The sequence below is a fragment of the Mercenaria mercenaria genome, chromosome 6 (assembly GCF_021730395.1).
Source record: "Mercenaria mercenaria strain notata chromosome 6, MADL_Memer_1, whole genome shotgun sequence".
Classification (NCBI taxonomy): Eukaryota; Metazoa; Mollusca; class Bivalvia; order Venerida; family Veneridae; genus Mercenaria; species Mercenaria mercenaria.
The window spans coordinates 61331906-61386943 of NC_069366.1; the positions used below are offsets into that span (position 1 = coordinate 61331906).

Consider the following 55038-nt stretch of genomic DNA (forward strand, 5'->3'; position numbering starts at 1 on the left):
GTCTGCAAAATCCTTCTTAGTGTATAGTGTCTGCAGTACTTGTCTGCAAAGTATACCGTCCCGTTTTGTTGGGTGTAAGGGTTCCAAACACAGCTACCATATTCTAGCTTTGGCCTGACTAGGGCTTTAGGGTAAACTGGTCCGTCCAAGGGAAAACCTTTACAAATTTATTTTTTACTATTCCTATGTGATCTTGTGTAGTTTCCATTCATCTAGGAATAGGCATAGGAGTGTTTTGTGATAGAAACGGCTTCCCATAACAGCATCGTCTTCCGTTTGAAAATTGGGCATTCGGAAACATTTACACATATCCGAGGATTTCATGTGCTCACTGAAATTACTAATTTTAGGAAATGTGCAGTGTACAAGACGATGATATGCCTTTAAAACGGCCAGAAAAGGACGAAAGGTATCATTCTTGATAAATTTTGGTTATTCGTGTGATTACTCTTTTTCTATACTTAAAAAATCCATGTTTACAAATGAAGTGGTGAACGGATAATCCTAATTTTCGGATAATGTCAACTGGTGACAGACGTGTATGAACTTATTCCTTTGATTTGGTCAGTCATTAGAGATAAGCAAAGTACCATTTCAATACAGACTGTGAAAATCTGTGGGTCAAAATTGAATTGAAAGGATCCAAGCCCTTCTAATTTTTGCCTATGTAGCGGTTCTCGTATAATTTGGGTGGCCTCGGTAGCTCAATTGGTAGAGCGTTGGCACGGTAAGCCAAAGGTCCGAGGTTCCAATCCCAGTTGAGGCTGCACATTTTTCCTGAGACTATTACATTTAGGGGCTTGTCCAGGATGCTCACCCTTGGAGCCCATGCAGGGCGAAGCAGTTTGTCTGGGGTGTGCAGCTGAATTCGGTTAACAGTCTGCGATATACATTGGCCAGGAGTGCCAATATCTCGCAATAAGAGGGAAGGTGTGTAGTGGTTCTCGTATCGGGTGGCCTTGATAGCTCAATTTGTAGAACGTTGGCACGGTAAGCCAAAGTCCAAGGTTCAAATCCCGGTTGAGGCTGCACATTTTTCCTGAGACTGTTACACCTATTATAAACCCGAAGAATATGACCCTCATAGCCTAGAGGAATTCAGTAAATCTCTCTCTATGGCATCAAAGACCAAAGCAACCATTTGGGTGGGTGGGGAGCTAAATATGCCAAAAATGGATTGGTCAAACATTGTCCCAACCTCAGACTGTAGATATCAGTCCTTCTACAGGGAATTCATTAATATCATATTCGATAGTAATCTGACCCAAGTAATCCAGAAGCCAACTTGCGAAAATCACATCATAGATCTATTCATCTATTCAGACGAGAAACCCATCAGTTGTCAAATGAACCAGAATTCCAGGTATCAGCAATCATGATGCTGTCCTGGTACAGTCAAATGCATCTGCCCAAAGAAAGCCCCCAAAAGCTTGACAGATCCACCGCTATAGAAAGGCTGACTGGGATGGTCTTAGATCACATGTATCATAACTCCACAACTCCCTTACAATGTCAAACTCCTGTGAAAATTTAACAGTAGAATCTCTTTGGAAGACCATTGCCAGCTCAGTTGAAGAAGGAATGAAGAAATTTATCCTGTCTAAAATGTCATCAACCAAAGATAAATTCCCTTTGATCAAGCCTCAAGGTTAACCTAAAATGACTCTACAGAAGATTGGATAAAGCCTTTAGGAAATATAAGACAAACAAAATTCCCAAGGAAACTTACTTAGTCTCAAACATCAATGTAGGAAAGTAACCAAATTAGCATATGAAGAGTACCTTGAAGATATCCTTAATGTGAACGTCAAAACTGATCAAATGCAAGCACAACATAACAGACCAAATACCAAGAAATTATACAGCCTTCTCAAGCACTCAAAACAAGATTCCACTGGCATTGACACACTCAAACATGACAAAAAACACACACACAGGACCCTGACAAAGCCACAATACTCAATAAGCAATTTCAGTCAGTTTTTACTATTAAATCTCTTCTCTGTGTGAAGTCTTTGGCTGATATGTAGGTCCAGGATATCGCAGGTACAGTTAAAGAGATCACAGGAAAAGAAACGTACAGCCCACACAAACCTATGCCTGATATTGAAATTTCAACACAAGGTATCGAAAAACTTCTTAGCAACCTTAATCCCCATAAAGCTGCAGGGCCCAACAAAATAAGACTGGTTGTACTTAAGAATATTAGCCAAGTGATCTCCCCTATCCTTACAAAACTCTTCCAAAAATCCCTGCAGTCCAGTTCTCTGCCAGATATATGGAAAATGGCGAATGTCCCTCCCATCTTTAAGAAAGGCTCAAGGTCAGACCCAGCCAACTATCGACCAATCTCTCTTACCAGTATCTTGTGTAAAACCCTGGAACACATTGTATCCTCTAGCATAACAAAACACTTCATAAAGACTGATATGTTCTATAAATTGTAGCATGGTTTCTGCGAAAAGAGGTCTTGTCAAACTCGATTACAAATGTTAGTAGAAGATATCCTTCATTTTTTGAACCTGAAAAGTCAAGTTGACCTCATACTCTTTCACTTTTCAAAGGCGCTTGATATGGTCAACCATGAAAAACTTCTCAACAAGCTGCATTTCTGTGGTGTAAGGGGTCAAATTCTTAAATGGATTAAAGCTTTTCTTGATAACAGTTCACAGTCAGTGGTAGTTAACAGGTCCACATCAAGCACCATACCAGTCTCTTCAGGTGTACCCCAAGGGTTCGGTCCTTGGGCCTCTCTTATTTCTTATCTATGTCAGTATCTACCTCTCTAAAGTTCGACGCTTTGCCGATGACACAGCTATCTACCTTTCTCTGACTGTCTCTTCCCGTTCAAGCCTACTACAAGAAGACTTACAGCAACTGGAATTCTGGGAAACAAAATGGGACATGAAATTCAATCCATCTAAATGCCAAGTATTACAGATCACTAAGCGTAAAACACCTATACCAACACAGTACCTTTTACACAAAACCATCTTACAAACAGTACCATCTGCAAAATACCTTGGCATAACTATATCACACAACCTTACATGGGATGACCACATTGACAACATCACCAAAAAAGCAAATCAAACATTGAGTTATCTAAGATGTAACATCAAAGTGCACTCAGTTGGGGTTAAAATCACAAGCATACAAAACACTTGTATGGCCCCAGGGTTTTCCCGGACGCAGGTTTTCTGTGTCCCTGACGCGCTTTTACTGTTTTGAACTCGCATTTTTCAGTGCCTCTGCGTCCAATGGACCTGCAAAATCGGTCACAAAACTCCTTTGCACTTAAGCCTCCTTTGCGCAGATACCCATGTATAATGCGCAGTTTTTTTTACCCCCAGGACCACCCCCGAATCGTGGGTGCGCATTTATACTTAGGTATAGACAATTTTCCAACTTCAAACAAGTTTTGTTACCGATGTTCGCCATTTTGGTAAAGGGCAACTACTCTCCGCGCTAACTGTCACCGCTAAAATCTAAGATTGCCGTTACGTTCCGTAAAAGATTGAATGGTTTATTTTTGTTTCAAACAAAATTAATTTCATATAAATTAGAAGTATTTTGATGAAAGAAATATAAATAAATCACAAAAATTATACTAATTAAGGATCAAGTTTTATCTTTAACTGAGATCAAACTGTGAACAACATAATTAGCATGAGGTGACACACTAATTGCCGGCAATTAAATTACTGGCTATTTGATCTTAACTAAAAAGAGTATCACACCTTTTGTTATCGATCTGAATTGAGAAGCTCATGTCATTTTGAAAGATGCCATCCTGAAATATTGAATCATCTGCTATCTAAATTAAAAAGATACAAGTTCATTCGGTTTCAGGGTAAATTTTTATAGTAATAATGTCCCTTTTCAAGATCAGTAATTTGTGGACCCCCAAAAATTATTAGGGACCCTTAAATTAGCAGCCATGGGAGTCCATGGACTCCCAAATAAAAAACCCGAGGGAAAACCCTGGGCCCCAAGCTGGAGTACAGTTCCACTGTGTTGTCCCTCGGCTCTGATACTCTGATTGATCAGCATGAGTTTGTGCAGAGCAGGACTGCATGCTGGACCAAGCGTGATTACGGCCGTACATCCTGTGTAGACAACATGCTGACTTCCCGAAATTGGCGACGCCTTGCACTCCATTGCATTGACCAGCGCCTGGTTATGTTTTATAACATCTTGCATAACCAGGTCGCCATCCTACTACCGGACTATCTAACACCCAATACTAGATCTTCCAGAACCAGAACCACTCCTTCCCAGGCATTCTTTCAAGTATCACCCTCATCCAACTCATAAATTTTTATTCTTCCCTCATACAGTATATCATTGGAATGCCTTGCCTTCAGATGTTAAATGGATTAAAGCTTTCCACTTCATGTCTTTAGTATTGCTGAAGGTAATTTGTTGAAACGATCAAAGGGCAACCATCAAGACACATAACTGTATCAGGCATATTTACTGAATAACCCCCATTTTTGCAGTTATAAAATATTTATCCGAGGTTTGCTTGCAGGTTCATATATCATATACTACTGTCTTCAGGGCTAGTGGAAATTTTCATACCATCACGGTCCATAACTAGTCTTGAACATGTTAAACTGTCATGGCAAGTTGTGGCAGATTTGTCAAGTGTAGAGATGTTTTACATCTATGTAACTGCATGACTGTTTTTTTCTTCAGCTTTGGAAGACTGTGTATGAAATGTAAGGAAGAGCCAGCAGTACTTATCACCCGTGTTAACGATGCTTTCTGCAGGTAAGTACAGCTTTTATTGATATACTGCCAATTTTCATGGTTGTATCATTTTATGAACATTGATCCCATTGAATAGGTGAAATTTCAATTTATTTTATTTTCAGAAGTTGAAGTCCAAAAATTTATATTTGTTGAAAATAACAACTTTTTGTAACCATGAAATTTATTCCCCAGAAAACTAAATGATTTTATGGTATCTAGAAAAAAATGGATAAATGATAAATGTTCATGCATTTTCTTTTCAGGTTCCAAGACTGTTCTTTTTACCTACTCTTATATCTTCTCATTTACAGAAAGTTTAAACCGGACTGAATATGAAAGCTTATATCATTATAGCAATACAGTAAAGTCTGTATTAAGCAATCAGTTAAGCAAGCGACGCAGTCTGGCTGCTTTATGCAGGTGGTTGCTTAAAACAGCTGGCCACTAAAGCATCAGGTCAATCCATTATAATTTCATATTATCCTAACAAAATGGCTGCTATGGCCTCAACCATGAAATTTCCTGCCCATAGATTAAATCATTTCATGGTATGTGATTGGATGACTCCTATTATTATATATTTGGTTCGATAGGTTTAAGTTCAAGGTCACACTTTTTCTGGAAATTTGAAAATTCTTGGGATGATAAGCTTTAATCAGCCAGTGCTATTGGTTAAAAGGCAGGAAGTCTAGATCACACTGACCATACCTTGAAAATGGTTTCTGGTCAATGGCTAGAACAGACGTCCCTTGAGCTTGCATTTAGGAAGATTGCCTTTTAACACGGGTGGTAAACGCGCAATCCAATTCCCACTGGGAATACGCTAAAAATGGGTTGCGCGACTTCCAGTGCTGGTGTTGCGCATCAATATATACAAAATCGAGGTAGGTGGGTTTTTGTTTTTGTAAATAATTACAAATTTACGAGTGTATCGAAAAAAAGCAAAATGCTGTTCGACACAAAAATGAATAAGGATCATATGTGTGAAATACCAACTTATTAATTTAAGAATCAGCTCTGTTATCATGAAAACTCTGATGGCTCAAGCTGTCAAAAAAGCATGGAATCATGAAAAATGCAAATTTTTTAACTCTTGTGCCTTCTTTCTGGAAATGTGACGCTTCGAATGATCAAACACGTGTAAAACAGTCATGAATATTACATACACTTGAATGAAATGTTGCTTTTGGGGGAAAGATTGGCAAAAAATAATCAGGAATGGGGTTGCGCACTGGGAATGGAGTTGCTCGTATACATCACATTATGATGATGTATATGAGCAACTCCATTCCCGGTGCGCAACCCCATTCCCGATGATTATTTTGTCAATTATGTCCCCGTAAGCAGGATTTGAAACAAATAATTTTGATATTCGTTACTTTATAACAGTTGAGTTATCATAAAAAGCATCAGATGTCCTCAGATTAGGCATATGAGGTCAGAAACTGCCATTTTTTGTTGATTTCATACTTTTTTCACGTTTCGTGTCGCCAGAGTTTTTGTGATAATAGAGCCGAATCATAAATTACAAACCAGATATTTTACACATATGATGTATTATCATATCTGTGTCGAATAGCATTTTGCTTTCTTCACATACCTCAATTTCGTCTTTTTTTACGCGCAACACCAGCATCGGACGTTGCGCAACCCATTTTAAGCGTATTCCCGGCGGGAATTGGATTGCGCGTTTACCACCCGTGTTTAAGCTTGAGTATTCAATTCAGTTCACCAAGGCATCGCAGGCCTTTATTTAACATAAGAAATTTGTTTGAAGTTTTGAATGCAAGCAGAAATTTGTTTAAAGTTTTGAATGCAAGTAGGTATTAACTTCATAGAAGGCTTAATGCTCATGAAACATATATGCATAACCAAGTTTGTAACTCACTATTAACCTTAATTTTGTGCTGGTGTGAAACCTAAGAAAACATTTAACCCTTAGCCAGCCAAATTTCTGAAATGGAGTGGTCCATCATTCAGTTTGGGCAATACCATTTATTATTCAAAGGGGCGTTGCTGAAAATTTACTTAATGAATAGCGAACAATGCAGACCGTGATCAGACTGCACAGATGTGCAGGCTGATCTTGGTCTACACTGGTCGCAAAGGCTGATTCACTTGCAGCCAGCAGGCTTAAGGTTTTATCTGAGAATTTTTTTCATGAAATTCGGACTCAAACTATATGTGAAAAGTCAGTGCAGAAAATACATTTTTGGCCTTATCACTTTTATTTCTGTGTTTAAAAACTCAAACATATTTTCAGAAAAAATGAAGTTCTCTCAAAAATCATTTAAATTTTGTAAGATAAACTGAATGTATAACTTTAATAACATTGAAAATAGAAAACTATACTAAAGTAATAATTTAAAAGGTGTAAAACACCTGATATGATTTTTCAGTAATGAACAGTAGTGTCAGTTTTAATGGGTTTTGCAAATGTTCAGTATATATGTAGTCTGTTTTCACTTCATGTGTCACTTCTCAGTGCCAGATATACGCCTGATGTCAAAAAGGTTTTCAGATTTTTCACACCAACTTAGGCGGGTACTGGTAGCTAAAAAACTATGAAATGCGGAAGACTTTCACCATGTCAGATTTTTGCATTGTCACGATAAGTAGCTTTGTTGTACCAGAGTAGGCCATTGACTGTGGGCTGTACAAGCCCCCTTCACTTCCAATGATTTCATCTTGGAATTCACCTTGCTTGTTCATAACATGAATGCTGTTGGTCTTAAAACCGCAGATATATATATCCCCCTCAATTTGAGAAGTTATTCCCCCTGGTGGGTTTGCCAATGGCATGGCATACTCGGTGTTTGTTCCGTCCTTTTTCAAGTCAACAGTGATGATAGACTGGTTACCACTGTCTGAAACATAAACCATCTTCCCATCATGCCTCACTACAATATAGAGCGGGTCACTGAACAGGCTCTGTTCTTGGTCTTGACTGGTTGCTGCAATTTCTCGAAGTTGAGCTCCTTGCATATCGAGAATTTTGATATTTGGTGGGTCGTCTTTTGGACACGTGACATAGAGTTTGTCCTGATGGTAAGCAACCCCGTAATACTGGCTGTTTTTCACTGATGGTACACTTGCTCCGATCTTTTTAGCGGGATGAATTGTTGAACTGATGGTGAAGTATTGAAGCTTCTTCTCACGGGGAAGGGAGACAATTATTTGATCATCTGATATTGCACAGATATCCCATGGTTCACTGGAAAGTTTTGTCTGTGTTACCAGATGGAAGTTAGAATCAGCCACTTTCAAGTTCTCATTATACATGTCTGCAAGAACTATACGTCCATCGGGTAGTATACATGATCCTGTAATGTCGCAGACTTGATACTTGTCACCCTGCGATTTAACATAGAACTGAGTCAGAAGTGTGGCAGTCCTTGGCGGCTTTTTCTGAATTTCTATTGAACCTAACACTTCCGTTGACTTTGTGAACTCTTTTATTTTAGGATCAGGTTTGAAGGAGAACTTTAGTGGTGCGCTGTTCTTGCGTTTAACATCAGCCAGGAATAATTCATAGTGTGAAACTTGCTTCGAAAGTTTCTTCATTTGAAGAAATATCTTACTTTCAATACCATTTTGCTTTGCCATATCCAGATTGCTTGTTGCAGTTTGTAGAGCTCTGATCGCTTCATTACATGCCTCAATTCTGGATGTTAGAAAACCTTTCTCATCTTCATAAAGATTTTCCATATTTCTTGTGGCATCTGTTTCTAAAGCATGAAGTAGATCCAGTATGTCTTGGCGTATTTTTGTAATTTTCTTGTCGTGATCGCTTTTGTGCACTTCAAGGGATTTGATACATTTTTCTGTGCCCTCCTTCACTTCGGCAAACTGGTTTGTAAGACTGGTCATACGTTTGATCATGGTAAGACAGTTTTTGTTGGTTTGCTTCGCTTCTATTTCTGGAATGTATACAAGTTTGTCACACTGTCGATGGTCCAGTGTGGCGCAAATAGAGCAGCATGGTTCGTCGTGATTCTTGCAAAAGTACCGAAGCAGTTCACCAAGGTGTAAGTCACAGATTTCAACAGTTTCATCTTCCTGGATGTAATGTTTCACCTTTGGCATATTTCGCCGATCTTTCACTGTGTGATATTTTGTTATCTTGAGGTTTTTATGATGTTTGATGCAAGTCTCACAGAAATATTCACTGCATTCTACACAATATCCTGCAGCTTCATGGTAAAAATTGTCTCGGCTACATGGTCCACAGTAGATTTCTGTGCTCATAGACTTTGCCTGTTTGTGCGGTTTAGACAATGTCGGTGTCGGCGATTTAGAATGTTTGGGTTTTACTGACTGCATTGCTGAAAGCCCTGGTGTGTAAAAGTTCCGAGCAGTTTTTGGAGAGAGAGCCGATGTGTATTCCCGCATTCGATCCAGTTTGGATGGATTATAGGACAAGTCTGGTATTGCACTGTGACTTGTCCTGGGCCGGAAGCTGTTTCGGCTCGCCATTCTGTCAAGCACCCTTTGAACGTCGTAATATTTCACTGAATGTACACTCATTTACATAGTTTGTAGCAGCAAACTTCTCCAAAGAAAGAAATTCATCACGTTATTTAGCAGTTATCTTTTTTTAGTCTTTTTTTTCTGATTTTCGTATTTAATGTTATATATTCAGAACTTTTATTCTTCATATTTATTAACAAATTTTAGTATCCAGTTTTTCTACTAAGAAGGTTTTAGCACTTATTTATACTCTTTTATTAGAATTTTTTTTTGCTGCTGTGCTTAAAGGTTTTCATGTTTTGTTTCAGTCAGTTCCAATATAAAGTGCTTAGTTACCAGGAGTATTTCAACTGGTTTTAACTGGTTACTGTAAAACACATGATATTCGTCAGAAGAGAATTTCAAAATACTATATGGAAAAGAAATTTCCTAATTTTATCTTCGCAACACATTGCAAGGTTTTATTGTAAACAACTGAAGTTTTAACATTCTAATTTGAAATTTTTTTTTTTCATGTAAACAGTTGTTTAAAAATTCAGACTTGGTAGAATTTTTGGTTAGACAGCAATTTTTAAAGAGTAAAATTGTTCAGATATAATCAATTGAATGACCCATGGGTGATTACATTGTTTTAGAATATTTGCTTTTCAATAGTTTAAATTGTGCTGACCAGATAAGATTTCAGTTTTTTGTGTGTATAAGATTACACAGTTCTGATATTGTAAAGAAAAAATGCAACTTGAAACGTACAAGTAAACAAATATTTTTGTATTGAAAGTTTAAAAGTTTAACTTTAAAATATGTTCAACCATTGAAATCAAATCTTGTATAAAAAGTTCAGAAATTCTATCTACAGTATAACCTTTCTCAATGACACCTATACGACACAAATATCTCCCTACAAAGGCAGATAGGACAGTCTTTTCAGAGTAGATTTAAGCCGCGCCATGAGAAAACCAACATAGTGCATTTGCGACCAGCATGGATCCAGACCAGCCAGTGCATCTGCGCAGACTGGTCAGGATTGATACTGTTCACTTTCAAACCTTATTACAATTAGAGAAACTGTTAGCGAACAGTAGTGTGACTCATTTCTCTCCTCATAATTGCAACCTTTGTACAAATGCAATGTTTGCTATACAAAGGGATTTGCTGTACAAAGGGACCACTTTATTTGGATAGGTTAATAATTATTTGAATAGACTTGCATTCTACCACTGTCTGAATTTTGACAGACAAACAGTGTGTTTTGGACAGACTTGCTTTGTATTTGGACAGACTAGCCCTGTATTTTGACTGGATTACCCTGTATTTGGACAGATGAACACTGTATTTGAACAGACTAACACTGTATTTGGACAGACTACCACTGTATTGGGACATATTTGAACTATTTGGACAGAATAGCACAATATAATGACAGTATTTGTACAGACTAAATAAATAGGAACCCCTTGTCCTATCAGTCTGTTTTATAAATAGTTAGATTAATACAAGCAAAATAGAATAGTCTGAAATTTATTGGAATCCAATATAGACATGATACAGAAAATACTTTTTAAAAAGATTTACAATGTAGCTGTATGTATGAAATCCTTATATGGAAGACTGTTACAGTCAAACCCCTTGTGTAAAATATGAAAAATGAAAAAGTATAAAGAGTGATTTTTATGCATATTTTATTTAAAAAGAGTTAATTGTGAAATAGTGTGAGCCTTGTAAAAAGGGCTGTTTTCTTGCTAGATGTATGATAGAAAACAACAGTATGAACTGCACTATTCATTTATATAGATTATGAAAATTTCTGTTTTAAAAATGCTGATATTTTTATGCCCCCAGCATCTACTGATGCGTGAGGCATATAGTGTCCATCCGTTCGTTCGTCCGTCCGTACGAGGTTAACCAAATGGGACCGTTTCATCTAGCATCAATACCCCTTACAAGAATGACTTGATACTAATGCAGATGTAACCTGTGACCATTTCTCATCTTCAGACATCACCTGACCTCAGTTTGACCTTGACCTCATTTTGGACTTAGGTTGCTTTATATGGGTCATCTCTTGGTTAACCAAATGGGACCGTTTCGTCTAGCATCAATACCGCTTACAAGAATGAATTGATACTAATACAGATGTAACCTGCGACTTTTCCTCATCTTCAAACATCGCCTAACCTCAGTTTGACCTTGACCTCGTTTTGGACTTAGGTTGCTTTGTAACGAAAAGTATGCCACTGGAGGCATCAAACATTTATTGAACGCAGCTCCTTGTTATGTAATTATGTTTTCATACATCTGACATACTGCTACAATGTCATGTAAGATATGTTTACAAGACAGTACAAATATTTCAGAGGTTGTTTCCAAGTATATGTTACACACAAGTTCCGAGCTGCTATTGGTAAGACGAAGCTGGTGCGAGATGGTGAACATGTTCTAGTTGCGTTCTCAGGTGGACCTTCATCAAGTGCTTTACTTAGCCTTATTCAAGAGGTAATTTGCTGACAGTTACATTGTGATTTGTATTGTAATGTTAAAACTTTTCAAATAGATTATCAAGATTTAAATTGTTTACATAAGGTCTGAAATTCATGTTAACACAATTCTGCAGGTTGTTCTTGAGCTTTTTTATGCCCCAACACATTAAAATTGGGGTGGTGAAGCCATGTAGTGTTGCTGCTGTACGTACATACTGAAATTTTGTGTCCAACTCCTCCCATACTATTAGTCTGATTTGCTTCAAACTTTTACACATGAAGAAGCGCAGATGATCATAAAGGATGGGATGTTTTCTGTGATTACTTTAATCACAGTTATGGCCCTTTGATAGTTTTGTTGAGAAAAATCTTGTGTGTTCAACTCGTCATTGACAAACACTTTTTGAAGGAATGAATTTAAAGTTGCTCAGATGCACAACCTTATCTGAATACAAATTTGCTTCAAACTTTTAGTCGAACATTTAACCTTTGAAGCAGCTCATTTTGTATGATTAAAAATAAATGCCTGACTTGTAAAGGTTATCTGTGTATTACTGTATTGAATGTCTCACACTGGAGAATATAATTTTAAATGGTGTTTATTTCTTGCAGGGCCTTAGCCAGAGAGCACACAAGAAACTTAGATTTAAGCCAGGACTAATTTTCATTGATGGTAAAAACAAGATTTTTTTTTAGAAATTAGCTTTCTTTTTGGATTGTTTTCGATGGTATGTGATTTAAGAATCCACCTCCATTCAGTTTCTTCAGTTCATGTGAGCTGTTAGTATAAGTGGATTGTACTTCATCCATCATTCTCAATGTACATAAACATTTCCTCCTCTCAATTACACACCCTTGGTTTATAGCATCCTGACATGGTCCTCTCTTGAGTTCATTAATTAAAACATAATTCCACTTGACCCAATTTAGGGGCCACTGGAGTTTAAAACAGATATTTAGTTTAATCAAATTCTTCTTATGAGCCACAGGATAGATTTTCACCAAATTGGCCTTCATTATCTTTTTAAGGTTCTTTTTTTAGAAAAATGTTTGAACAAATGTTTCGCCTGAGCCACTAGATGGATTTTTACCAAACTTAGTCTGTTACATCCTTGTAAGGTCATCCCTCAAGTTTGATTGCTGGTTAATTCTGAACATTTTATGGATGAAAGAGCTGAAAATGAAAAAAAAAAATTAAATAACTTCACCTCATTAAGAACTTAGTCTGTTGCAGCCAGGTAAGGCCTTTCAGTGAACAGTACTGTAGACAGGGTACTTTTTGTATAGGATTTATTTAAGGATTTCATGGTAAGCAACCCTATCCCTGGTGATGAATTCATGATGAAACATTAGTGTTTATGTTTTAGCACATGATGCAGATGTATACTGATAAATATATTTTGAATTTGTAAGTGGCATTAATCACAAATATAAGTTAAAATAAAACTATTGCTAATCTTACCCAATCTGCACTATTCAATCGCAGATCAGGTGTGTGACACAGGGCCATCAGGTGTGTGACACAAGGCCATCAGGCGTGTGACACAGGGCCATCAGGTTTACTGTGTGGTCTTTACTTTATTTTTATACACCCGTCTCTGAAAGAGCAAGGCATATTATTTGAATACTTGTGGCGGGTGGGCGGGGTGTTGAAAAGCATGTCCACTCGTTAAGTCAAACAGTTTTCATCTGATCTTCACCGAACTTGCTGACAATGTTTGTGGGTATAATATCACCATTAAGTTTGATAACCACCTGTATCATCCCAGGCACTCTTGGATTATGGCCCTTGAATTACTCGAAAAACTGCAAATTTAGCCTTGTCCACCCTCTAAGTCAAACAGTTTTCATCAGATCTTCACCAAACTTGCTGACAATGTTTGTGGGCATAATATCTCGTCCAAGTTAGATAACCACCTTAATCGCCTTAGGGATTCTTGGATTATGGCCCTTAAATTACTTTAAAAACTGCCAATTCAGCATTGTCCAATTTTTATGGGCATAATATCTCGGCAAAGTTTAATAACTACCCAAAGCTCCCCAGGCACTTGTCAAATTATAGCCCTTGAATTACTCGAAAAACTGCGAATTTAGCCTTGTCCACCCTCTAAGTCAAACAGTTTTCATCTGATCATCACCAAACTTGGTTACAATGTTTTTGGGCATAATATCTCGGCCAAAGTCGATTACCACCCAAATCGTCCCATGCACTCTTGGATTATGGCCCTTGAATTTACACAATTGAATATTTAGATGGGGTTATTTTGTGACAGTCTGGCACTCTTGTTTGAAAATTAATACATATGTGCACAGTGAGTCTGCTACCTATAGTTGACAGTCACACAAAATAGTACACACACCTGTCAGAAGTCCAAGAACACTTGATGTAACTCAAATACTTGTCCAAATTACAACATATTGCTGTTTAAACCTCTACTTAAACTATACCTGAGTAGCAGTTATCACTTTAAAAGACATACTGGTTCGAGTCGTAAATTCGTCCAGGTCATAAATATTCGGCCACCCACTTTAAAGCTTTTTTTCAAGCCAGATGCTTGAGAAGGCATCTGTGTCATCACAAGCACTTACGTTAGCAACAAAGTCGGCTAAAAACAACAAGTTGAGGTGATTAGAAAAAAAATTGTCCTTCCCTGAAGTTGTGTACTCTAAATAGCAAATATTTTGTCTCGCGGGTCGCGTGACGTCATCGCACACGCTCGTTTATACTGAGGCCCGGCAAGGGTAAATTCAAATATAACTTTATAACATGAAAATAACATGCGTTAACTAGCATAAAACGCGTTAAAACCAAGTAAATGAATATATTGTCCCTCAACGTCATTGAACTTCCATGTCTGCGTTGTTTTTTCACGTTGACGTCATTTCCTTTTGAATTATCCATTTTGGGACCTTAATACGTTTATGCTTTGCCACGGAACGCGTATATATAAAAAGATGTTATCACAGCACGTGAGTGCGAGAATCTCTTCACTCTCCTGTTAAAACACCCCTCAAAGGTAACAAGAACAGCAGTTTTATGCTAGAATGTGTGATAAACAGTGACGTTAAAATTAAACTACATCATGCTGGTGTGAGAAGGATGACAGGCGCTTTTTTGAGTCGGCTAAAGGCTGAAAGCCTTTTGACGAGTCCTTGCTGTTCAGCGATTCTCTAAATGGACCGAATAACACGTGAAGGGATGTAGTTCCATTAGATTTCTCAAATTTCAAACAGTTCACTGCATGAATGAAGTTAAGTTGTGTCAATTCCCTTTGCTATGACCAATATACGATGTAATCTGTCATATTTATGACTTGTAATTGTGCAATACTCGAATGTAACTCATTAAGCATAAATGTGCATTTTAAGAATTGCGCAGGCTTACAAAGCTTGCGTAACATCCAGCGAAAGACAAAAAATAGTTCCACAGGGCTCCAGATAAGATGCGTATTAGCGTAAATTACGTATAGAAATAATGCAAATACGCATGTCTAATAATTTCTAAGCGTATAAAAACGTATATAAAATTACAGAAACGCACACAATGCTTTTTTAAAAACAAAATCTGAATCGTCTGGATGCGTTAGGTAACATAGCCGATCAGCCTTAATTCTCCCACATTGAACGTACAAGCATCGTATGATTTCTATAAACTTTGCGTGGGTTGAATTTTGCAGTCAGTAAATGGATAAATTATTGGAAGAAGAAGCTCTTACTGGTTTGTTTAGTTACTACTGATATTAAAAATGATTTTAATTCTTATTTTTCGAGAAATAAACAAATCGGCGAAACATTAAATTGTATTTTCTTGTAGTTTTTGAAATCGAAAGTAGATCATCTATGTTTGGCTGCTTTCATGAAACGAAACAACTTTTTTATGAAAAGATTTAAATAAGAGGTAATTTAACCGTAAACTTGTCAGATACTGCCAATTGCTGCTAAATGTCTCCGTATCATCACAATTTGTAAAATATATTGTTGAAACTGGAGGAGAAAAGTGTAATCGTATCCGGATATAATATTTTGGGTAAATATCGAGCTGTGTTATGAAATTTTAAGAAAAAAACTAAAAACAAACTGAAACTGGTAGACTATACTGTCAGTACATCAATCATTAGCCGACTCAGGACCTTCAGGCCTTTGATTAATCTCTGTTGGCAAATATTTCCCACGAGGTATGCTATTGAAAATTGATTGCAGTTTGTTGAAAAAAGAGCGATTTTGGCTGTAACATCGATTTATTTCCAAGACGATGTTGAAAATATAACTAACTTTATGTTTAGAAAGTGGCCGAATATTTACAACCTGTAGAAGGTAAAATGTGGAGGCTAAACCTGTCCGTTATTTTAAGCGCGGGTTTATTGTTTACCGTACTGTAAACAGCCGTTAATGGTAACAATCAATGTTGCTTGTATTAAAGCACATATGATAGAAATTTTGTTCAAATCAGTTGTACAAAGAAAGAAATATTTAAGAAAAACCACAAAAAGTGGCCGAATTTACGACTCGAACCAGTATGACAGATTTTCTGTACACCTACCATATATTTAATAAACTGTTAAAAGTGACAACACCTATTCAAGAAACAAATTTCTGTATTTCAAAATTGAATGGAAGCTGTTGTAACATGATCTTTAAATTCATTTAGTTACAACAGATTTTAGTTCAACCATTACGGGTTGCATTTCTAGTTATTGTAAAGCTAAAAAAACGTGCACAGATAGAAATTCTGGTTGTGTTGACAGAAGCATCTCTTTATTCTACAACAAGGAAAATTTGTATTAAAATGTGGCATAACTATGAAAGCTCTAGCTGAATCTGAAATGGAAAAAATTACATAGGTTTGTACTAGATATCGGTTCAATGTGCATATTTTAAATGGCCCAATTATCCTCTGTTGAGCAAACACCATAATAGGTAATACTTCTTAAATGATTCACAAGTTTATATTTGGGTACATGTATTGTATATAAGAGCATATATATTTACAGTGTGTAGATTAAGTCACCATGCATGTTTTCAACAAAACCATATGTATATACTAAAATAACTACTTTACAGAAGGAGCAACTGTTGGACTCTGTGCTGCTGAGAGATTGGCTATATGTGAGAAAGTACAGTCAGTTATGACAAACTCTGGTTTCCCGTGCTATATCAAATCTCTTGAAGAGGTCAGTATCCAGTATTCTTTCTAGCTCCCCAGAGCAGAAAGTGGTCACTACCCATTTATTGTCAACATTATTTTCAAACATCATCTCCTTTAAAACCATTGGTTTTCGGTTGATGAAGTCCACCTTTGTAGCTCAATATGATAAATGCAGATCTACAGATACTGGGTCTTAAGAATGGGTGAGGCATTATGTTCTCAGTGATAATTTTATATAAGACACTGTTTTTGAAAGATTTAGTCCTCCAAACCTCTGGTTCTTGAAGAGAAGTTTCATACAGTGTACATTACATTTAAAACATTTATACATTATACATGTGTGTTTTGTAGGCGTTCGAGTTGATGCCTGAAAATGAGGGGAAATCTACAGGCAATATACACACTGTTTCTACAGAGATAAATAACTCAGCAGACTGCAACTCCAGTCAAGCAGATAGTTCAGCCAGTGTCTCAGGTCCTCATTCTAGCACCAGTCCTGCATTTAGGTAAGTTTCCAGACTGTCATAGTATTTACAGTTCAGTATTGCATTTCAAGATTTTAGTTGTAGTACCAGTCAGGCTTTATTTAGATACATGACTGTCAAAGTACAGTTGAAACTCGGTACAGTGGAGTCCGCTTATTTGCATACCCAATTTGTCAAAGCAAAATATGCGAATAACCAGGCTATTCGTTTATCTGAATACACGTATATGGCATCTGTTTCCGTTTCGGTATGCTACGGCTGCTCTAGGAGCAATGGTTATTACTTTGAATCAATACGGCAACATTAATTGGAAAATGTGTCACTAATGGAGTGATTAATCATACCTGTGTATGTTTTAAACAAATAAAGCTGTAAACGACAATACTGTTGAAGTATTTTCGACGAATTGATAGCGAAAGTACTGTCCTAATTATAAGAAGGAAGTAGAACGTCATCAGCGGTGTAGCATAAGAACTGCTACAAGTGTGAGAATCACGTTGACGAATTTGTCACGCACCGATTGTCACCTAGGCGACGTGAAACAGCTGATCGGCTAGAGTAATTCACAGTAAATTGTAGGCGTCTTTTGATAATTTTTATCGCTGTTTGCGACCAAATTAGTGGACTTTTAGCCAAATGTTTTATGCAATTAAGCGGGACGGATTATAAATTCAATGCAATTATGCGAAAAACTTTAAAGGTAATTATATAGGGATCGATCGGTGCTTCAAGTTCGTATGCGAATATCCGGGATATGCGATTAACCAATATGCAATTAAGTGGAACGTACTGTATCTCGAATTTCAAGGGACCGTGCTTTTTATTTCGAGATAACCGAAATTCGAGTTATAAGGAGGGATGTATATTGACGAAATGATGAAAAAAAGTTGGTTCCAACACCTTTTTAAATCTCAAGTTATTGGACACACTTTAAATATGGTATACCTTGCAATAAATCTTTTAAAACGCAACACAAAATGATTATATTTTATATTTTATTTCCATGTTTTTGAGTTAAGTTTCCTTTTTGTACCACGTTTCTCTCCCGGAGTATTGATAGCATTTCGACCTGTCAGTGACATTTTGAATGAATGATGCTTTCTCCAAAGAAGTTATTTTTTTGTACAGTCTCATCACGATTACCTCTAATTAATCCTTATTAAAGATCCCAACTGTTCAAACTAATTATGTCTCGCACCACACAGTGGTGTGGGAGACATATTGATTTACTCCAGTCTGTGTGTGTGTGTCTGTCTGTCACAAAGCTTGTCCGCACTCTAAGTCGAACATTTCTCATCTGATCTTCACCAAACTTGAACAAAATGTGTTTGACCATGAGACCTTGGCCAGATTCGATAACTAGCCAAATCTGCCCAGGCACTTTTGAATTATGGCCCTTGAATTACTGATTGGATCCATTCATCACAGCCATTGAGAGAAGTCTTTCTGTCACAAAGCTTGTCCGCACTCTAAGTCGAACATTTCTCATCTGATCTTCACCAAACTTGAACAAAATGTGTTTGACCATGAGACCTTGGCCAAGTTCGATAACTAGCCAAATCCGGGACTTGAAAATTTCTTTGACTTAAGCAGAATTTCGAGGTAAGCGAGTTTAAGATACCGAGTTTCAACTGTATTTACTATTCAGAACCTGCATAGGTTACACTTTTGGCCTTTATTTCTAGTACTAGTCTAGTATTCAATTCTTTCTCCAGCATTATACAGTATTTACAGTTCCATCCTTCAATGTAGGTAACTAACCAGACTGATTGTTGACAAGTCATATAATAGCCTGCGCTGCTGCCTTTGATCTTGGTACCAGGACTTTGATCTTGGTACCAGTCAACTATTACATTTTTCAGATTTTGTTAAATGAAAGTATGGCTGTTTAAATCTAAAGATTACAGATCAGCCAGTTTTTAGGCATTTATACTATATGTTAAACAAGACATAGATAGAAAAAATGAAACCTACCATTATACCGTTGATTAGAACAACAAGCATTATCTGTGTCTACTCTGTCTCTTACACAGGGATGGTGACAGCTCAATAGAATCAGTGAGAACAGAGGACATTAAGAGTAATTATCAGATAAATGTGAATTTAGAACAGAGACTTAAGGAAACAATAGACAGCATGAAGTCTGTGTCAGCTAGGGAAGATTTTATATGCTCACTCAGGTATGTTATAACATATTTTCATCTGCTCCATAGATCCATGCTTTATACAGTAGAGAATCAACAAGGAGTGGAAGATAGAAACTTAAGCTTTAATTTCAGTTATCTAAAAATGTCCTTGTTGTAAAAATGAGTTATCAATATTAAATCAGTTTTATTGTGGGAATATCTATTGCTAAGATTGAGCTTTTTTTCTACCGCAAGTTTTATCAGATGCTGGAAATTAGCCTTTTATTGAATTTAGATACAAGTGATTTGCCTCCCTTGAGAAAGTGGCTGATCTGCTGTAGATAAGTGTAGACTGTTCTTGTATAAAAAAAACAACAACATATTGACCAGTGTCCAGTGTTAAAAGGTTGGGTATTAAGAACAGTCTGAATATTCTAGCAGCTGATTGGTCAACTATAACCTGAAAAGTTTTGTATGGACCAATTGAAGAATTGCATTCTGAGAGTGTTCTCCTTGCTCTCCTGATTATGTTTAACAATCTTTTAGGTTAGCTTGCATTATAGATTTACTTTAGTGTTAGATTATACAAACATTTTGTATCTTACAATTACAGACATAAAATACTACTTGATGTTGCAAGGCATTGTGGGTATTCGAAGGTAATGCTGGGAAGTTGTGGTACCCAGCTTGCTGTGCGGCTACTTACAGATATCTCTACAGGAAGGGGTGCACATGCTGCCATGGAAACAGTAAGTTTGGAGAAAGAAGTTTTTTTTTAAAGATTAATTCAAATGTTTCCTGTCAGGCCATCACCACTGGCATGCCCTGCTGGTGCCTCCTTGTGGTAGTTTTAGGACAGAGTGAAAATCTGTGTTGATCCGTTGACCTTTCTGAAGTCAGAAGATTTTCTCTATTTTTATGCTTGAAGCCATATTGAGTAACAAGACTTAGAAGCCTTAAGCAGAGGCATGGTGAAACTGGACGGTGGATACCTCTTCCATTTCACACCTGTTTCTTAACAAATTGAAAGCATACATGTGATAAGTTCAGAATCCCAAAACTGGAGGTTTGCCATTTTTCAGCTGGAGTTGGGGTCTCAAAACTGGAGGTTTTTTATCGACATAAATTAAGCGCGCGGACACAAAACTTGGTGACAAAATACAAAATTTTAGGCCACAAAATAACACATAAGTCTACACCAGTAGAAACAATTGATCCTCATAACTGCTGATTTGAATTTTGACAGAGTTATGCCACTTTTTAACTTACATTTTTTGATTAAAGTTTAATATAATGTCCAATATATCTGTTACATTCAAAGCTATTGACTATTATGCCCCTTTTACTAGCAAAGCTTTAACTGCCCCTTTTACGGGCAAAGCTTTAATTCATTCAGAGTCAATCACTGAGAAAAGTCGAGCATGCTGTTTTGCAGAAGTTAAACAGATTAAATTTGTTGAAACAAAGTCTCAATTTAGGTCTGGAATGGTGGTGAACATGCATTAACATTATTCAACTCGAGGACTGAAGAAAAAAACGAAGCCCTAAATTGGTCTGAACACAACCCATAAATTATGTAAATTCCTTACCCCACCCACTTTCGTATGAAAATACTGATAATGATTTTGACATGAAAAACAGAAAACAGAAATGCATCAACATGTATTTACCCTTACCAAAATAATGTAGATTGAAGTTATCATACAAATGAGTGTGTGTTTTCATCCAATTTTCAATGAAATAAGTCCGATTTATTAGCAAATTAATTTGGTAAACATTGGAAGAAAATGGCGTAGCTGCATAAGGGGAAATAACATTCATGTTCTAAAAATAGTACTGGGTTGGTTTTTCCAACAATTATTTATGTGATTTTATTTTCTTTGAATAATCAAAAATTCATTTCAGCTGGGAATTATTTCTTGTGACTTGGAGTTTTTTTGCTTCACATTGGTAAAAAAATGGAGCCTAATCGGCATTGAGAATGGGTTATTATTCGGCCCCATGAGACAGGTGGAAAAGGCCCTGTTTGTCTAATCCCTTATCAAAACAATTAATCATGTTATCAAAATTCACCTGTGAAAAACAACTCTTTCCTCCAGCTACGTGTCAAACGTTGATTTACTGTGTAAACATGTTTGGCACTCCTCGGTAATTATCAACCAAGTCATAATATTGATTTTTTTTTTTTTTTTGTTGAAAAGCGGGAGAATTATGGTTTTGGTCGGGAGACGGGAGGCAAGGTGAAAAAATCGGGATTTTGACCCTCCCGCGCGGGAGATCACATGTATGTTGAAAGATATAAATCAGATTGTTTTGTAAGCTGTATTTTGTGAAGCATTAGAAAAGAATGCATTAACTTTAAGTTCTATGAAAGATATGTATATACCAGATTTATGTTGCGAAGTCAGGCAGCTGTGTTGCAAATAAACATGCAAAAATGGAACCACACATTGCTCTCTTAAATTTGAAAAACTGTTTTTGTCACAAAAAGTGATCCTTAGGTAAAAAATTCAGTACTATACATGGAAAACTTACCTTGCAGAATACCAGTAGTAATAACTTTATAATGTATATTATAACAGAAGTTTTTTTGTATCAGATATTATATGTGCTAATGGATAAACATTATTTTCAGGCATTTGCTGATAGACGGCTGAAAGATATAATGTTTCTCAGGCCAATGAGGTAAAACAGAATATTTTCATTAGTTTGAATCTTTCTAAAATTGTGCAGAAAGTCCTTGCAATTTTATCAGGAAGTTTGCTTTTACTTCATTTTTAGCTCATCTGATTTTTTGAAAAAAAATGATGAGTTATTGTCATCACTTGAGCGGTTGTCGGCGTCGGCGTCTGCGTCGGCGTTGCCTGGTTAAGTTTTATGTTTAGGTCAGCTTTTCTCCTAAACTATCAAAGCTATTGCTTTGAAACTTGGAATACTTGTTCACCATCATAAGCTGACCCTGTATAGCAAGAAACATAACTCCATCTTGCTTTTTGCAAGATTTATGGCCCCTTTTGTACTTAGAAAATATCAGATTTCTTGGTTAAGTTTTATGTTTAGGTCAATTTTTCTCCTAAACTATCAAAGCTATTGCTTTGAAACTTGGAATACTTGTTCACCATCATAAGCAGACCCTGTACATCAAGAAACATAACTCCATCTTGCTTTTTGCAAGAATTATTGCCCCTTTTGGACTTAGAAAATCAGTTTTCTTGGTTAAGTTTTATGTTTAGGTCAGCTTTAATCGTAAACTATCAAAGCTATTGCTTTAAAACTTGCAACACTTGGTCACCATCATAGGCTGACCCTGTACAGCAAGAAACATAACTCCATCCTGCTTTTTGCAAGATTTATGGCCCCTTTTGGACTTAGAAAATATCAGATTTCTTGGTTAAGTTTTATGTTTAGGTAAACTTTTTCTCTTAAACTATCAAAGCTATTGCTTTGAAACTTGTAACACTTGTTCACCATCATAAGCTGACCCTGTACAGCAAGCAACATAACTCCATCCTGCTTTTTGCAATAATTATTGCCCCTTTTGGACTTAGAAAAATCATTTTCTTGGTTGAATATTATGTTTAAGTCAACTTTTCTCATAAACTATCAAAGCTATTGCTTTAAAACTTGCAACAGTTTTTCACCATCATAAGTGGACACTGTACATCAAGAAACATAACTCTATCCTGCTTTTTGCAAGAATGATGGCCCTTTTTAGACTTAGAAAATCATGGGTAGGACAATATTTCTATTATACAAAAAAAATCAGATGAGCGTCAGCACCCGCAAGGCGGTGCTCTTGTCTTGTTTAAGGGATAGTAATAACTTCTATTAAATGCTTTCACTGAGTTTCGAACACACAGCATACAAGTCAGTCTTTTCTATCAGTGAGCCAGTGTACCTCCTACATAAAATAGATTTTATAGTTGAATTGAAATACTAATATTGAAGATTCAGTGCTTTTTGAAATTCTTTCTTTTGCAGGGATTTTAGTTCTAAAGAGGTAGCGATGTACAATTCTTTTCACAATGTGGAAACCATTTTTATCCCATCATTAACTACCAAGGTATGTATTAGTTACTTATAATTAAATGAAGTAAAGAAAGCTCCACAGTGGAATGGTTCTTGATTTCTAATTGGTGACTCCTCACCTTTTCAATTGGGTTGAAAGATTGCTAGTGATGTAATTATTTCCATCCAAGTTGGTTCTCCATAAGCTTCTGGTTGTGGAAAGTCAGTGGTCCTACCATGCCCGAAGCCTTGGCTTGGGGAATACAGATATAATGTTAAAGCTACAAAGTGGAAAGCAGTATCTCATTATAAACATGGACAATTTTAAAGAAACAAGACTCTTTTTGAAGGATTTAACATATTATGCTTAAATTTTATCTGAGTTTTAATATGCAAAATCAGAGTTTAATCAAATTGCAGAAAAAAATCCAATACAAACTTGCAGAACTATCTTAATATGCGAAATGTTTGAACTTTTGTCAGGACAACGTACAGGGAAAGAAAGTAAAATTTGAAAGTAAAAACGATTCAATATGTATGTTGTGGTATTACAGGCAGAGACAAATGTTAGTATAGAACATTTGACAGAAAGTTTTGTTACTGGTCTGCAGGCAGACTACCCTTCAACTGTCAGCAATATAATGAGGTATGTTTTACATAGTGTTTTAAAGGTTTATGTTTTTATCCCCCGCCGATGAAATCGGGAGGGGGTATTGAAATGGCGTTGTCCGTCCGTGCGTCCATCCGCAGCCATTTCTCAGTAACTAGCTGGTAGAATTTCATGAAACTTGAAATAAACATGAACCAACATACTGCAATGATGCCCGTCAAGTTTTTTTTTGATTGGTCAATTTCCCTTAGAGTTATTGCCCTTGATTTAATGAAAAATGCCCAAAAATGACCGTCCGCAGTCCAGTCTCAGTAACTTTTGGGTAGAATTTCATAAAACTTGAAATAAACATGCACAAACTTACTGCGATGATGCTTGTCGATTTTGTTGTTTGATTGGTCAATTTCCTTTAGAGCTATTGCCTTTGATTTAATGAAAATCCACGTCTGAAGCCATTTCTCAGTAATAAACAGGTAGAATTTCATGAACCAACATACTTTAATGATGCCTTTCATTTTTTTTTCAATTGGTCAATTTTCCTTAGAGTTATTGCCCTTTAATTGTTTAAAAATCTACAGATTTGTGCATAACAAGCCAACCAATTGGTAGAATTTTATTAAACTTCTTTCATTCTTTTCCAAAACAAAATAATTATAAACATGTAAAGTTTTGTACAAACACCTGGTCACCACTTTGCCTTGGTCACGCCCCCCGCCAAAAAAAAAAAAAAAATCCTTTTTATTATTATTTCTTTCCAAACTTTCCATAAATATTTATCAGCATGCAAAGTTGTACCCTTCCCCCACCTCACTCTTCACTCAGTCTTGCCCACCACCCCGATCATGCATCTCCACCCCCCTCCCATTTTTATGCCCCCTAAGGGAGGCATATAATTTTTGAACCGTCTGTCAGTCCGTCGGTCTGTCAGTCTGTCCGCAATTTTCGTGTCCGGTCCATATCTTTGTCATCGATGGATGGATTTTCAAATAACTTCGCATGAATGTGTACCACAGTAAGATGACATGTTGCGCGCAAGACCCAGGTCCGTAGCTCAAAGGTCAAGGTCACACTTAGACGTTAAAGGTCATTTTTCATGATAGTGCATTCGTGTCCGGTCCATATCTTTGTCATCCATGGATGGATTTTCAAATAACTTGGCATGAATGTGTAGCACAGTAAGACGACGTGTCTCACGCAAGACCCAGGTCCGTAGCTCAAAGGTCAAGGTCACACTTAGACGTTAAAGGTCATTTTTCATGATAGTGCATTCGTGTCCGGTCCATATCTTTGTCATCCATGGATGGATTTTCAAATAACTTGGCATGAATGTGTACCACAGTAAGACGACGTGTCACACGCAAGACCCAGGTCTGTAGCTCAAAGGTCAAGGTCACACTTAGACGTTAAAGGTCATATTTCATGATAGTGCATTGATGGGCGTGTCCGATCCATATCTTTGTCATTCATGCATGGATTTTAAAATTATTGGGCATGAATGTGTACCACAGTAAGACAACGTGTCGCGCGCAAGACCCAGGACCGTAGGTCAAAGATCCTAAACTCTAACATCGGCCATAACTATTCATTCAAAGTGCCATCGGGGGCATGTGTCATCCTATGGAGACAGCTCTTGTTTTTCATCATTTTTAATGTTCCATCAATTTTTATAATCAACATGTGACATTTTTTACCCTCCCCTGGCTACCCCCGCTGCCCCCCCCCCCCTCCCCCCCACCCACACACAAAAAAGCATTCATATTCTGTTAAAATGATTTTGACTAATGAAATTATTTGCTTCTTAGTAACATCCTTTAACTTTTTGCCGGATATATTTTTTGGCCATTCCTAACCACAAGCCCTTTCGGCGGGGGATACTAATTCATCAAATTTGCTTGTTCAGCTTGAGCTATCCTACTCATCACAGCATGGGCAACTCACTTTGGTTAAGTTTTTCATACCAGTCCATATTTTGACAAAACCAAAATTTTCAACACTTGTGAACCATCACCATGTCCAGTTTTAGGCATGAGTACATAACTCCATCAAGGATTTTGGCAGAATTATGGCCCCTTTTAACTTATAAACCTTGGTTAATTTTTTATTTTTTTTTATTTTCATTTTACAAAGTCTTTTAACCTTTGAGACTCTTTTGTTTTGCAAAATAATGTTTCCAATGATGTTCACAGCTTCAAGTGTGTCCTAGTTAGAGGAAATTATATCTGTTGTTACAGTAATGACAAACGTTTTGAAAAAGCAAACAAGAAACATATTTAAGATAATGTCAAAACGCTATTTTCACACTATGGATTAGTTTTCTAATTGAAAATTTTAACCTTCTGTACACAGCTAAACCAAAATTTTTCAAATAACAAAGCTTTAAAATTTATCATTTTTTATCACTAAAAGTTAAAAAAATAATAGAATGACCCATATCTTGATGATCCCTACACCATATTTGGATGTATAAATACTAGGTCACTCGGTGAAGTCAAAGGAAAAGCTGTTAACGCTCTAGAGGTTGTAGGCCAAATTACTCAGATGAGCAATCCAGGGTCATCATGACCCTCTTGTTTATGCTTATCCTGCCATACTTCTGTGACAAGGCCTTATTGGGTATTATTGGTCACTCTTTGACAGTTCTAGTTAAAACTTGCATGCAAATGACTTTTTATGTGCGAATTAGGCAGATTCTAGTGTAAATGGGAATGCACTCGGGCAAGGCTGAACAGTATACTTTGAATTGAAATTAAATTACAATAGTTTCACTAGGATGAGAATTAAAACAGACTCAGTATCATTTTCAGTGAATTTGTTATTTACTTTAAATCAGACAAAACCTATCCACTTCTCCCTAATCTTAGCTGAGGGGGAAGTGACTTCTCCCTAAAATCTAAGTCTAACTTAAGCTGTGTGCATGTATCATAAAACAGACTGTGCATCAGTTTCATCAACCATTATATACAGTATTCAATACACTGTACTTTTATTAGTGTCAACTGCGAAAAAATGCCACATCCCAAAATTGCAGGACTAGTGAACTTTGTTGCTGGTGCTGGATGGGTAACAATTATAAGTCACTAGTCCTTTAGGATGAGTTATCTCTGAAAAAAATGTCCCTTGAGCTGTAGGTGGGAGGAGGGCATACACATAATTCAAAAGCAGTTTCTTGTTAGATCAGAAATTCAAGGTCACAGTGACCTCTAGACTGGAAACAGTAATCAGTCAATAAGTGGAAAAGTAAAAATAAGCTGACCTCTGTCAAATTTCATTTTCGATCAATAACTGGAGGACCATTTGACCGTGAACCTTCAAACTTCATAGGGTGGCAGGGCTTATAGAGTAGGCGACCCCTATTGTTTTTGGGGTCACTCTGTCAAAGGTCAAGGTCACAGGGGCCTGAACATGGAAAGCATTTTGATCAATAACTTGAGAATCGCTTGATCCAGAATGTTGAAACTTTATAGGATGATTGGTCGTGTAATGTAGATGAACCCTATTGATTTTGGGGTCAGTCTAATAAAAGTCAAGGTCACAGGGGCCTGAACATGGGAAACCATTTCCAATCAATAACTTGATAACCACTTGACCCAGAATGTTGAAACTTCATAAGATGATTGGACTAGGTCACTAGGTCAAATCAAAGGAAAAGCTAGTTAACACTGTAGAGGCCACATTTATGACCATATCTTAATGAATTTAGTCAGAATATTAATCTTGATGATCTATAGGTCAAGTTCAAATCTGGGTCAGGTGGGGTCAAAAACTAGGTCACTAGGTCAATTCCAAGGAAAAGCTTGTTAACACTTTAGAGGCCACATTTATGACCATATCTTAATGAAACTTAGTCAGAATGTTAATCTTGATGATCTTTAGGTCAATAGGTCAGGTGAGCGATATGAAGGCCCTCTTGTCATCAGTCAGCTTGGCCATACAAGAAATTGATGAGTGAACACAGGTGCATTGACTTATACTGAAATTTTGCATATTTAAATATTTACAACATAAATTATTGAAGATAGAAATATCATGATCAAATATAAAAATGTATTTAGAGCATGTATTTGTTTGTACACAGCTTGGGTTTGAGTTCGGAAAAATGTGAAATCTCGTTTTTGAGTCGGCTAAATGCTGTCAAGCGTTTGACGAGTCCTTGCTATCGCCCGATTTCTCATTCTTAAATGGCCTCACAACACAGCGAAGTGATGTAGTTCCATTAGATTGTCTCTAATTTCAAAGAGTTCATTGATCGAATGAAGTTTATTTATGTCAATCCTATTTGCTATGACCAATATACGATGTAATATGTCATATTTATGACTTGTAATTGTGCAATACTCGAATAAAGCCACGTATTTTCTTCCGCGGTAACTCATTAAGCATAAACACGCATAACGATTCTGCGGGATTTGGTAATACATTTGCGCATATGATTATGGTGACGAATTTTATGCCCTTTTGTCACAAAATAGCAAATATGGTGTTCACAAATTCAAATAAAAACTGCATATTAACTTATTAGCCAAATTATCCATTTGTTACCCTGTCCGTTTCAAAAAATTATCTTTAAAATCATTGCACAAATAACAAATTTATTGCGCTGTGCATTTTATGAATTGCGCAGGCTTACAAAGCTAGCGTAACATCCAGCGAAAGACAAAATATAGTTCAAGAACATACTGCTAGTATTTTATTGAGTGGGTACCTCTGAAAACATTTGAATGTCTCTTATCAAAGAGTTTACCACATCGATTAAATTAAACTATGACAGCTTCATTTTAAATGACCCGAATAAGATATGTGCAGTACGTTACTTCTTCCGCGAGATTTCGCGGATGAATCCTAACTACATTCTGGACATTCGTCGGTAATCACACGTGACCTGTTTATAACAACGCTTCTACGACTTTGTGTGGGTTGAATTTTGCAGTCAGTAAACGGATAAATTATCGGAAAAAGAAGCTCTTACTGGTTTGTTTAGTTACTACTGATATTAAAATGATTTTATTTCTTATTTTTCGAGAAATAAACAAATCGGCGAAACATTAAATTGTATTTTCTTGTAGTTTTTGAAATCGAAAGTAGATCGTCTATGTTTGGCTGCTTTGACGAAACGAAACAACGTTTTTATGAAAAGATTTAAATAAGCGGTAATTTAACCATAAACTTCAATGTCAGATACTGCCAATTGCTGCTAATTGTCTTCGTATCATCACAATTTGTAAAATATATTGTTGAAACTGGAGAAAAGTGTAATCGTATCCGGATATAATATTTTGGGTAAATATCGAGCTGTGTTATGAAATTTTAACATTCAAGTAACATACATGATAGATATTATTGTAACAGAAATGATTCTAGAATTTATTTTTTATTACACCTACATATAATCTATATCAGACTCATATTATAGTCCTGAGGCATGATCTGAAAGTAAAAAGATGAAGTGACAGTCATACTTTGGATATTGTAATACTAGAAAGAATCTAGGTAATATTAAGAAATTGAAACGGAAGATTTTCAGTTAAAATCGCACCAAAGGCTGTATCAAGGGTCTACATATTCAAAAATTTCTTGTGGTAATACCCCAAACCATACTTGCAGGAGGGGGTATCCTACCACACCCTTCCCCCATATTGCCACTTTACAGTTTGATACATTTCCCCTTTTACCACCTGCAGCAATGCCCATTTCAAAATCTGACTACAATTTAAAGCGGAAAGAAACACCCCTCCCTACATCCACCCTGCTACCGACCACGTAAAAATGGCTCAAACCTTTTTCTGCCCAGTCTGGGCCTGTCTGTCTACATGAATCAAAATGGATAATTGAAAGTGGATGGACTTCGGGATAACAGACATGATTTTTAAGGGGTTAACAAGTCTGAAATAGAATAAATGATAGTTTTAACTAAAAAAGAACTGCATTTATTAATATCGGTTACACTATATATTGACACTCAGCAGCATTTACATACATATATCTCTAAACGCAAAAGTAAGTATACTTTAATTTGACATCACTTATAATATGAATGAACAATACCTAGCATATGACAAGACTATCGCCAGGCCAATTATAATATCTGTAAAATATCAGTTCTTTCGTTCATCCGTTACAAATTGTATGTGGCAATCCGCGCTGTAAAATTTTAATATTATAAATTGTCATATTCAAATTTTATCATGTGTGAATATATACCAGCCGATAATTGCCTCTTTTGGCAATGCCGGAGGCAAATGTTTACTGGAAAAATATATAAAGTCATGGGCAGTATCTTAGTGTCAGCTGTCAAATTGTAGTTTGTACTTTCAACATTTTTATTTCTGCGAATCACTCTTCAATTTTAGAGAAATATATTTCGTTTAAATACTTGTATAATGTCAATCAAAGTTTTACTAGGCATCGACCGAATGTTCATTTCATTTATTGTAACAAAATCTCTCTTTAGTTGGGGAAAAAAACTAAAAATAAACTGAAACTGGTAGACTATACTGTCAGTACATCAATCATTAGCCGACTCAGGCCCTTCAGGCCTTTGATTTCCATATGTATTAATATCAGTATGATTAAGTTGCAATTGCAAAACAAGACACTGTCTAAGTGAATGTTCTCACAGGAGTGCAAACAGTAAATTTCAAATAAAGCAACATATGTTTTAGCAAAATCTTAGTTTTACCATACCTGATTACTTTTATGACACATAAACTTGTATAGTTATATAACTTCTAAACTCAGTGTAATTTATTTGATTTGCAACCTTTGTGGTTGTTTGAAAAGCAGACATTCTAACATTGGATTACAACACACACACTCTTCATGAGCAAAATGAGGTAAAATGCACACATTTTTACAAGATAAAGTAAAGTATGTTAATAAACCTGGTAAGTCCAATGGAATGTTCTGCTTTTGGAAAAAATAGATTTCTTAGGAATTGAAATTACTGTATATAGTTTTACCAAAGTAAACACATTTAGACTTTAGATATTTTGTTTGTTATTACAGGACTGGTGAGAAGTTAGATTCCAGTACAGAAAAGAAAGTAGACGAAAAATGTGCAATGTGCCAGGTATGTTGTTCTATATTCTTTATCCTAGAGGAAGACCCCATATGCCTGTCATGTAGTGCATGATATGAATGCCTGTGTGATAGCTTTATACAGGTGGCAGGCTTTCAGATTTTGCTATTTTGGCTTTTGCAGCCATATAGAAACTTCATTTATGGTTTGATTTGATACAAACTTCCAAAATATCTTCAACAACAATAAATCTTGGATTCCTCGACAAATCTGTCAGATCCAATCGTAGGTTCTGGAGTTATTTTATATCTGATTACCTCCCCTGATTGTAATCAGAATGGATTTATATCAGTAAGTACTTATAGGACTTATTTGAAATTTCATTATTGTCATTAGTTGGACTGAGACAATAAGGGTAGATAACTATGGACTAATTTTATGTCATATTACCTCCATTTATTTCGAATTAAAATGGGTATATCTCCATAACTAATGAAGATACAGATCTGAAATTTTATTTATGTCAACAGATGGACTTGGACAATCAGTGAAGATACATATTAACTGAATTTATGACAAACTACCTCCCTTTATTTTTAGCTCACCTGTCACAAAGTGACAAGGTGAGCTTTTGTGAGCGCGTGGGGTCCGTCGTCCGTGCATAAACTTTTTGCTTGTGACCACTCTAGAGGTCACATTTTTCATGGGATCTTTATGAAAGTTGGTCAGAATGTTCATCTTGATGATATCTAGGTCAAGTTCGAAACTGGGTCACGTGCGGTCAAAAAGTAGGTCAGTAGATCTAAAATAGAAAAACCTTGTGACCTCTCTAGAGGCCATATGTTTCAAGAGATCTTCATGAAAATTGGTCAGAATGTTAACCTTGATGATATCTAGGTCAAGTTCGAAACTGGGTCATGTGGGATCAAAAACTAGGTCAGTAGGTCTAAAAATAGAAAAACCTTGTGACCTCTCTAGAGGCCATATTTCTCAATGGATCTTCATGAAAATTGGTCAGAACGTTCACCTTGATGATATCTAGGTCAAGTTTGAAACTGGGTCACATGGGGTCAAAAACTAGGTCAGTAGATCTAAAAATAGAAAAACCTTGTGACCTCTCTAGAGGCCATATTTCTCAATGGATCTTCATGAAAATTGGTCAGAATGTTCATCTTGATGATTTCTAGGTCAAGTTCAAAACTGGGTCACGTGGGGTCAAAAACTAGGTCAGTAGATCTAAAAATAGAAAAACCTTGTGACCTCTCTAGAGGCCATATTTTTCAAGAGTTCTTCATGAATATTGGTCAGAATGTTCATCTTGATGATATCTAGGTCAAGTTCGAAACTGGGTCACGTGGGGTCAAAAACTAGGTCAGTAGGTCTAAAAATAGAAAAACCTTGTGACCTCTCTAGTGGCCATATTTCTCAATGGATCTTCATGAAAATTGGTCAGAATGTTCATCTTAATGATATTTAGATCAAGTTCTAAACTGGGTCACGTGGGGTCAAAAACTAGGTCAGTAGGTCTAAAAATAGAAAAACCTTGTGACCTCTCTAGAGGCCATATTTTTCAAGAGATCTTCATATATATTAGTGAGAATGTTCACCTTGATGATATCTAGGTCAAGTTCGAAACTGGGTCACGTAGGATCAAAAACTAGGTCAGTAGGTCTAAAAATAGAAAAACCTTGTGACCTCTCTAGAGGCCATATTTCTCAATGGATCTTCATAAAAATTGGTCAGAATGTTCACCTTGATGATATCTAGATCAAGTTTGAAACTGGGTCACGTGCAGTCAAAAACTAGGTCGGTAGGTCTGAAAATTGAAAAAAATTTGTGACCTCTCTAGAGGCCATATTTTTCATGGGATCTTTATGAAAATTGGTCAGAATGTTCACTTTGATGATATCTAGGTCATGTTCGAAACTGGGTCACGTGCGGTCAATAACTAGGTCAGTAGGTCTAAAAATAGAAAAACCTTGTGACCTCTTTAGAGGCCACATTTTTCAAGAGATCTTTATGAAAATTGATCAGAATGTTCACCTTGATGATATCTAGGTCAGGTTCAAAACTGGGTCACGTGCGGTCAAAAACTAGGTCAGTAGATCTAAAAATAGAAAAACCTTTTGTTGTCTCTAGAGGCCATCTTTCTCACTGGATCTTCATGAAAATTAATGAGAATGTTCAGCTTGATGATATCTAGGTCAAGTTCATAACTGGGTCATGTGCGGTCAAAAACTAGGTCAGTAGGTCGAAAAATAGAAAAACCTTGTGACCTCTCTAGAGGCCATATTTTTCACGAGATCTTCATGAAAATTGGTGAGAATGTTAACCTTGATGATATCTAGGTCAAGTTTAAAAGTGGGTCACGTGCCTTCAAAAACTAGGTCATTAGGTCAAATATAGAAAAACCTTGTGACCTCTCTAGAGGTCATATTTTTCAATGGATCTTCATAAAAATTGGTCAGAATTTTTTATATTGATGATATTTAGGTCACATATGCTCAAAAACTAGGTCACTATGTCAAATAATAGAAATAACAACGTCATACTCAGTTCAACACTTGGTCATGTGGGGATAGGTGAGCGATTCAGGACCATCATGGTCCTCTTGTTTATCTAAATGAATACACCTTAGCAGTTTCTTATGAGATTGGTTTGAAAAGTTATTTTTGTCTTCCATGGTAAGAAATAATTATATTAGATAACTCTTGATTGAACATTTATCGATATGAATACTTTACATATATATTGTTGTATAGGCTTGTACATGCATATACCAATGCATGATTACCTCCCCTGATTTTAATAAAAATGGATTTATCTCGGTAAATATTTATAGAACTCAATTGAAATTTCATTATTGTCTTTAGTTTGACTGAGGCAATCAGGTTAGATAGCTATGGACTGATTTTATGTCAGATTACCTCCCTTTGTTTCAAATTAAAATGGGTGTATCTCAGTAACTGGTTTGAAATGTCATTTGTGCTATCAGATGGACTCAGACAATCAGGGTAGATAACTTTTGACAAAATTTATGACAAATTACCTCCCTTCATTTTGTGTAAACGAATATATCTCAGCAGTGTATAATGAGATTGGTTTGAAATGTTATTTAAGTCTTCCAGGTAAGGAATAGTCATGTTAGTACAAAAATGCAGCATTTGAGCCTAGGACCCTCGAACTTTGTATGGAAATTGGCCCTGACTAGGTCAAAAGGGACTGTTACAAGAAAATGTTTATCCTGGTGATATTTAATGTGTATGCCTATGTGCTCTATGTCAAAACTTGATCATATCATTTTGAGCAATAGTACTCAGGTGAGCGATACAAGGCCATCATGGCCCTCTTGTTATTTCAATGTAAAGGAGATGTGAAACCAAAATTTGTAGTCCTGTTTGGCGCCATATAACCTATACTGTGTTGGTGCACCGTAAAACCCAAATAAACTAGAGATGCTTTTGAGAAAAGTGCATGTCTCCCACAACTGTTCCTATGAAAATGTCTCGTTTCTCTAGATGGTTTAGACAATTGGATCTAATTAGATGGTCTGGATGAGTGGATCCAATCAGAATTCAAGGGCCATAAATCAAAAGTGCCTGGGCGGATTTGGCTAGTTATCGAACTTGGCTAAGGTCTTACGGCCAAACACATTTTGTTCAAGTTTGGTGAAGATGGGATGAGAAATGTTCGACTTCGAGAGCGGACAATAGTAAAAAGGCAGAGTTTTCCGTAATTCAAGGGCTGTAACTCTAAAATGCCTGGACCGATTTTGCTGGTTATCGAACTTGGTCGAGGTCTCATGGTCAAACACATTTTGTTCAAGTTTGGTGAAGATTGGATGAGAAATGTTCGACTTGGAGTGCAGACAAGAGTAAAAAGGCCAATTTTTCAGTAATTCAAGGGCTGTTACTCCAAAATCCCTAGACCAATTTGGCTAGTTATCAAACTTGGCCAAGGTCTCATAGTTAAACACATATTGTTCAAGTTTGGTGAAGATCGGATGAGAAATGTTTGACTTAGTGCGGACAAGAGTAAAAAGGCCAATTTTTCAGTAATTCAAGGGCCGTTACTCAAAAATTCCGTGGACCGATTTGGCTAGTTATCGAACTTGGCTAAGGTCTTACAGCCAAACACATTTTGTTCAAGTTTGGTGAAGATGGGATGAGAAATGTTCGACTTCGAGAGCGGACAATAGTAAAAAGGCAGATTTTTCCATAATTCAAGGGCCGTAACTCTAAAATGCCTGGACCAATTTTGCTGGTTATCTAACTTGGTCAAGGTCTCATGGTCAAACACATTTTATTCAAGTTTGGTGAAGATTGGATGAGTAATGTTCGACTTAGAGTGCAGACAAGAGTAAAAAGGCCAATTTTAAGCTCGACTATTCGAAGAATAAGTAGAGCTATCCTACTCACGTCGGCATCGGCGCCGGCGTCACACCCTGGTTAAGTTTTTCGTACCAGTCCACATTTTGACAAAGTCTTTTAAGATAAAGCATTGAAACTTTCAACACTTGTTTAGCATCACCATGTCCAGTTATAGGCAAGAGTACATAACTCTGTCAAGCATTTTGACTGAATTATGGCCCCTTTTGGCTTAGAAATCTTGGTTAAGTTTTTCGTACCGGTTCATATTTTGACAAAGTGTTTTGAGATAAAGCTTTGAAACTTTCAACACTTGTTTACCATCACCATGATTTCTGATCTCTCTGTGGGGGCTTTGTCTCACTCTGTCCCTCTGGTCAGATCGCTCTGTGTCTGTACTAGTAGAGGATGATTTCGTGCCCTGTGTGGCTGCAGTTGCTGTAAAGCGCCTTTGAACGTGTTTATCATGAAAAGGGCGCTATATAAATCTGGTATAATAATAATAATAATAATAATGTCCAGTTGTAGGCAAGAGTACATAACTCAATCAAGCATTTTGGTTGAATTATTGCCCCTTTTTGACTTAGAAATCTTGGTTAAGTTTTTTGTACCAGTCTACATTTTGACAAAGTCTTTTGAGATAAAGCTTTGAAACTTTCAACACTTGTTTACCATCACCATGTCCAGTTGTAGGCAAGAGTACATAACTCCATCAAGCATTTTTGCTGAATTATGGCCCCTTCTAACTTAGAAATCTTGGTTAAGTTTTTCGTACCAGTTTATATTTTGTGTAAAGTGTTTGACATATGGCTTTGAAACTTTTATATCTTGTTCAGTATTATAGTCTGTATCAATAGGCAATAGTACATAACTCTGTCGTCTTGTTTGGCTGAATTATGGCCCTTTTTGAACTTGGAAATTGGTTCTGTTTTCGTATATGTCAATGTTTTGACAAGACTATTTGACATATGGCTTTTAAACTTTAAACACTTGTTTATCATTATGATTTCCATCTGTAGGCAAGAGTACATAACTCTGACAACTATATTGGCTGAATTATGGCCCTTTTTGGACTTTGAAATTTTTGTCAAAACTATTTGAACTGTGGCTTTGAAACTTTTAACACTAGTATATCAACATGATTTCCATCTGTAGGCAAGTGTACATAACTCTTTCAACTATTTTGACTGAATTATGACCCTTTTTGGACGTGGAAATTAGTTAAATTTTTTATACAAGTCCATATTTTGCCTAACATATAACTTAACATATTTGCCATCATGGTCACACATCGAAATCCACAAATACAGGAACATTTTTTGTTTAATCCATTTTTTTCTCTTGTCTGAAAATCTCTTGCCTGGAAATATTTTGACCCCATTCTTCAATCAATTCTTTGAATAGCCGAGCACGTTGTCATCCGACAGCTCTTGTTCAGTAATTCAAGGGCCGTTACTCCAAAATCCCTAGACCAATTTGGCTAGTTATCAAACTTGGCTAAGGTCTTACGGCCAAACACATTTTGTTCAAGTTTGGTGAAGATCGGATGAGAAATGTTTGACTTACAGTGCGGACAAGAGTAAAAAGGCCAATTTTTCAGTAATTCAAGGGCCGTTACTCAAAAATCCCTGGACCGATTGGCTAGTTATCAAACTTGGCCAAGGTCTCATAGTCAAACACATTTTGTTCAAGTTTGGTGAAGATTGAATGAGAAATGTTCGACTTTAGAGTGCGGACAAGATTAAAAAGGCTGATTTTTGGTAATTCAAGGGCCATAACTCCAATACGCCTGGACCGATTTGGCTAGTTATCGAACTTGGCCGAAGTATTATGGTCAAACACATTTTATTTAAGTTTGATGAAAATCGGATAAGAAATGTTTGAATTAGAGTGCGGACAAGCTTTGTGACAGACAGACACACACACAGACACACACAAAGACTGGAGTAAATCAATATGTCTCCCACACCACTGTGTGGTTGGAGACATAATAAATAAATAAGTTCTGAAGTAGCTGAATTTTATATGAAACAAAGAACAGCCTGTAAGTGGCAAATCAGGTATGTTTCTCAAAGTGCCAGTGGACAGAGAGGAATTTCATAATTCTCTTTCTAATCATGTATAACAACATTTGGGCACAAAACAGAGACTTATTCAAAGTGCACAAGGTGAGCTTTTATGATCACCCTGTGTCCGTCGTCCATTGTCATCTGTCCCTCTGTCATCCGTCATCAACAGTTTGACTGTTAACACTCTAGAGGTCACAATTTTGACCAAATCTTAACGAAACTTGGTCAGAATGTTACCCTCAATAAAATATTCTAGGAGTTCGATATTGGGTCTTGGAACAAAAACCAGGTTACAAGGTCAAATCAAAGGAAAAGCTTCTTAACACCCTAGAGGTCACAATTTTGGTTCAATCTTAATTTAAACTTGGTCAGAATATTACTCTCAATAAAATTTTGGAAGAATTCGATATTGGGTCATCTTCGGTCAAAAGCTAGGTCACCGGGTCAGATCAAAGGAAAAGCTTGTTAACAATCTAGAAGCCACATTTATGACTGTATCTTCTTGAAACTTGGTAGAATGTTCATCTTGATGATCTTTAGGTCAAGTTAGAATATTGGGCATGTACGGTCAAAAACTAGGTCACAAGGTCAAATCAAAGGAATAGCTAGTTAACACCATAGAGGCCGCATTTATGACTATATCTTCATGAAATTTGGTCAGATTTGGTATGATACAATACGAGGGTTGTCCCAGAAAATAATAGACTTTTTTTTATTATTTCTAAAATAAGCCACGCATCAAATAATTATTTCCACTGGTGTTATTTTAATGTATACTCTCTAGGAATATAAAGTTTAAAATTAAGTATCTGTCATATTATTCGAGTATTTTTTAATTAATGGACGTCAGTCAGTGCTAGTCGGCGCACGCTCAGTTTTCGTCCTACAAAAAGAAGCGGTTTCCTTTTCAAATTCATGTAACTTTCTAGATATACATTTTACAAGATTAAAATTTATATCCATGTAAATGGTAACGTGTGGCGCATAATTATGTTGCGTTTCAAGTTATTTCACTTACGTTAAAATAGTGATATAACTCTGAAAGTCATGGTTGCACGCACTTTCAGAAATGACTACATCAGATAAGTTCACGGCGCAGAAAGTTTTAAAAGCATTTTGTCGCCCTCTCTTTGAATCACTCGCCCAACTTTCCTTAAAACATTTGTACAACGTACAGACAAGTGTCCTGCTTATATTTGCATGACTTCCAGAATTTTCCACTTCCCGTTTTGTTTATGAAGGAGTCACAATGCGACCTACACAATATTTCATTAATACTTCCTGCGCCGCTAACTTTTCTGACGTCGTAATTTCTGAAAGTTTATGCAACCGTTGCTTTCAAATTTACATCAGCATTTTAAAGCAAGTGATGTCAAAGACTTGAACGCAACATAATTACGTGCCACACATTGCAATTAACGTCGATATAAATTTTAATCCTCTGAGATTTATTTCGGGTAAGTTACATGATTTTAAATGGAAGCCGCTTTTTTCTGTAGGAGGCAAAATGAAATAAACTATATAGTCTTGTCAAGTATACATTGAAATGCCATCAGTTAAAATGATTATTTCATGTGGCTCTTATTTTAGAAATAATAAAAAGAGTCCACAATTTTCTGGGACAACCCATGTACTGCCAAACTAATGTATCGTGATATAGAGAATTATGATATATCGTTACTCTCTTACTCATAAGACAAGTTCAAATACCAGGGGTTGTACTCATAAAGCATCTTAAGTATAAGCTTTGACTTAAGTTGAAGATTTTACTTTAGTTTATAATCAATTTCTTATACTTAAGATGCTTTATGAATACGGCCACGGGTCTAATAACTAACACCTGTCTCAATAAAATGATTCCCCTTTTGTCTTTGAAAATCTCTGAAAATATGAAGATATGCATGTTCTGTGCAGTACACTGTTCAGTTCAGTGCAGCTTCCTGCACATTAACTAACCCATGAAGAAGTCTACAGATAAGAAAATTTGCGGCATTGTTTCTTGCTTGGATATTCAGAGATATCATATAGCAGCGTAAAGCATCAATATGTCGGTTTTCCTGTTCCATACACTGTCCTAGTAAGTTCAGTGCTGTTTCCCTGTGACCTAGGTTTTGTTCTGTTTCAGTGCTAGTGACAAGGTTTGCAAGTGCACGTTGTTGGTCTGCCAGTCTCTGAAGAGCTCCATAGATTTTGTATTGTAGGAAGTAGAGATAAGGTAGAGAATCTGCCACTGCCCAATCCATCCAATGGTCACTTTTACCATCCCTTTCAAGTCTGTCCTCTTGTGTAGATCTAAACATTTCATACTGTAGCTCTTCAGGAACACAGCAAATTTCACACCGCAGAAATCTAACACAAAATGCTATGTTATATGTTATCAGTTCTTCATTTCCAGTGTTACATTTATGTCTGAATCCTTGCCTGGGGTAATTCATGAAATGATCATAACATCTGCATCTAGGTTCAACAGTATTCAGATCATACTTTTCTTTTATATTCCTCAGAACAAACTCTGCTCTTTCTATATCTCCTACACAGCATAATGCTGATGCAAGTTTCAATCTACCAGATGCCACATCTGAGTTCAAACCTACTGAAAACCAGCCCAGGGCTTCTGGAGATATACTGTGAGTAGTGTAAATGTTGTGAGATGCTATCACAGATCCTAGAGAAGATGAAAGCAAAGGTGCTAAAAGCCTTACTGCAGATTTTTCCAAACTGCTAAAACCCATTTCTCTGTACATTCTAGTTAGTGTTAACATATAGTCTGATAATCTCTCATGCACCCTCTCATTTCCATCATGCCTTATTTCTTTTAAAAGAAGCTTGTGATTGAAACTTACTGCATCGGCAGTATAAAGTAGCAGCTGTGCTGAAATGTGGGCATTTATTTGGGATGGCGTTAGGTAATACTGTAAAGCTTCACCCATGTTCATCTTCACTTGTAGTCTCATGCCAAGGTCATCAGTGGGAATCTCCAGCAGTGCACGACCTTCACCTTGTAAGATATTTTCAAGGATTTCAACAATTTTATGTTTGTTATGACGAGAAATTCTTCCAGCCATCAGGTTGTTTTCAGGTATTACAAAATGTGGACAGTTTTCTTTCCTAACAAAGTTCTGTAATACTGAAAGACAGCACATCAAACATGCAAGTAAATTGGATTTCACCCAGTTATTTGAATGTGTATTCTGTATACAATGAAATAAAACAGTTTTGCACATGAAACTTGAAAGGACACCATCACACTGAGGATTTATGAATGTTTTAAGAATCATCTTCATTAGAATGTAACATCTTAATTGTGTGATGTTTAAACTGAACATGAGACATCTTTCAGCATGGGAAGTAGATATTCTCCATTCAAGTTCTTCATTCCGGCCATTTTTACTGCTCACTGGTACAACAAAACAACCTGTAGTCTCACAAATATCTCTTCATGTCTTCTGTAGGCCATCTTCCTATACCTTGTTGTAATAACCATGGCCAGGCTTCTGCAGGCCATGATTTACAGTGGTATGCTGGAACATAATCTTGATCAGCAAAACCTGGACTTCCTTGCGTTGATGAAGCAGGACCATTTATTACACTTCCTGCTACAACATTTCTATAACATGTGTTCTTCAGCAGCACTTTACCTCTGCTGACTGTAAGATGTCTGTTTGGTTCATGTTCAAGTAAAGCAGTAGGAACAGGAAGAGGCTCATCATCCCTCAGCTGTTGTAGTAGACAGTAACCTGGTGATGTGGTCTCATCCTGGATCATCAGTAGATTGCGCCTGCCAGGTTGCCACTCACTCCAGTCCTGTATCACATTTAACTTACTATCGCAGTAGAGTGTATCACTGTCTGAATGGAGTCCTATTGTTGTAGACCCTTCAGACTGGCTACCAAAATTATAGGTGGAAATGTTCTTGCCCAGCAGTCTGTCTGTACTAGATATGATAGTTTCACTAAACAAGACCATCCTCCTCGTCTTCAGAATCATTCTCTCATTGACACCAATATCATTGAGCACCTCTGACAGTTTCAGTGATACAGTCCGGTAGAAATCAGGATGTTGAGACATTCTGGAAATGTAAGACAGAAAAAAAATTGAAACAGCTGCATCTTGTATCATATTATTTCAGCCAAGTTTTCTATTAAAATGAATCACGTTGCAGACGAGACATTGCATGTTTAAAACTTACCTTTTAATATTTTGACACATTTGATACCTTTGGATTGAAACAACACCATTTGTATTTTTGTTATTAGACTTGTGTTATTAACAGTTTGATGTTGATGTCATATCAAGATAGACGACATTGGTTGAACTGATTTTAGATAAAGACAAAGAAGCAGAAAGAAACACTAACATGATCTAAATAATCTCACAGTTATGTCTTTTCACAATGAATTTTATTAAACTCGAAAATTAGAATTGATAAAATTCACAGCAGAGCTAGGTAGTTTATTTTATCATTCATTTCTGTATGAAAAGGCACTCGTATTGATTAATTAGATTACATATTATAATAGTGCAGAATGTTTTTCTGACATAAAAGTATTTTCCATTTACCTATATGTCAAGTGTAACAGTTTAACCATTATGAAATTATCATTTAAAATAAAATGTGTCTGATCCACTCACCTTGAACTTATTTTCTCATAAAGGTTGGTTATAAATATCTATTGCCTATGTCTTAGTTGTAAAACACAAAATTTTATGATGGAAATCATTTCAAGTCTACTTTCTCTTCTAAATAATTTGGAAATTTGATGACAATTAACTTCCTCTTTTGGTTCTGGTTAAATAAGAGGGGTAATTCATTCATTAAAGATGAGAGAAACTGCTTATTATTTCCCCTGAAATTGTGAATATGTTTTAGGCCTAAAAAAAATAGCCGTGGTCAAAAAAAGTAGGGTTGGTAGGTCGGTATTTTTTTATGCCCCCACTTTGGGGGGCATATAGATTTGTTCTTGTCTGTCCGTCCGTCCGTCGTTCCGAAAATGTTATGTCGCGCGTAGCTCTGAAAGTATTTGACGTAGAGTCACGAATGTTGGTCAGCATGTGTAGTTGTGCACCTGGGGTTTCTCGTCCGGATTCATTCAGTCATGTTGAAGTTATGGCCCCTGAGTTTGTAAAAATTGGTCATTTTAATGTTGTGTCATGCCTAGCTCCAAAAGTATATGACCTAGAGTCACAAAACTTTACAGGCATGTTGGTCAGCATGTGTAGTTGTGCACCTGGAGTTTCGCGTCCGGATTCATCCAGTCATGTAGGAGTTATGGCCCCTGACTTAGTAAAAAATTGGTCATTTTAATGTTGTGTCGTGCATAGCTCCAAAAGTATTTGACCTAGAATCACCAAAGTTTACAGGAATGTTGGTCAGCATGTGTAGTTGTGCACCTGGGGTTTCGCGTCCGGATTCATTCAGTCATGTAGAAGTTATGGCCCCTGACTTTGTAAAATGTTTCATGTCCCGATTCATCCAGTCATGTAGGAGTTATGGCCCCTGACTTAGTAAATAATTGGTCATTTTAATGTTGTGTCACACATAGCCCCAAAAGTATTTGACCTAGAATCACCAAAGTTTACAGAAATGTTGGTCAGCATGTGTAGTTGTGCACCTGGGGTTTCACATTCGGATTCATTCAGATCGTAGGAGTTCTGGCCCCTGACTAATGTCATGTAGTGGGGGCATCTGTGTCCCATGGACACATTTCTAGTTTTTTTTTTGTGAAGCATTGTTACCAGGTAAATCCAGCCCACACTCAGGCTTTGAGCTGTGTATTTGCCATTCCTAACTATAATTGTCAAAACGACATGTCATAAAATCAACCTGATAAATATAAGCCAGTTAGTTTGATCGTGTATTCAACACTCTGTCTAAGAGCTAAAAGAAGTGTGTCGGTATGTTGACATCTTAAGTGGAGATCAAAGCGGTATAGATGCCCGAGATTGTCATGGCATTACGTCATGTTTTCGCACCATGTGACACATCATTGGTCGGTATTGGTCGACATGATTGTACCGCCTCGGTGAGAAGAAATCAGTAAAAAAGGTTTCTTCTTTATTTTTTTTTAAAACGAATGTGCAATATGGCGTATAAACTGATAGGTAAATGTGTTAAACCATAACAGTGGATATCCTACCTTGGTGACCTATTTGCTCTCACAGAATCTACATTATTTTTTGAGAAGAATATATTATGTAGTGTCGCGTCAAAAATCCATGTACAAATATTCATTTATTTGTTAAACTTATTAAAAACCACAGCGACATCATACTGCTTTATTTTAAAACCACAACTCTATTTATGTTCATGTGCACAGGCACGGGTCCAGTGTACATTTTTTTGTTTAATAGATTTTAATCCCCCGAAGGGAGGCATATAGTTTTTGAACCGTCTGTCGGTCTGTCTGTCCGCAATTTTCATGTCCGGTCCATATCTTTGTCATAGATGGATGGATTTTCAAATAACTTGGCATGAATGTGTACCACCGTAAGACGACGTGTCGCGCGCAAGACCCAGGTCCGTAGCTCAAAGGTCAAGGTCACACTTAGACGTTAAAGGTCATTTTTCATGATATGCATTCGTGTCTGGTCCATATCTTTGTCATCAATGGATGGATTTTCAAATAACTTGGCATGATGTGTACCACAGTAAGACGACCTGTCGCACGCAAGACCCAGGTCCGTAGCTCAAAGGTCAAGGTCACACTTAGACGTTAAAGGTCATTTTTCATGATACTGCATTCGTGTCCGGTCCATATCTTTGTCATCGATGGATCGATTTTCAAAGAACTTGGCATGAATGTGTACCACAGTAAGACGACGTGTCGCGCGCAAGACCCAGATCTGTAGCTCAAAGGTCACACTTAGACGTTAAAGGTCATTTTTCATGATAGTGCATTCGTGTCCGGTCCATATCTTTGTCATCGATGGATGGATTTTCAAATAACATGGCATGAATGTGTACCACAGTAAGACGACGTGTCGCGCACAAGACCCAGGTCCGTAGCTCAAAGGTCAATGTCACACTTAGACGTTAAAGGTCATATTTCATGATAGTGCATTGATGGGCATGTCCGGTCCATATCTTTGTCATTCATGCATGGATTTTAAAATTATTGGGCATGAATGTGTACCACAGTAAGACGACGTGTCGCGCGCAAGACTCAGGTCCGTAGGTCAAAGGTCCTAAACTCTAACATCGGCCATAACTATTCATTCAAAGTGCCATCGGGGGCACGTGTCATCCTATGGAGACAGCTCTTGTTTTTTTTTCAAACAAATATACTTTATATATGTTAGTCAAATGAAAAAAGAAGTCGATGGCAAAAAATCCGGTCATAGTGTCATATACATTGAAAAAGAAGTCAGTGGCAAAAAATCCAGTCATAGTGTCATATACATTGATGTATATGACACTATGACTGGATTTTTTGCCATCGACTTCTTTTTTCATTGCTCATGTGAGTTTTTCTGATCGCTCGATGTCCGGCGTCTGTCGTCTGTCTGTCTGTCTGTCTGTCTACATTTAGCTTGTGTATGCGATAGAGGCTGTATTTTTCAATTAATCTTCATGAATATTGGTCAGAATGATAACCTTGATGAAATCTAGGCCGAGTTTGAAAATGGGTCATCTCGAGTCAAAAACTTGGTCACTAGGTCAAATTAAAGAAAAACCTTGTGTATGCCATAGAGGCTGTATTTTTCAATTAATCTTCATGAATATTGGTCAGAATGATAACCTTGATGAAATATAGGCTGAGTTCAAAATTAGGTCATCTCGGGACAAAAACTAGGTCACTAGGTCAAATCAAAGAAAAACCTTGTGTATACGATAGAGGCTGTATTTTGTAATTGAGCTTCATGAATATCGGTCAGAATGATAGCTTGATGAAATCTAGGCCGAGTTCGAAAATGGGTCATCTCGGGTCAAAAATTAGGTCACTTGGTCAAATCAAAGAAAACCCTTGTGTATGCGATAGAGGTGGTATTTTTCAATTAATCTTTATGAATATTGGTCAGAATGATAAACTTGATAAAATCTAGGCTGAGTTCGAAAATTGGGTCATCTCGGGTCAAAAACTAGGTCACTAGGTCAAATCAAAGAAGAAACTTGTGTATGCAATAGAGGCTGTATTTTTCAATTATTTTTCATGAATATTGGTCAGAATGATCGCCTTTTTGAAATCTAGGCCGAGTTTGAAAATGGGTCATCTGGGGTCAAAAACTAGGTCACTTGGTCAAATCTAAGAAAAACCTTGTGTATGCAATAGAGGCTGTATTTTTCAATTGATCTTCATGAATATTAGTCAGAATGATTGCCTTGATGAAATCTAGGCCGAGTTCGAAAATGGGTCATCTTGGGTCAAAAACTAGGTAACTAGGTCAAATCAAAGAAAGACCTTGTGTATGTGATTGAGGCTGTATTTTTCAATTGGTCTTTATGAAATTTGGTCAGAATGATTGCCTTGATAAAATCTAGGTCAATTTCGAATATGGGTCATCTGGGGTCAAAAACTAGGTCACTAGGTCAAATCAAAGGAAAAGCTTGTATATGTGATAGAGACTATATTTTCCAATTGATCTTCCTGAAATTAAGCCAGAATGATTATCTTGATGAAATCCAGGTCAAATTTTAATATGGGTCATCTAAGTTCAAAAAGCAGGTCACTAGGTCAAATCAAAGAAAAAACCTTGTGTATGCAACAAAGGCAAAAAAATTTTCAACTGATCTTCATAAAATTTTGTCTGAATGGTTGCCTTGATGAAATCTAGGTAAAGTTCGAATATGGGTCATCTGGTGTCAAAAACTAGGTCACTAGGTCAAATCAAAGAAAAACCTTGTGTATGCGATAGAGGCTGTATTTTTCAATTGATCTTAATGAAATTTGGTCAGAGTGATAGCCTTGATGAAATCTAGGTCAGGTTCGAATATGGGTCATCTGGGATCAAAAACTAGGTCACTAGGTCAAATCAAAGAAAATACAGTGCAACCTCTACAGAGCGGCCCTCTCTACAGCAAAAGCCTCTCCACAACAGCATCATAAACATTTCCCATAGCTGAAATTTAATATCAATTTAACCTCTATAGAGCAACAACCTCTCAACAGAGGTCAATATCTGCATCTCCCAAAGGGTGTTGCTCTACAGAGGTTGCACTGTACTTATTTATAATCAATATTTTTGCTCCAGTTTTAATGATAATTGGTCAGAATATATTTTTCCATGAAATCACTAGGTCAAACATGTTTACACTGTTATAGTGTGTTATGGTGTGTTTCTTAGGTAAGCGACCTAGGGCCATCTTGGCCCTCTTGTTTTTTGTACTCTCTTGTCAAAAGTCTGAATTTTATGACCATAGTATGTATTATTTTTTTACTTTGAAAAATAAATATATAATTAAGATCGCGCTGTTTGAAAGTTTACAAATAATTGTATTAAAATTTGATCGTTTTTATAGAATTTTGCCTACATTTCTGTTGACAGCTTATTAAAATCGTTATAGAATTGGAACTGTATTACTTCATAAGCGTTGTTGAAAATTTGAAGTGATTGTATTTAAAGATGAATGAACTACATGCGTTTTTTGTGTACGTGTTGATAAAAAAGTAACGGCGATGATATTACGAGAGGTCGCACTTGCTCGTGGAATGGAAAATTACTGCCATGACGTTCACGGCTAAATTCCAGTCAATCCAGGTAATTGTGAGGGATGTAATTTCTTAGTTTGGTAAAGTTACAACGTAAAAAACATACGCCTGATCGGCCGAGTGCACAGAGAGGTCCACTCTTTAACTCGCCAATATGGCGGACAAGTGGAACTTTACACAAATACCGGACAGTCGGTCTGGCCTTGACTCGGAAAACGGTGGTTCGTGTCAAAATCTTCCGGGCTTGTCCGTCGGACTGACGAATTTCGCGATGAGTCTGGACATTCGCGGTTATTACCAAGAATTTTGAAATCTGACATGGTCGTAGATTTATTTTAAGAAATGCCAATGAAAAACTGCAACGAACAAGCATATATCATTGGTAAAAAATAACTTTTATCATAAGTATAGGTCATAAATTGTTACTTTATTAAAAACAAAAGGCTAGCTTTGAATTTTGTTCGTATGTCACATATTTTCGCAACACCAATTTTCGGAATTTTTTAGTCATTTTAATATTGAGATATTTACCTATGTAAATTAATATATTTCAATATTAATTATTTTATAAAACATTGGGAAACACTCGAAACTATAATAGGGGCCCGATAAGGTATTACATCGCGTATTGAAAAGCCAAAATCGCAGAGCTGACACGTGTCAAATGAAGTAAAATGACACTTGCCAAACAGAATTCACGATAGGAAGTGGCAGATTATTATAGCAGTTGAAAAACATTGGTAATATTGTGTAAAAAATGACGCTATTTAAATCTTTAAGCCAAGTAAATGACATACTACCGGTCTTCTAGAGAAACGGAACCATCTTATGCGTAATGTCGTCTGCCTTAAATTGTTTTGGCGTCGTTTACTTTAAGTGTTTTAGGCTGAAAAGCATCGTATTTACATAGATAAGTGATCAAAATACAGCCATGGTTGGATGTAATTCTAGCTAAATTCAAAGTTTTAAGTAAATCGTAAAGTATTCGGTAGAGTCCATTTCTTGTCTAAAAAGTTGCGTGCATCAGCTTTCGTGTTTGCAAGCATTTGGTGTAAATTATATTTTGTAAGCTTGAAATGAAATTAATGCAATCATAAACCGTCAGTCCGCTGTGTATTTGTCATCCTTGAGGTAGTGACACGTGACACGAGCAAACGCACTTAAGTGTGACTTAATTATCGAGTAAATTGTAGTGACACGGAAGGTATAATAGCACAGCAGTTTTGTTTGATCTTAAAGTCAAAGCAACGCACTATCATGGTCATGCATTAATCAGTCTAAGCTAAAAAAATTATGGTCAGCAATTAAAATTTACGGTCGGTGGGGCCACCAGAAATACAGCTCTTTTTTTATAGGCCTAAGGCTACAGCACAGGTTTTTGAAACCACAGAGCTTACAGTAAACCTACAATAAATTTGCAGATTTTGATCCTATACAGGAGTGGTAAATGTGCAATCCAATTCCCACTGGGAATAGGCTTAAAATGGGTTGTGCGACATCTGGTGCTGGTGTTGTGCATCAATACGTACAAAATCGAAGAATTTTGGTGGGTTTTTGTTTTTGTAAATAATGACACATTTATGAGTGCTTTTGAAAAAAGCAAAATGCTATTTGACCCAAAAATGAATAAAGATCATATATGTGAAATATCGACTTACCAGTTTAAGAATCAGCCCTATTATCACAAAACCTCTGCTTGCTTGAACTGTCAAAAAAGTATGGAATCCTGAATAATGCAAATTTTCTAACTCTTGTGCCTTCTTTCTGGAAATGTGATGCTTCTAATGATCAAACGCGTGTAAAACAGTCATGGATATTACATACACTTGAATGAAATGTTGCTTTTGGGGGAAAGATTGGCAAAAAATAATTTTGATTACATAGAGCTGACAGTACTTTGATACAATATATAGAGCTTGCAGTAATTTGATTTCATATAACTTACAGTTAGCTTACAGTATTTTAACATAGTAGAGTTTACAGTATATTGATACCATAGAGCATGGAACTGGTTAAATAATTGAGGTTTTGCTGGGTCCATGTTGCAGGGTAAAGAAATATGCAGCCAGACAGGCTAACAGGTTGTTTCTGTCTGCCATAAATAAAGGTGAAAAAGAACTGCAATTACCTAATTAACATGATCTGTATAATATCTGGTTACAACATCTTTGAAGATTTAAGACTTCTTTAAAGCACAACTGTCAGAAAGATTCATAGTTGCTTATAGATTTCTTGAAATAAAATTCCCACAAATAAATAAAATCCCATTTATAGTAAGCAATACACTGGGAACGTTAAAAAGCCAGACTGTCTATTCAAAAAAAGCTAGGCTAAGTTGCCGGACAAGTCTGTATCTAAAATGTTCTCTCTGTCTGTTCTGGGGGCTTTATCTCACTCTGTCCCTCTGGTCAGATCGCTCCGAGTCTGTACTAGTAGAGGATGATTTCGCGCCCTGTGTGGCTGCAATATATGTAAAGTGCCTTTTAACGTGTTTATCATGAAAAGGGTGCTATATAAATCTTGTACATGTATAATAATAATAATATTTCATGTATAAAAATGAAATCCAAAAATTCAGATTTCCATGAAATAGCTGTGATTGCAGAAACCATGAAAGTTTGGTGCTTGCAAAATAATGTGATTTCAAAATATATTGTAAACATTTTCAGGCTCCGCTAGACACAAGTGTTGGCGTCTCATCTGCGTTGTCAGCAGTAGAGTTCTCGCAGAAGATATCACAAGGTTGTATAGAGGGAGACAACTCCAGCAAGACAGTAGAATGCTGTGGGGAAGGTGATGGTAGTTGTCAGTCAACAGCACAAAATAGGTATAAACTACCCTAAGCAGTTGCTGTACAGAATATACAAGATACATTACTTTAAACTGTTTGTGTAAATATTGAGCTTTAGAATAGATATGATACATTCCTTTGAACTGTTGCTGTTAGTATTGAAATTTACAGAATAGAAACAATAATTCCCTTAAAGCAGCATGCCTCCAGATTTGGCTAAAAAATAATCTTCCTTTCAAATTGAAGTTTGGTCATATTATGAACATTAGAATATGAATTTTTGTTTCTAAAATATTTTAAAAGTTCCAAATCAAGAAAAAAATATGACCACGCTAGGAATCGAACCCCGGACCACTGTGGAAATAAAGACATTTTCCTGTTGTCGTAACTGTAACTGTCAGTATTGTGGTAATAGAACAGGTATGACTGTTGCTGTTCCATGCAATAACGCTAGCTTTAAAAAAAGACCTTTATGGACTTTGCAAGTATGTCTATTAAATGGGCTGATTCCTAAAATTAACTAAAATATTAATATTGCAGATTTTTTGTTGTTTCCATTTCAGTTGTTTAATATTTAGATTGATTGAAGTGAAATTTATTAATTGAATTATCAAAGAATGAAACAAATTAATTGTGAAGAAGTGCTTTGTCTTTCAAATAGTTGTTATGAGATATAAACAGCTGATAGATAAAAATTAAAATATATATATTACAGTATGATAAGGTGTATGAGAACATATCTCTAGGTAAATATTAGGGAGTCTACCAGTTCTTCTTATTTTGGTTGATTGAAAGAAAATTATTAAATAATCTGTTGGTTTCTTTTTTATAAACATTTCAGCCCCGATCAGAAAGAAGTCCTGTCCAGTTTGTGCTATGCATGTAGACTAACAGTGAGAGATATGGTGAGCAGCAGCTGTTTGTAGTACAATAAATATGATATATTCTAACATGACTCGGTTTGATTTCCAGTTAAACAAAGAAGGAAATCAAGCTCTGTATATTCTGTGATAAACAACGGTTGACAAGCGGACCGGTAAGAGAGCATTATGACGTCAATTATGACGTCAAATTGCCGCATGACGTCCGATACATTACTCCTCGCGTAAAATGAAGTCCAGTATCATATCTATTAAAATATATCAATGAGCATGTCAGAATGAAAACAATCAAGGCCTTCTTAATATTTATCGTCTAATTTACCACGGTTCATCGTTCAGAAGCTTCAGTATTTAACCACTCGGGCTAACGCCCTCGTGGTTCAATTCCTACACATCTGAACTCTGAACCATGGTAAATTAGACGATAAACAACTCGAAGGCCTTGATTATTTGTTAATTAAATTATAATTTTCTTGAACTGATCTTTAACCTAGTAGTCTGATTGAGAGCTCTGCAAATCAATTTCAAGGATCTTAATTTATTGTCTGCTCGGTAACTTCTAAACTGCTGGAAAACTGTTCATAAAACTAGCATAAAGTATTAACTTCAGTAAGTTGATATGCAGAGTGCACAAATTAACAACTGGATCACTAGGCCCAATATACAAGGTCATACTTGAAGGTCAGCATTCAATTTGCCTTAAATCATGTGTGCTTTACATAATCAAAATCTGTTGAAAGATTTTCATAAGACTAGCATCAGTTATTCAGCTCATTAAGATGACTTGCAGAGCGCATGACCCAGGTCACAAAATTTGGGTCAAGGACTTGGTCACAATTAATGGTCAAAAATCAAATTTGCTTAAATTATTGTCCTCTCCATATCTTTTAAACCACTAGAATTAACATTATAAAATTGGCATCAGTTGTAAACTTTGACAAGGCAACATGCAGAGTCCAAAACCCATGTCATTTGGTTAAAGTTAAAGGTCACAGAGGTCAAAGATCCAATAGCTTACATTTGTGTCTGTTCGATATCTTCTGAACTACTGAAAGGATTTTCATAAACAAAGGTACAGTTCAAGGTCACATTTGAAGGTCAAGTCATGATTACAACACTTTATTTACCCTTATCAGTGTGGTACTTAAGGTATAAAGCACCTGTACTGATAGCTCTAGTTTTTGATAAAATAATATGTGTCTGATGTAATAGTTTATGTAAAACCATTTTTTTCTCAAAGTAATGTTGCTTTACTCAGATTTTTACTTGAAAGAAACCATCTTAAATATTAAGCTCCAAGCTCATTATGTAAGTATAGACCTGCAACTGAATTAGATTTATATTGGGAGGAGGGGGTATATTGTTTTGCTCACATCAGCCTTTTCCATTCAGTAATGGGAGAAGGCTCAACTTAGAGTAGTCAAAACTTTTTGGGTTGAATGCCTGTGGTCTGTATATGGTCCTTGATGTTTTGGGAGTCAGTAGGTCAGAGGTCTAGGTCACAGTGACTGTCATGTTGAAACAGTTTCCCAATCAATAAAAGGAGAAAGCTTTGGCTTAATAGAGTGATGCTAGTGTTTTTAGCTCACCTGAGCCAAAGGCTTATGGTGAGCTTTTGTGACCGCTCATTGTCCATCGTCTGTCCAGCAATATGCATCCGTCCATCAACATTTTCTAAAAAAATCTTCTTCTTGAAAACTACTGGGCAGAATTACACCAAACTTCACTGGAATGCTCCTTGGGTGCCAGTCTTCTATTCCAAAACCGCAAGGCGTAGGGCCTTGATATTTGGCATGTGACATCATCTGATGGTCCTCTATGAAATTTGTTCAAACTGTGCCCATAGGATGAAAAGAGGTCCTGCCCCGGGGGGTCACAAATTTTACAAAGACTTATATAGGAAAAAACTTTAAAAATCTTCTGGTCTGAAACCACAAAACCTAGGCCTTTGATATTTGGTATGTAGCATTGCCTTGTGGTCTTCTATCAAAATTGTTCAAATTATAACCCTGGGGTAAAAAGAGGCCCTGCCTCGGGAGTATCAAGTTTTACATATACTTACATAGGAAAATTTTCTAAAAATCTTCTTGCCTGAAACTGCAAGGCATAGCCTTTTGATATTTGGCATGTTGCCTTGCCTAGTGTTCCTCTACCAAAACTGTTGAAATTATTCTCCTGGGGTGAAAAGAGGCTCAGCCCTTAGGGTCCCAGATTTAACATAGACATATCTACAGGGAAAAAAATCTTCTTGTCTGAAAGTTCAAGGCCTAGGCCTTTGATATTTGGTATGTAGAATTGCCTAGTGGATCTCTTAACAAGATTGCCCAGATTATGCCCCTAGGGTGAAAAGACACCCCACCCTAGGGGTCACTTGTTGTATGTGTTATATAGGAGTAAATACTTCAAAAATAATCAGATCATATTTCCTAGAATGCTTAATTATAATTACCTGATGACACCAAGTGATTAGGAGTCACTGACCTATTTTCTTGTTTTTTAAGGTACAGCCTTAAAATTTGGATGACATGTACAGTTTTGCACACCGATCTTAAAACTGACTTTCAGTGACCATGAATGTGACCTACTGACCTACTTTCTGATATTTTAGCATCAGTTTGCTGTTTTAAACATGTGGCTCACATTACTCAGGTGAGCAGTTCAGGGTCATGATTATTGCATGCATCATCAGATGACTCCTTTTTGTTTAGAGATCTGTTGGTCATTTTGAATATTGGAATTACAGTGCTCTTCAGACTGAAAACAGTTCCCTGTCAGTATATGGAGAGGCTTAGGCTTGTGGCTGGCAATCTTGAAATGATGATTGCCTTATGTCAACTGGCGGCCTTTAAAGACGTGCGCTCAAACAACTGAGCAGACTGTGTTATCTTTTTAGCATTGCTGTATACAGAAATGTAGATTACTTCAATGAGAGCATCCGGACTCCGGATTTTATTGCTTTATTATATAACAGTGTTTATTTTGTGATTTCAGGATGATGTTAACAAATTACCACTATATGTTCTCGGTGATGTAGCTTGGAGAAGTAAAAGGTAACTTTCATTTCGAGGATTGAACGTAATACTGCTGTAACTCCTCTATTTAATGAGTTACAACAGTATTGCTTATAATATGTATTTTATGGCTCCCATATTTAGGTTAATTAAAACTTATTTGTTACAAATTGGCTTGTTGCAATAAAATTAGTGTGGTAACAAAGCTGTCCTCGAGTTCAAATCCATGACCTCCTGTTTAATTTGCTGACATTCTATCGCACTATTGTGTGCCATGTTGATGAACATAAACATGATGTACAGTGATCAAGTTAAATCTTTCGAAGAAGAAACAGTTGTGTTAAATTTAAGCTTGTTTTATTGTCTGTAATGTTTATCTGATCCATTTCATAAATTCTGATATTTGCGTTAAAAGTATTGTTGTAATTACATTTCGCATGTGCATAGATATTCAGGTAGTATATATAAGGAGACTTTGGATTGACTGGAAATAGATTTTATGAAAAGTGTCCTGGGGGTGATTAGTAACTTAGTTACAATTTCTTGTTTATGAAAATTAGTATTCTTTAAAATACTATTTGGAATTAAGTGTACAAAATTTTGGAGTCTGTCCAGATGTGTAATAAATGAGAAATATATCTCTCTGTTCATGTTTCAGGTCAAATATGAAGAAAGAAATAGAGGACTTCCTTCTACAGGATGTATGACAGGATACAGACAAACTCCAGTCAGTTTGCTCACATTTTCAGATACTTCATCTGTTCACAATTTAAGCAATCTATTCAAGTCATGTATTTATAACATACTATGAAATAATGAATGAATAAACTACTAGTGTATTTTTTGTAGAAATCATTACTGTGTTTTATTCTCCCACACAAAGCTGATCACTTTTAACTTTTATGAGCCAGTCCCTTTAGTGTAAGTCAGAGTAAAGAGACAATAAAGTCTGTTGAAACAGGGTTCAGACTGATAAAAGTCAGTTCTGGGAGTAGTCCGACTCGTCTAGGCATATGATTTATTATTTCTGAACATAGTCTTGAAATTGACCAATGGCAATGGTGTATGCAACACTTGTCTCCAAACTTAAAAGTGTACAATTTAAATATTCTGTAACATTTTAATTAAAACATTAAGTGGCATCTAACCTGAAACAATTTTACTGTTAAAACTCTAG

General features: G+C 36.4%; 3 protein-coding genes across 5 annotated transcripts; 1 reads left to right on the top strand and 2 right to left on the bottom strand.

Moving 5' to 3' along the window:
• Nucleotides 1-257: 257 nt before the first annotated feature.
• Nucleotides 258-54716, top strand: LOC123548736 (cytoplasmic tRNA 2-thiolation protein 2-B-like). 2 transcript variants are annotated; one of them, XM_045336243.2, is made up of 16 exons: nucleotides 258-409; nucleotides 4702-4776; nucleotides 11583-11721; nucleotides 12318-12378; nucleotides 16767-16876; nucleotides 17203-17357; nucleotides 19370-19516; nucleotides 20076-20211; nucleotides 22098-22147; nucleotides 23444-23525; nucleotides 24025-24116; nucleotides 31083-31146; nucleotides 49848-50005; nucleotides 50811-50874; nucleotides 53842-53900; nucleotides 54520-54716. In XM_045336243.2, exons 1-16 carry the CDS (start codon nucleotides 354-356, stop codon nucleotides 54566-54568), a joined length of 1497 nt encoding a protein of 498 aa, XP_045192178.2. In that variant the 5' UTR covers nucleotides 258-353; the 3' UTR covers nucleotides 54569-54716. The 2 variants fall into 2 exon arrangements, with proteins under 2 accessions (XP_045192178.2, XP_053402056.1); XM_053546081.1 differs by lacking the exon at nucleotides 50811-50874.
• On the bottom strand, nucleotides 6968-9556 carry LOC128557787 (E3 ubiquitin-protein ligase TRIM71-like). The gene has a single exon (XM_053546079.1). It carries the CDS (start codon nucleotides 9283-9285, stop codon nucleotides 7321-7323), a length of 1965 nt encoding a protein of 654 aa, XP_053402054.1. The 5' UTR covers nucleotides 9286-9556; the 3' UTR covers nucleotides 6968-7320.
• Nucleotides 29499-42269, bottom strand: LOC123548735 (uncharacterized). Of its 2 annotated transcripts, none has more exons than XM_053546082.1 (2): nucleotides 42164-42269; nucleotides 29499-41600 (listed from the first exon to the last, which is right to left on the bottom strand). In XM_053546082.1, exon 2 carries the CDS (start codon nucleotides 40855-40857, stop codon nucleotides 39454-39456), a length of 1404 nt encoding a protein of 467 aa, XP_053402057.1. In that variant the 5' UTR covers nucleotides 40858-41600; nucleotides 42164-42269; the 3' UTR covers nucleotides 29499-39453. The 2 variants fall into 2 exon arrangements, with proteins under 2 accessions (XP_053402057.1, XP_045192177.2); XM_045336242.2 differs by having other exon boundaries at nucleotides 39792-41600.
• Nucleotides 54717-55038: the final 322 nt, after the last annotated feature.

Bases quoted from the DNA above. Each gene is read 5' to 3' on its own strand.
- LOC123548736 (XM_045336243.2), top strand. From the start codon at position 354: ATGTGCAGTGTACAAGACGATGATATGCCTTTAAAACGGCCAGAAAAG. The intron at 4,777-11,582 runs GTAAGTACAGCT...CAAATATTTCAG, and splicing joins GTTAACGATGCTTTCTGCAG to AGGTTGTTTCCAAGTATATG. The intron at 12,379-16,766 runs GTAAAAACAAGA...ACTACTTTACAG, and splicing joins AGGACTAATTTTCATTGATG to AAGGAGCAACTGTTGGACTC.
- LOC128557787 (XM_053546079.1), bottom strand. From the start codon at position 9,285: ATGAGTGTACATTCAGTGAAATATTACGACGTTCAAAGGGTGCTTGAC.
- LOC123548735 (XM_053546082.1), bottom strand. From the start codon at position 40,857: ATGTTCAGTTTAAACATCACACAATTAAGATGTTACATTCTAATGAAG.